Genomic DNA, 72,089 nt, shown 5'->3' on the forward strand with positions numbered 1-72,089 from the left:
TAATCATATCAAATTGTCATTAAAACTCCTCAAGATAAAGAACTATATTACATGTCCCTGCTACAACATTTTAATCCATGGAGAAAAGAAGAAGAGTTACTAGATATCTATGACTCCTATGAAGACGCTTTCAAAGAAAATGAAAGCACTATAACCGATGTAAACTTTACACAGTAAAAAACAATGTTGCACAATGAACAGCAACACGAAGAAGAACTCCAGGCCCAACTAGATAAAGACAGTCCCGACAGTAGTCAACCTTCTATAACAGGAAGCCAAGAACCACTGGGACAGCCACTAATAGCAAATGAGGCAAAATTAGCTATGGCAGAAGTAGCAAACACCACGTGTCACTATGAAGAAGATACAGAAGACTTAAATGTACTGCAATCAGAAATGAACAATGAGCAGCGTACAACATGAAAATAAAGAATGTACCTGCCAAAATTACAAACCTATACTACAATAAGTCAGTGGTGAAGCTGGTTCAGGCAAAACATTCTTAATCAAAATCATCAGTAAGTTCCTTCAACAATTGACAAACAATAAACTGTCAGCTGTTGTAACTGCCCCGGCAGGTTTAGCTGCCTACAACATAGGCGGTGTCATTTTACACCGATTACTACTCCTTCCAGTAGAACACCAAAACAAATTAGAATATTACAAACTTTCTACAGAAGCTGCAATGGAACTACGCAGAGTTTTAAAACAAATGAAAATGCTACTAATAGATGAAGTGAGCATGGTCTCCAACCTAATGTTGGCCTTGATTCACCTCAGACTACAAGAGGTACTCAAAACAAACTACGAAGAACTCTTTGGAGGAAAACACATTATTGTTTTCAGGCATCTTCAATTGACACCAGTGAAAGGTGAACCTATTTTTAAAACCTTAGGACACAAACTATGCTGTAAAACTGTTGGCAGCATAGGAAATGTCAACCTTTGGCAACATTTCCAATACAGAGAATTAACAGAAAACATGCACCAATCTGCAGACCTCACATAGACCAACATTTTAAAAAGTATTAGAGTTGGTGTGCTACCTCAAGAAGCACAATCAATATTAAAAACCTGGCACATCCGTGCACTGTATGGCCATAATCCATGTGCTACTGATGTCATGGAAAAATTAGCACACAAAAATGTCACTTGTATGTCCTTGATGCCAACTCTTGCAAGCTGTTCAAAGAAACAATGTTGAAAAAAGAAATGCAACCAATAAGTGGAATTTGCTCCACAGACAAACTGGACGCACATGGTATGACACTACCCATTTGTCAACAAACCACAACAAGACTAAATACCTTAGAAAACACTTTCTCCAACAAAGCTGGTTTGGATAAAATATTAAAATTATCTATAAACTGTAGAGTAATGCTTAAGCGTAACCTTGACATGAAGCAAGGACTAATTAATGGAGCACTTGGTACAGTTGTTGACTTTCAAACATACCCACGTGACAACAACACTCAGTTTGTCAATATTCTCTTTGACAAACTATTAGAAGTAAAAAAGATAGGACGCTCAACAGCTCCATACCTTCTTTTCAAAGACATGTATGTACGCAGAGAACAATTTTCTCTAACTCTAGCATACACAGTCACCATTCACAAATCACAAGGTTTTACCCTAGATAAAGCATTAATAGATATTTGGAAAACAGTCTTTAAAGAAGGCATGAGCTACATAGCACTATCACGCTTACGTACACTTGACGGTCTATTTCTAAACAATTTTGATGCAAGTAAAGTAAATGCTGATATTCCTTGCATTTTAGAATACAACAGACTATGTTCACTGTATACTCCCCATCTAAAAATCTATCCTGTTCCACAAAAAACAAAACGTTGTAAAAGAAAACTACTTACTTCAAACAGAAATGCAACAGGATCTCACTGCAAATCCTCCAAAGAGAGTAAAAGAAGCTAATACTTCATCAATTACTACAACCAAAGAAGAATACAACTGTTGTAAATTGCTACGCAAATGTAGCAATAAATATTCTATTCCAATTGACACCAATTGTTGACAACATTTACCTACACAATACAGAACAATTGTGTTTGCAAATGTTAGTCCTTCATAGAAATGCAAGCAACAATCCTGACAACACATACAGTGTTCATGGAATAAGACAAGAATTGGACTACTGTGCTGGAATGGTGAAATTCACTATAAACTCACAAGAACTTCCACAAGAATGTCTAATGTACTTACTACAAGTACTGAGAAACAAAAACATACCTATAAATTAAATCTTCCAGATTTAATTCATGTGGAAACATACATGCACTCTCTGCAACAATGTGGCACAGGAACAAATCCCTAACAAATGTTTTGTGTATGTATCCATACCTAACTGTGAATCCGTTCCATTTCAGCAACTTGTATGAAATGCAAACCATGGCAGATTATGTACTGCCTGCTATTCAGATAATCGTTCCACCTTACAAATACAAACACATAGTAAATACGTAATACTAATGCTTCTATGTTACAATGCAGATGGTACCAAAAACAACTGCAAGCTGACTGGATTCACACATGGTCAAGTATCACTTGGTAAGAAAACCTTCTCAACAATAGGTATAATCTACCACACAGGAGCCACAACCAATGCAGGTGACTACACTGCATATAAACTGCATATATAAAAAAAAATTGTGGATGGTTTGAATGTAATGATAGTACCATTAATCTGAAGCAAGCAGAGATTACCAGCAAATCTTATAAACGCTTATTTAATATTCTTAAAACCAAAATGTAATAACTAATCTGTGCATAAACATTAATAAAACTTCAATTAGAAAACTATAAACAGTTAGAATACACAGAAAGGTATCTAACTGCCCTGTGATTCTGGAACAACCAAACAAATAAATCAATACCACTAAAATATAACAATAAATAAATGGTTAGAATACGCCAACAGGTATCTAACTGCCCCAAAAATCTGCAGCAACCCAACAGATAGATGAGCAACTTGAGAATATAAATAAAAAACTATAACATTCGACAGCAGGTATCTAACAATCTGCAACAAGCCAACAGATAGAACATTAGCCAGAAACCACAAGTAAACACTGAAAACAAAGAAAGAAATGTACTGTACCATAACAAAAATTTTTTTTTTTTAATCCAACATGGATTTTTATCCCCACAGACCCAATGATTTAAGAAACAAACACAGAAACTGAGCAAATTGCAGAGTCCACTGGTTTGTAAACTACTAAATATGAGGGTCAAAATAAAGCAGAAATGTCTATTATGCAAAGCAATAACAGGGTAATTCATAGAATTTCGCAGAAAAGTGTCGCAAGCGGCTGGCGCAGAGTGTCCGCGTGCGATTGTCTGCGCCAGGCACGTGCGCTAAAACCGATTTCCGCGCACAGCGTATTCATGGATTTTAGGCTCCCAAACCAGCCGTGGCGCAGAGTATCGCAGCGACCCTGCAGCAGCGCCAGTAACGCCCCCAAGAACGCCCTCGCGCAAGGAAAAGCCATCAAAATCGCTAAATCATCGCAAAGGGCTGCGCTAACCCTGGACCAGTTTACAGGGCTGCCAAACAAGGAACGCAAACGGGTAACGTGCATATCAGGGGTACGCGTGAAGTTATACACGCGATTAGCCAGGGTGCCAGCGTATGTGTATTTCAGGGGTGCGCGGGAAGTTCAACACGCGATAGTCCAGGGAACGTGTATTACAGGGGTACGCGGGAAGTTCAACACGCGATTGTCCAGGGAACGTGTATTACAGGGGTACGCGGGAAGTTCAACACGCGATTGTCCAGGGAACGTGTATTACAGGGGTACGCGGGAAGTCTTACATGCGATTAGCCAGGGCACGTGTAATACAGGGGTACGCGTGAAGTTATACACGCGATTAGCCAGGGTACGTGTATTACAGGGGTACGTGGGAATTATCACACGCGATTTGGCTGGGTACGTGTATTACAGGGGTACACGGGAAGTTCTACACGCGAATCGGCTGGGTACGTGTATTACAGGGGTGCGCGGGAATTCTCACATGCGATTTGGCCAGGTACGTGTATTACAGGGGTGCGCGGGAATTATCAGATGCGATTTGGCTTGGTACGTGTATTACAGGGGTGCGTGGGAAGTTCTACACGCGATTGGCCAGGGTACGTGTATTACAGGGGTACGTGGGAATTATCACACGCGATTTGGCTGGGTACGTGTATTACAGGGGTACACGGGAAGTTCTACACGCGATTCGGCTGGGTACGTGTATTACCGGGGTGCGCGGGAATTCTCACATGCGATTTGGCCAGGTACGTGTATTACAGGGGTGCGCGGGAATGATCACACGCGATTTGGCTTGGTACGTGTACTACAGGGGTGCGTGGTAATGATCAGACGCGATTTGGCTTGGTACGTGTATTACAGGGGTGCGTGGGAAGTTCTACACGCGATTGGCCAGGGTACGTGTATTACAGGGGTACGTGGGAATGATCACACGCGATTTGGCTGGGTACGTGTATTACAGGGGTACACGGGAAGTTCTACACGCGATTCGGCTGGGTACGTGTATTACAGGGGTGCGCGGGAATTCTCACATGCGATTTGGCCAGGTACGTGTATTACAGGGGTGTGCAGGAATTATCACACGCAATTAGGCTGGGTGGGTCCTCACAGGTGTTCCCTGTACACCCTCCACGGCCCCTGCAGGCAGCCCACAAAACAGGGGACTACCCTGCACACCTGCTCATGTCCCCCTGCACCCCCACCCCCCAGCAGTGCAGGGTCACCCTCCACCAGGCCCCCACTCATGTCTCCCACCACCCCCACCCCCCAGCAGTGCAGGGGCACCCTCCACCAGGCCCCCACTCATGTCTCCCACCACCCCCACCCCCCAGCAGTGCAGGGTCACCCTCCACCAGGCCCCCACTCATGTCTCCCACCACCCCCACCCCCCAGCAGTGCAGGGTCAACCTCCACCAGGCCCCCACTCATGTCCCCCTGCACCCCCACCCCCCAGCAGTGCAGGGGCACCCTCCACCAGGCACCCACCCATGTCTCCCACCACCCCCACCCCCCAGCAGTGCAGGGGCACCCTCCACCAGGCCCCCACTCATGTCTCCCACCACCCCCACCCCCCAGCAGTGCAGGGTCAACCTCCACCAGGCCCCCACTCATGTCCCCCTGCACCCCCACCCCCCAGCAGTGCAGGGTCACCCTCCACCAGGCCCCCACTCATGTCTCCCACCACCCCCACCCCCCAGCAGTGCAGGGGCACCCTCCACCAGGCCCCCACTCATGTCCCCCTGCACCCCCACCCCCCAGCAGTGCAGGGTCACCCTCCACCAGGCCCCCACTCATGTCTCCCACCACCCCCACCCCCCAGCAGTGCAGGGTCAACCTCCACCAGGCCCCCACTAATGTCCCCCTGCACCCCCACCCCCCAGCAGTGCAGGGTCACCCTCCACCAGGCCCCCACTCATGTCTCCCACCACCCCCACCCCCCAGCAGTGCAGGGGCACCCTCCACCAGGCCCCCACTCATGTCTCCCACCACCCCCACCCCCCTGCCACCATGGGCAGCCCCCACCAGGCCCCCACTCATGTCTCCCACCACCCCCACCCCCAGCAGTGCAGGGTCACCCTCCACCAGGCCCCCACTCATGTCTCCCACCACCCCCACTCCCCAGCAGTGCAGGGTCAACCTCCACCAGGCCCCCACTCATGTCCCCCTGCACCCCCACCCCCCAGCAGTGCAGGGGCACCCTCCACCAGGCACCCACCCATGTCTCCCACCACCCCCACCCCCCAGCAGTGCAGGGGCACCCTCCACCAGGCCCCCACTCATGTCTCCCACCACCCCCACCCCCCAGCAGTGCAGGGTCAACCTCCACCAGGCCCCCACTCATGTCCCCCTGCACCCCCACCCCCCAGCAGTGCAGGGGCACCCTCCACCAGGCACCCACCCATGTCTCCCACCACCCCCACCCCCCAGCAGTGCAGGGGCACCCTCCACCAGGCACCCACCCATGTCTCCCACCACCCCCACCCCCCAGCAGTGCAGGGGCACCCTCCACCAGGCCCCCACTCATGTCTCCCACCACCCCCACCCCCCTGCCACCATGGCCAGCCCCCACCAGGCCCCCACTCATGTCTCCCACCACCCCCACCCCCCAGCAGTGCAGGGTCAACCTCCACCAGGCCCCCACTCATGTCCCCCTGCACCCCCACCCCCCAGCAGTGCAGGGTCACCCTTCACCAGGCCCCCACTCATTTCACCCACCACCCCCACCCCCCAGCAGTGCAGGGTCACCCTCCACCAGGCCCCCACTCATGTCTCCCACCACCCCCACCCCCCAGCAGTGCAGGGGCACCCTCCACCAGGCCCCCACTCATGTCTCCCACCACCCCCACCCCCCTGCCACCATGGGCAGCCCCCACCAGGCCCCCACTCATGTCTCCCACCACCCCCACCCCCTGCCACCATGGGCAGCCCCCACCAGGCCCCCACTCATGTCTCCCACCACCCCCACCCCCCAGCAGTGCAGGGGCACCCTCCACCAGGCCCCCACTCATGTCTCCCACCACCCCCACCCCCCAGCAGTGCAGGGTCAACCTCCACCAGGCCCCCACTCATGTCCCCCTGCACCCCCACCCCCCAGCAGTGCAGGGGCACCCTCCACCAGGCACCCACCCATGTCTCCCACCACCCCCACCCCCCAGCAGTGCAGGGGCACCCTACACCAGGCACCCACTCATGTCTCCCACCACCCCCACCCCCCAGCAGTGCAGGGGCAGCCTCCACCAGGCCCCCACTCATGTCTCCCACCACCCCCACCCCCCTGCCACCATGGGCAGCCCCCACCAGGCCCCCACTCATGTCTCCCACCACCCCCACCCCCCTGCCACCATGGGCAGCCCCCACCAGGCCCCCACTCATGTCTCCCACCACCCCCACCCCCCTGCCACCATGTGCAGCCCACACCAGGTCCTCACAATCCCCAATCATGTGCGTAATGGTCAGCCTCCACAGCCAAAAAGCCCTACCAAGTAACCCATTCACCCACATGGAAATGAAAACACATGTTACACCCCCAATGTTCATGAAGCAAATGAACCCATGTCCGTCACACACATATTTTCAAATTGAATGGGAAAACACACAACATGACATGCATGAAACCAATGAGATGAAACCACACAGTGAACAATGGAAAAAAAATGTATTGGACAAAAATACGAATGGTAAAGAAAGAAAAATAACTACAATGTAAATGTGAAAAAATAAGCTGCATGTCTGCATAAAAACACAAAAGTAGAAAATCAAATCCAAAAAATGTTGTCCAAAGTGAAATGTAAAAACTCTCCATGCAACAAAGAACTATGTACAAAAATAACAAGGGTCCATCATTACAACTGAACTAAGGAAACCTCCTAAAAAACCTACCTAAATATCAACTATATACAAAAAGTGGAGCAGTGTCCGTCGACTCCAAATCATAAGAAAAAACAAAGGAAACCTAAAACTAAAGAACTATATACAAAGGCGGCGGGCAAGTCCAGCGGCTCACTCCGTGGTGTTCCGGGCCAGGGCATCATCGAACTCCTGTTCGATGTCCCAGAGGCGGTCCAGTTCCATGGCCCGAGGGTCCGCAGGGACGACGCCGTGTCCTCCTCCAACCCCCTGCGGATTGCCTCGAGGCACTCGGCCCGCCTCAGGGCCCTCCGCATGGAGTTCTCCGCCCTGACCATTGTGAGCCGCGCCTCTTCCGCCCGCCGCCGCTCCGCACCTATGGCGTGGCCCAACCGCTGCCACACGGAAGACACTCTCTGTCCTGGGTCCTCCTGCCCTCCGGCCGATGCCTGCCCCTCCGATGTCGAAGGCCCCGAGCCTTCATGGCTCCCACCATGTTGCTGCTGCTGCTCTGCCTCTGCCCGTGCACTGCCTCCTGCTGCCTGCACATCCTCCGCCGGCTGGGGTGCAGTTGTTGATGTGGCCACCCCTGCTGGACGTCCGACTCCCGACTGTGGCAGGGATGCCTCCTCCACCAGCCTGGCCGCACTGTCAGAGGCAGCTCCACAGGGCACCCAGGTGACTGATGGGTGGGAAGATGGCACAGAGGACGACTGGCGCGTAGGGGGTCCAGTTGAGGAGGGGGTCGGAACAAGCCCCATCAGACGGAGGAATCCGGTCTGGGTGACCTGTCCCAGCAGGCTGACGTGGTCAACGAGCCATTCGAGATGACGTGCAGTCTCTCCATGAAAACACTGCAGGTCACCTCGCATGGCCCGTTGACGCAACGCCACACCAGCCAGGACAGGCTCAACCCGGACCTGGATAGCCACGTCCGCAGGCAGAGGAAGGCCAGTTGACGTCAGCTCATCCGCTGCCTGGAAACGGGTCTGGACGTAGGCATCCCTGCTGGTGCAAGATGATGCAGGGACAGGATCGGGGACAGGATTGCACACAGGCACCTCCGCGGCCGCCTGTGCTGCCTCCTGTCCCTGGTCCTGGACTGCACCACTAGCACCAGTGGGATCCCCACCTCCAGACCCCGTCTCTGGTGCTTGCACGGCCCCCTCCTCCACCAGACCCCCCACCAACCTGGATGACTCCGTGCCATCTTCCCCTGTTGGGCCCTGTGGGGTCCCAGCTGCCCCTTCTGCTGCCGAGGAGTCCAACACCAACCTCCGCCTCTTGGACCTCCCCCCGGCAGCTGCGGCCTGGGACGCGGCACCGGACTCCTCACTCCCCGACGAGATGACAACACGGGAGGGGAGCCGGGCCTTGTGTCTCTGGCTGGCGGTCGGATCCCCGCCGCTGTGCTCCACAGCACCTTCTCCGCCCTCTTCATCAGTTGACGCTGCAGACAGGGAGAAACAAAACACAGGCATTAGGGCACTGTACAATGGACACATACACACATGACAGTTGCACATGAGTGGCATTGGCAAACCTCAGACATGTCATCACAATCCCCAACACACATGTCATTGCAACTCGCACACATGAGCCATACCACAGCCATATCGCAACTGCCACCACCATCCATACACATACAACAGCATGAGCAGCCAAAGGTGACCCAGACATCACATGCAACACAGGAAGTGCACCACACATGTACACACACCACCACACTTGCATGCATGTGTACACCTCTGCCAACTGTCGCACTGTTCAGACGGGCATCCATGTCACATCTGCCAATCAGGCTTACACATACCGCAGTCACATGCATCCATGTTGCATCACTGTTGCACCCTTGTCAAATACACACACATGCACATGTACACAGTGCTCATACATGCAGCCCAAAACAACATACATGCGTGACATCACGGACATGTCTACTTACATACACATACATACAAACATGTGTGCATGCACAACTGCATTTGCCATGCAAGCCTACACACACAAGCACCATCCATGTCTCACACTTTACAGCCCTCGCATGTGTCAGCCCCACGGCCATGTACACCCCCACCCATACTCGACCCCATACAAACAGATGTGCAACCTGCACAATACCGAATAATCACCACACGCACTGCTCACAATCAGGATGCATGTACACTCACCGCTCGACTCCAGACGGGTCTGCTTCTCCAGGACCTGGACGTGGAGCGCTGGGGATATGCGTTCCAGGACCCCCATCTGTTCTTCCGACAAGTGGCCCCGGTGCCCCTTGGCATCCGCTGCCTTCAAGAGGCGCCGGGCCTTGTTCAGGGTCCTGGACCTGAAGTCCTCCCAGCGCTTCCTGACATGTTGTAAGTCCCGGACTGCCACCCCCTCCACGTTGATGGCAGTCACGATGTCAGTCCAGATCCGAGTCCGTCCTTCCTTGTCGGCGCGGGAACTTCCGAAGAGGGCATCATACTGCCCCAGGACTTGCTCCACCAGGACACCAACTTCGGTGGCACTGAAGCTGGTGCCCCTCTGCCTCTCTGGCCGGGGGTTGTCAGTGGTCACAGATGGTGTTTGCCCCGACATGACAACCCCAGAGGCAGGAGTGGGTGGGCAACTGGGTCCTGGGGCTGGGCTGTGGAGCGATGGAATTCCAGGGGAGTCTTCGGTTCCAGCAGGGGTGGTCACAGCAACAGCACCCCTGGCTGATGTGCAGGCAGCAAATGGCAGTGCACGTGGGCAGCAGGCAGTCAGGCAGCAGCAGATGGTAGGTGGGAGCGTGCTCGGGGCTCTGGGGGGCAGTAGTTCGGCCTTCTGGGCAGGAGCGTGGTCTTCTGTGTGCTTACGCGTGGCCAGCTTGGTACGGAGTGATTTGGCACGTGAAAATCCTGCACGTCAGCGTGAAAATCGAGGAAAGGCCCTTAGCGCGTAAGCGCATCAGCACGCATACGCGATTCTATTGGACCAAAGGCCCTCAGCGCGTAAGCGCGTCTGTGACGTGACCCGCACGGGTGTTTCCCACACAGCACGTGATGACAGAGCACACGTGGAAAGACTGCACGTCAGAGTCTCATCGCGTGTGATTGGTGGAAATGGCCCTACACTCAGAAGTGACAAAGCGTGTAATTGGTGGAAATGGCCCTACACGCAGAAGTAACAAAGCGTGTAATTGGAGGAAATGTCCCTACACGCAGAAGTGACAAAGCGTGTAATTGGTGGAAATGGCCCTAGCGCGTACACGCCGCGTAAGTGACGCTGGACGTGTGGGCCTGTATAAAAGGTACGCATAGAACACCACTTCCTTGTACGTGCTTTTCGTGGAGAGCGAGTGGGTGAATTCTGTACTTCTTGTCGTTTCACACGCGATTTACTTCACTGCGTTTCAAGTTCGTATTCCCTGTTACCTCTGACAGCTTTTTCTCTTCTTTCGCTTTTACTGGTTTACCTGGGCCTGTTCCCTCAAACAGTGTTCCCTTCTACTGTTGTCCTGTCTCCTCAGACAGCGTACAAATCTTCTTTTGGCGGGGGTGTTGCCAACCAAACATGCTCCTTTTACACGCTCGTTTACCAGGCAGACGGTGAGTCACGCACGTATCTAACATCTGTGCTTGCCCCATGTGTAGCCTACCCCTTCAGAGGTCATTCTAGGCTGCGTGTGACACGCATACGTTCATTCTTGTGTTACTGGGTGCCACAGCGTAGTGCAGGTTTTTCTTTCTGCACACGTGGTCTAGGAGGGGTTGCGTGCACGTCATCTCCCTTTTTTGGGGCTCCTGTGCGTAGCGTGACCCGTCATCTTTCCCCAGGGGTTACAATCAGCCTTGCAAGAGCACTAGGGTACAATTACCATCTGGTACCCAACCCCTTTGACCCCCTATTGCCCAGGACAATAGTTTCCAGCCACTCCCATACGCACATTTACATCAGTGCCATGGCTGGGAGGCGAGGATTCCGTAAGGGTGGCAAAAGTGGAAGAGCCACAAGTGGTGGCCTTGGTGGATCCGGTAGGGGACGTGGTCGTTACTTGCAGGGTGAGCCTGTCCCCCCATGTGTGGAGGACCAGTCAAGGGCACCCATAATCCCCCCCCCCCTCCCGTTGAGGCTGATGTGGCTGACACCATCCATGCTCAGCCCTTGTTGGACCAGCCCATTGTGGCACCAGATCTGGCTGACTCCATGGCTGACTTCCAGGTCAGCAGGCCTATGACACGTGCGCTGGTGCACGTTGATGTCACCATGCCACGTGCATCTGGGCCAGCAAGGTCATCTGCTGCACCAAGGAGGCAGGGCGGAGAGGCTGCAGGGGCAGCTGCGGCTCCATCCACCCCAGCCCTCACACACCCAGCCAGGACAGTGTCGGTCCTAGTCCATGCTGCTGACATTCCCCCTGACACCATCACACTAGAGCCAATGCCTGCACCAACTCCCATGCTGAGTGTGCAATCCCACACTCCTGATACAGAGTCCACCAGGGCTCCTGCCCCTAGTGTCCAGAGCGGCGCAGGACAATCAGGATCACCACCACCTTCCAAGCGGAAGAGGAAGAGTGCTCGTCCGGCACTGGCTGATGCCCCAGACACGGCTACACAGTCCGGCCCATCCAGGAAGCCCAGCTTCACGGATGACGAACTGAATGCACTTGTCGAGTATGTGTCCGGACATGACAACGAGATGGTCATTGTTGCAGGATCCAAGACCACACCTGCACAACGCCAGGCACACTGGCAGACCGTTGCGGACATCGTAAGTGCCCTTGGAATCGTGAGGCGCACAGCCAATGATTGCTATAAGTGCTGGAATGACCTAAAGCGCAGGGCAAAGAGTAAGCTGGCCTCAAGTCATGCCGCAACTCTAGTCACTGGAGGTGGGTCTCCAGTAGTAGACATGGAACTCACTCCACATGAGTCAGTCGCTGGGACCTACGTCACGGAGGAACAGATCCAAGGCGTGGGAGATCTGGCTGATTATGAGGCATTGTCCGGTGAGTGCACATGCATGTGTGTGTCATCCATGTGCATGGTGTGTGTGTGAGGGCTTCTGTTTGTGTGCCAGGTGAGAGTGTGTGCGCCTGAGTCGTATGGGTCAGCCATGTGCTTCATGCAATCCTTCCTGCGCAGCTGCATTTGGCCATAGCAGTATCCCTTCTGCCAACAGTAGACATCTAGCCCAACTGCACGCCAGTTGCCCTTGAAGTGTCACCTTGCCACAACATATTTGCTTATTTTTCACTGTTCATTCAGTCAGTTTGTTTGCATTCCACCACTTTCACTAGGCATGTCGCTGTCCACTAGTCACATGTCTGACATGGGTATGGTAAAGTGGAGTGACTTTGTTACCTGGATATCATTTGTACACACATGTCCCTGTGCAATTGGACCATTTCAGACTGGCAGCTCCAGGTGAAAAATCTGACCTGTTAGAATTAGAAAAGCGATTACATGCGGGAACTGGACTCAATGAATAGGTGCTGCCCTCCTCTCCATCTTCACTCAATAGCAATGGTACATGCCATCTGTGTGATGGCATGTGTGTTTCACCTGGCAATCACAGGCCAATGTGTGATGCCACTGCCAGGCAGCATGCAGAAAATGTGTTCATCTTCCATCTTGGTGTCATCAGTGTGTGCCATTTGCCTGCACTTCATACGCAGTGAGGGTGCATGCATGGGAGGGTTTTAGTCATGTGGGACATGTGTCAATCAAGTACTGGTTCTCTTGCTTCTCAGCCCTCATTGTGTGCCATGGTGCTAATGCATGTTTCCATTTCTTTGTTTTCATGTCTTTGCAGGGGAAGACGCACCTGATACTGCTGGGATTGTGGAGATGGTGCAGACCCAGGAGGGGTCCGAGGGCCGACCAACCACCAGTGAGGGACGTGGTGTGGTGGTGGGGGAGAACCCACAAGTGCTGCAGGTCGTGCTCTCAAGGGGTGTCTCTGGCTGCACCTCCCCCGAGCTGTACTCAGGTGTTGATTCGGATGAGACCTACGTGCCGTCGCAGGTGAGTGTTCCAGGGAGGGATTCTGTTCTGTCTCACCCACCTGCACCAGGGTCAGAACCCTCCATGGGGATGTCAGTGTTGGCAGCTACGCCTTCGGTGGTTACGGATGCAGGGTCACACTCCGCGACATCTGATCCTGTTCCTGGGCCAGCAGATTAGAGGGGGAATGCAGTCCTGCAGCCTCAGGCAGTGCCGGCACAGCAAGGCGCAGTTCGCCTTGCCCCAGAGAGGTGTGGTGCCCGCCGACGTGGTGGCTGTACGCCACCCGGCAATACCGCATGGGAGCAATCCATTTACGGTATGGCAACCCAACAGGCTGCATCATCCGAGATGATGGCTCAGGCCATGGATAGGGTGGCCACTTCCATTGTCCCCCCAGAAAGGCTGATGGAGCGACTAGAGCAGGCAACCGACTCCATCTGCCAGTCACACAGGGAGGACATGTTGGGGTCCAACAGGGACAGGCGGGCGGCACTGGCGACTCTGCAGGAGGCCATCTCCATTGAGTCCCAGGGCCACAGGGAAGCCCTGAGGCAGGAGCTCCTTCACCTCAGGACGACTCTTGTTGAGCTTGAGGCTTCAACACACCAAAGGACAGAACAGCAGCTGGAGCGTCTCACCCGTACGCTCTCAGCTGAGATGCAGGCAACGAGGGCGGAGGTCCGGGCATCCCGTGAGTTGTTGCATGGGGACCTCCGCACACTCATCCTCCAGAACCAGACCTACCACACCCACATGCTTGCACCCATGGAGGAGCAGACTAGGGCCTTGCGTGGGCTGCCTCCCATAGTGCAACCACCTCCGGATGCAGCTGCACAGGGTGATAATAGCGACAGCAGTGATACTCCCACAATAGGGTAGCCGTGTGGGCCATGAGCCCATGGAGGTGTTTTATCTTCCCAGGATCCACGCAGGTGGGTTCTGGTGTGCATCCTGTCCTCGGACCTCCTGGGTGGCCTCCCCAACACCCCCGGGCCCATCAATGGCCATTTTTGATTGTTTCTTATTTTTATTTTTATTTTGATTTCTTTTATTCCCAATTTTTTTGGGACGATTTGTTGGCTTCCGTGGTTCCTGTGGGCATACGCTGCATTGTGGCTGGGCACATGCAGGCTTGTAATGTATTTGGTTCAGATGCTTGGGTTTGAGTCACACACACCCCTCCTGCTTCCCGTTTCCATGGGCTTGCAAAGGGTGTGCCCAAGTGACAGTGAATTACACAGTGATGTTGGACTCCCATGAGCTGTGTGGGCAGTCTGCAGTCAATACTGTGTATACATTCCTAGTGCATATTGCTGTTGTGTTGTACACTGCATGTTGCATTGATGTGTAACTCTTCTTCTGTGTCTACCTCCCAATTTGCAGGTCCCTTCCTCATGTCTACACAAGGACCTCTAGTCTGGAGATGGGGTCCATGTTGGCAGCAGTGCACCTACAACTCTACATGGCGCCAACACTGCACAGTTGGTAGTGGTGGGAGTGCAGGCATTTCCAGGTGGTGAGACTACTAATATGTAACATTTGTGATGTCATGTTAATGGTAGTACGTGCTCAAGTATGTTGTTGGTCCGGCATTGCTGTGAGCATTTCAGGTGTTGCAGGTTTCTAATAGGGACACTGTACATAGTGAGACTGATGTCATGTTGTGGGGATTACTTTGTTTACCTGCAATTAGCATGACATGGCACGGTGTGTCGTGTGGCGGTGCTGGGGTTGGGTTGGCTGACATGGCACTGTCCTCTTGTTGCATTTTGCAAGTGGGAATTCATTTTAGCTGCTTCAATGTGTAACTTCACAAAACTGCATTGGTGGTGTCTGTGTGGGTAGGGATGCACACATTGTGACACTTCCAGGTGAACAATCTCAGGCTGATATGGTATTCACGGTTCATTCTCCAGACATTCAGGATCAGTGTCAGGTTGAGTCATCATTGATTGTCAGATGGAATGTGCCAGGGCAGTTTGCACTCCACAGGGGTGTGATTTCTATGTGAAGTAATTAGCCACTAGCTGTGTACGGGCTGCCTCCCCCCGTGCCCTTTCCCCTCCCATGCGCAGAGGCTGTGCATGTGGTTGGGGATGTGGGGCCACCACCATGTCCACGGCCAGGCCCGGCGTGTTGCAACGTTGTGCAGGACACATGCTGCCACTATGATCCTGCACACTACTGGGGGAGCGTATAACAGCTGCCCGCCAGAACGGTCAAGGGAGCGAAAGCGTGACTTTAGCACTCCGAATGTGCGCTCCATTATGCCCCTGGTTGTAATGTGGGCTGTGTTATATCTTACCTGGGGTGGCGTGGTGGGGTTCCGAATTGGCGTCATCATGTGGGGGCTGAGAGGGTAGGCACTGTCCCCTGTGGAGGTGGTGATTGGTATCATTGGTGGGGTTGTGACCTTGCTCAGTATCCAACATGCATGCATGTGCAGTGGCATACATACTCACCAAGCAGCCATGTATCGCCATGCCGCCCAGCTTCTAGGTCCCGGCTTAGGGTGGACATTCGGTAAATGAAGCTGTCGTGGGTGGAGCCGGGATAGTTGGCATATACTGAGGTGATGATTCCCTTGGCATTACATGCTACCTGCACGTTGATGGAATGCCAGTGCTTGCGGTTCCTATAGATGTGCTCAGATGCCCTGGGGGGACGTAGAGCCACATGGGTGCAGTCAATGGCACCTAGCACTTTGGGGAATCGTGCCACAGCGTAAAAATCCAGGGCGGCAGCATGCCTTTCTGCAGGTGTTCTGGGCAGGTATATGTGCCTGCGGACTGATGGGCGTGCAGTGATGATGTTCAAGACCTGGTGTAGGCAGCGTGACTGGGTGGCCTGTGACACCCCACCCACTATGGCACTTGTCCGCTGAAATGATCCAGTGGCTAAGAAGTGCAGTACATTGAGGACCTTCTCCAGGGGGCTGAGTGCTTGGGAGCACAGGGTGGGTGATGTGAGGTCATCCTCCCACTCACTCACCAGGTCCAGTATAATGTGTGGTGGAAACCTGTACCTCCCATACACCTGGTCATCAGGCATCCCGAAAAGGCTGGTTCTGGGTGTGAATATTCTGGCCCTGACTATCCTCCTCCTCCTCCTTTGGTAGCCCACTGCCACTGCTGCTAGGAACGGTATGTTCATCCTGGCGTCTGAGCTTGTTATTGTTAAAGTCCGCAAATTTATGCTTTGCGCGTGTTCTAGGCGAGCGTGTGACCCGCGCACCCCTGGAATCCAGTTCCCAGTCCAATAGCGTGTGGAAATTCACACGCACCACGGGATACAGCGTGTGACCCGTGCACCCCTGGAATCCAGTTCCCAGTCCAATAGCGTGTGGAAATTCACACGCACCACGGGATACAGCGTGTGACCCGCGCACCCCTGGAATCCAGTTCCCAGTCCAATAGCGTGTGGAAATTCACACGCACCACGGGATACAGGTTCGCTGACGTACTTGCGTGTGTAAGTGCCCGCGCACCCATTAAATACACGTACATAGGCCAATCGCGTGTATGCGCACTTTTGTCCAATTACACGCAATGACACTCTGACGTGCAGTATTTCCACGTGTGCCCCGTCATCACGTGCTGAGTGGGGAACACCCGTGCGGGTCACGTCACAGACGCGCTTACGCGCTGAGGGACTCTGGTCCAATAGAATCGCGTATGCGTTCTGACGCGCTTACGCGCTTACGCGCTAAGGGCCTTTCCTCGGATTTCACGCTGACTTGCAGGATTTTCACGTGCCAAATCACTCCGTATGAAGCTGGCCACGCGAAAACACACGGAAGACCACACTCCTGACCAGAAGGCCGAGTTACTGCCCCCCAGTGCCCCGAGCAGCCTCCCACGTGCCATCTGCTGCTGCCTGCCTGCTGCCACCGTGCCCTGCCATTTGGTGCCTGCACATCAGCCATCTGCAGGGGTCCAGTTGCTGTGTCCACCCCTGCTGGAACTGAAGACTCCCGACTGGGATTACATCGCTCCACAGCCCAGCCCCAGGACCCAGTTGCCCACCCACACCTGCCTCTGGGGTTGCCATGTCGGGCACTTCCACATCTGGCACCAGTGGCAACCCCAGGCCAGAGGGGCAGAGGGGCACCAGCTTCACTGCCACCGAAGTTGGTGTCCTGGTGGAGCATGTCCTGGGGCAGTATGATGCCCTCTTTGGATCGTCCCGCGCCAGCAAGGAAGGACGGCAGAGGATCTGGGCCGACTGTGTGGTTGCCATCAACGCGGAGGGGGTGGCAACCCGCGACGTCCTGAAGATCAAGAAGCGCTGGGAGGACTTGAGGTCCAGAACCCTTGTGAAGGCCCGGCGCCTCGCGGAGGGGGCCGGGGCCGCATGAGTTCCATCCAGATGAGGGTCCTGGAATGCGTACGGCCAGCGCTCCACGCCCAGATCCTTGAGAGGGAGGCCCGTCTGGAGTTGAGCGGTAAGTGTCCAAGCATTACTGTGTGAGACAGGGCATGTTGCGGTGTGCTGGTTCTATGATACTTGCCTGTATGTGTGCCATAGTCCATGTATGCATGTATGTGTGCAGGGACATCATGGTAATGCATGTGCGACCAGTGATGTGTGACCCACATGGTTGTTGCATGTGTTCAAATGCCGCATGGGGAGCCCTATGCAGATTTTGAACATGAGAGCATGCCAGTCTCTGTACCTGGACATGGGTGGGGGTGAGGGATGGGTGCTGATGCCAGGTACATATATGGTAGCCATGTCTGTGTGCCTGATCTGCGTGTCTGTGAATTGTGCATGCCATGGATGCATGACACATGTGTGTGACAATGCACAGATTCAGTGAAGCAGCCAAATTACCCTTGTATCCGCTGTGTTTGGTGTGTTTGGGGCCAGATGGATGTGACTGAGGTGAAGTGTGTGCATGTGATAGGCATGAGCCATGATGCATGTGAGTTACATATCATTGAATGTTTCAAGAGTCCATTGGACATGCATGGAAATGTCCATGGCATGCACCATGCCTGTTACTGTGTGTGTTTTGCCTGGACTGACCCATGTGTTGTGGAGGGACATGATGGAAGTGTACTTTGACAGTGGTGCTCATCTGCTATTGCTTCCTGTCTAGGGGACCATTGTACAGTGCCCTGATGCTTGTGTTCTTTGTCTCCCTCTACGCAGCGGCTAGTGAAGAAGAGGGCGGAGACGGCGCTGTGGAGCAAGGCGGCGGGGATGCCCCCACGGCTGCAGCGGAAGGGGTGGGTGAGCCCCCACAGGGGCCTGCTACGGTGGGAGACGGTGAGGAGCCATCCAGGTTGGTGGTTTGCACAGAGGAGGAGGAGGCCGCCACTGGGGCACACATGGGGCCTGGTGGGGGCATCCCTGCTGGTGCAAGTGGTGCAGTCCAGGGCCAGGGGCAGGAGGCAGCACAGGTCACCGTGGAGGGGCCTGTGCATGTCGCTGTCCCTGACCCTGTGAGTGCACCACCATGCACCAGCAGGGATGCCCCGTCCCAGGCCCGTCCGCAGGTAGAGGGGATGTCCATGTCACCTGACTCCCCTCCACCTGCGGACGTGGGAACCCCTGGCCGTGCGGAGAAGGTCCTGATTGGGGTCGCGATGCACACGGCTGTGATTCGTGATGCCGTGCCTGCTTCCCGGGAGGAGCACGCACGTCATCACGAAGTGCACCGTGCCGACGTGGCCCAATTGGGATCGCCCATGTTCGGGGGTTTCCTGCATGTGTTGGCCAATGTGGCGGCCCTCTCCTCCTCTGTGCAGGCTATCCACCAGTCGTTCTCCTTGCCGTCTTCCAGCCCAAATGCCACCAGGGCCCCCTGTGGACCTGCCCCGACCAATGCAGCCAGCTCGGTGGGGATCCCATCCCTGCCACAGTTGGGAGTCGGAGGTCCAGCAGGGGTGGACAACACAGCAACTGGACCCCAGCAGATGGAAGATGTGACAGCATCATCAGGCAGGGCACGTGCACGACGGCGTCGGTGGTTTCCATCAGCCTGGATGCCGTCGTGCTGGCAGAGGCAGTGGCGTCGGAGGCAGCAGCGGGCTCGACGTGGGAGGCATCATGGCTCGGAACCATCAAGATCATAGGGGCAGGCATCGGCCGGAGGGCAGGGCAACCCTGGGATGGTGGTGTCTTCCGTGTGGGAGCAGTTGGTCCAGCGGATAGGTGCGGAGCGGCAGCGGGCGGAAGAGGAGCGGCTCGCCATGGTCAGGGCGGAGTTCTCCATGCGTCGGGCGTTGAGGCGGGCTGAGTGCCTCGAGGAAGCTCGCAGGGAGTTTGAGCTGAACATGGGGTTATCCCTGCGAGACCTCGGGGCCAGGACACAGTCCCGCCTCCAGGACATCGACATGGAGTTCGATGATGCCCTGGCCAGCAACATCAACAAGTGAGCCGCAGGACTTGCCCGCTGCCTTTGTATATAGTTATATAGTTAGTTAGTGTTAGGTTTCCTTTATTTGTTTTTATTATTTTGGACCGCTCGGACAATGGCCACTTTTTTGTATATATTTTTTTCATTAGGTAGTAGTAGGTTTCCTTTATGGTGTTGGGCTCATGGACCCTGGTACATTCCTGTATTTAGTTTGTTTTTTGAAGGAACATTTTCTTTTTTTCATTATTGTGTTCACCATGTGGAAATGGTTTTTCATTCTTTTGCTTCTACTTGATATTGCTTTGGTCAACATTTGTTTTTGTATTCCTTTTTCGTTTTTTGATTTTTACTTTGGTTCTCCAACATGGACCATTTATTTTGTTATCCACATAGTTGTATGTTTGATTTGTTTACTTATTTTTAATCTTTAATACATTTTTTATTTTTACTTCCACTTGTGTTATTTTGTCTTTGGTTTCATACATGTCATGATATGGGTTTTGACATTCACTTGCAGCCATTGTGTATGTGTGTGTGACGGACATGTGTTCATTTACATACTTGCCATTGGGGTTGTGTCATGTAATTGCATTCACTATGTGGGTGGATGCAATCCTTGCCTGGGTGTTTGTGCTGGGTATGCTGCCCATTACTGCCATGATTGTGTATCGTCAGGACCTGGGGGCAGGGGGATATGGGTGGGGGCCTGGTGGAGGCTGCCCCTGGTGACTGGGGGGGTGGGGTGGTGGGAGACATGGGTGGGGGCCTGGTGGAGGGTGCCCCTGGTGACTGGGGGGGGTGGGGGTGATAGGGGACATGAGTGGGGGCCTGGTGGAGGGTGCCCCTGCACTGCTGGGGGGTGGGGGTGGTGGGAGACATGAGTGGGGGCCTGGTGGAGTGTGCCCCTGGTGACTGGCGGGGTGGTGGTGATAGGGTACATGAGTGGGGGCCTGCGGAGGGTGCCCCTGCACTGCTGGGGGGTGGGGGTGGTGGGAGACATGAGTGGGGGCCTGGTGGAGGGTGCCCCTGGTGGCGGGGGGGTGGCGGTGATAGGGGACATGAGTGGGGGCCTGGTGGAGGCTGCCCCTGGCGACTGGGGGGTGGTGGTGGTGGGATACATGAGTGGGGGCCTGGTGGAGGGTGCCCCTGGTGACTGGGGGGGTGGGGGTGATAGGGGACATGAGTGGGGGCCTGGTGGAGGCTGCCCCTGCACTGCTGGGGGGTGGGGGTGGTGGGAGACATGGGTGGGGGCCTGGTGGAGGCTGCCCCTGCACTGCTGGGGGGTGGGGGTGGTGGGAGACATGAGTGGGGGCCTGGTGGAGGCTGCCCCTGGTGACTGGGGAGGTGGGGGTGGTGGGAGACATGAGTGGGGGCCTGGTGGAGGGTGCCCCTGGTGACTGGGGGTGTGGGGGTGGTGGGAGACATGGGTGGGGGCCTGGTGGAGGGTGCCCCTGGTGACTGGGAGGGTGGGGGTGGTGGGAGACATGAGTGGGGGCCTGGTGGAGGGTGCCCCTGGTGACTGGGGGGGTGGGGGTGGTGGGAGACATGGGTGGGGGCCTGGTGGAGGGTGCCCCTGGTGACTGGGGGGGTGGGGGTGGTGGGAGACATGGGTGGGGGCCTGGTGGAGGGTGCCCCTGGTGACTGGGGGGGTGGGGGTGATAGGGGACATGAGTGGGTGCCTGGTGGAGGGTGCCCCTGCACTGCTGGGGGGTGGGGGGTGGTGGGAGACATGAGTGGGGGCCTGGTGGAGGGTGACCCTGGTGGCGGGGGGGTGGCGGTGATAGGGGACATGAGTGGGGGCCTGGTGGAGGCTGCCCCTGCACTGCTGGGGGTGGGGGAGGTGGGAGACATGAGTGGGGGCCTGGTGGAGGGTGCCCCTGGTGACTGGGGGGGTGGGGGTGATAGGGGACATGAGTGGGGGCCTGGTGGAGGCTGCCCCTGCACTGCTGGGGGGTGGGGGTGGTGGGAGACATGGGTGGGGGCCTGGTGGAGGCTGCCCCTGCACTGCTGGGGGGTGGGGGTGGTGGGAGACATGAGTGGGGGCCTGGTGGAGGCTGCCCCTGGTGACTGGGGAGGTGGGGGTGGTGGGAGACATGAGTGGGGGCCTGGTGGAGGGTGCCCCTGGTGACTGGGGGGGTGGGGGTGGTGGGAGACATGGGTGGGGGCCTGGTGGAGGGTGCCCCTGGTGACTGGGGGGGTGGGGGTGGTGGGAGACATGAGTGGGGGCCTGGTGGAGGGTGCCCCTGGTGACTGGGGGGGTGGGGGTGGTGGGAGACATGGGTGGGGGCCTGGTGGAGGGTGCCCCTGGTGACTGGGGGGGTGGGGGTGGTGGGAGACATGGGTGGGGGCCTGGTGGAGGGTGCCCCTGGTGACTGGGGGGGTGGGGGTGATAGGGGACATGAGTGGGTGCCTGGTGGAGGGTGCCCCTGCACTGCTGGGGGTGGGGGTGGTGGGAGACATGAGTGGGGGCCTGGTGGAGGGTGCCCCTGGTGGCGGGGGGGTGGCGGTGATAGGGGACATGAGTGGGGGCCTGGTGGAGGCTGCCCCTGCACTGCTGGGGGTGGGGGAGGTGGGAGACATGAGTGGGGGCCTGGTGGAGGGTGCCCCTGGTGACTGGGGGGGTGGGGGTGATAGGGGACATGAGTGGGGGCCTGGTGGAGGCTGCCCCTGCACTGCTGGGGGGTGGGGGTGGTGGGAGACATGAGTGGGGGCCTGGTGGAGGGTGCCCCTGGTGACTGGGGGGGTGGGGGTGGTGGGAGACATGAGTGGGGGCCTGGTGGAGGGTGCCCCTGGTGACTGGGGGGTGGGGGTGATAGGGGACATGAGTGGGGGCCTGGTGGAGGGTGCCCCTGGATGGTGGGGGGTGGGGGTGGTGGGAGACATGAGCAGGTGTGCAGGGTAGTCCCCTGTTTTGTGGGCTGCCTGCAGGGGCCGTGGAGGGTGTACAGGGAACACCTGTGAGGACCCACCCAGCCTAATCGCGTGTGTAACTTCCCACGCACCCCTGTAATACACGTACCAAGCCAAATCGCGTGTGATAATTCCCCCGCACCCCTGAAATACACGTACCCTGGCTAATCGCGTGAAAAACTTCACGCAAACCCCTGAAATACACGTAGCCCGCTCCCCCAGGCCCGATCGCGTGAGAAACTTCACGCGAACCCCTGTAATACACGTAGCCCGCTCCCCCAGGCCCGATAGCGTGTGGAACTTCACGCGCACCCCTGAAATACACGCGCCCAGTATATTCGCGTGTGGAACTTCCCGCGCACCCCTGAAATACACGTAGCCCGCTCCCCCAGGCCCGATCGCGTTAAAAACTTCACGCGAACCCCTGAAATACATGTAGCCCGCTCCCCCAGGCCCGATCGCGTGAGAAACTTCACGCGAACCCCTGTAATACACGTAGCCCGCTCCCCCAGGCCCGATCGCGTGAGAAACTTCACGCGAACCCCTGTAATACACGTAGCCCGCTCCCCCAGGCCCGATCGCGTGAAAAACTTCACGCGAACCCCTGTAATACACGTAGCCCGCTCCCCCAGGCCCGATCGCGTGAGAAACTTCACGCGAACCCCTGTAATACACGTAGCCCGCTCCCCCAGGCCCGATCGCGTGAACTTTACGCGAACCCCTGAAATACACGCGCCCAGGCTATTCGCGTGTGGAACTTCCCGCGCACCCCTGAAATACACCTACCCTGATGGAATCGCGTGTGGAACTTCACGCGCACCCCTGAAATACACGCGCCCAGTATATTCGCGTGTGGAACTTCCCCCGCACCCCTGAAATACACGTACCCTGGCTAATTGCGTGAAAAACTTCACACAAACCCCTGTAATACACGTAGCCCGCTCCCCCAGGCCCGATCGTGTGAAAACTTCACGCGAACCCCTGTAATACACGTAGCCCGCTCCCCCAGGCCCGATCGCGTGAAAAACTTCACGCGAACCCCTGAAATACACGTAGCCCGCTCCCCCAGGCCCGATCGAGTGAAGTTGTACCCTGCTGAAATCGCGTCTGAGACTTCCCGCGCACCCCGGTATACACGCACACGTATTTTTTGTCAGCGGGTGTCCGTGTTTGTGGGTACCCCTTTGCACGTCATTTGTCCTGGAGGGCCACAGTATAGGACATTCATCATGGCAGTATATAGGTGCTATTTGTTGGCGCACCTTTTGGCGCACATTTCTTACAGCCGCAGAGACGCTACCGCCTGCTTTCTTGTGGCGGTCGTGTTTGTGCCTGTGCGCTGGTTTGAGTGTGCGCTTTTTTGCCCTATTCTATTCCATGAATACGTGTTGTAGGCGAGCGTGTGGGCGTTCCGCGCACTTGTGCCCTGTACTTCCCCCGTGACGCCCACGTTTTTGCAAGTTGTTCCCCATTCCGAGTGTTACGCCCGTGTTCCGCCTACTTTTGTTGCGTGCGCCGCGCTATGTGCGAATTTCGCTGTGGTCTGTGCGATTTTCGCTGTGACCTGGCGCACGCTGTTAGATGGCCTGTGCGCCAACGTGCGCGGCGCACTTTTTTATCGCACATCCGCTGGTTTTCTCGCGCACGGCCTTCCATGAATCGACGTGCGCTGCTTTTCGTGCGATTTTCGCACTTGCACTGCGATTTTCGCTATTCCACTGCGATTCGCACATTTTTGCCCACTTGCGCCGCGCTATTTATTCCATGAATCGGCCTGTCAGTCTCTATAAACTACCTACACTAACATGATCTTTTCTTTTATCACAGAAATTGAAAAATAATATCTGCTCCATTTACCCAAGTCATGAAAAAAATATATCCATTCACAAAACATGACACAGTAAGTATATTATAATACAACTCACAAATACTGCTCCATAACACAACCATTGAAGAAAACATCTAACCATACACCACAATACAAAATGTTTACTTCCATGGATATGTTATACTGCAGTGCTTGTTACCAAACTCTACAATCTTAATTACATGACGTAGCCAAACTTCACATACAAACTATACAAATCAAACAGTACACAAACTGTAGATTTGCACATATTTGATAGATGTTCGATTCTATGGGTGTGATCTATGGGTGTGATATGCTGCGGCGGTTGTGGCCAGGGCATAGAGTCTTGGGTGCATGGCCTACAGCATACGGCCTTCGGCCATGCACCCAAGACTCACCCATAGATCACACCCATAGAATCAAACATTTTAACTGGCTATATGGGCTACTGCATTTTTTTATGTCCGTGGACAGCCGCGGTGACTGTGGACATGACGAACACATCAGGAGCGCCTGCCACCTAAACAAATACAGCATTTGACTCATCTCTTACTCCCCCACCCTCCCCAAGCACTCTTACACACAAACACACTCCCCAAAGTTGTATTTCTCCCCAATTTGTCGCTGCGCTGTCCGCAGATGTCCGTGTATCCAAGATGGCAGGCACATTAAAACAATATGACGCACCTCACGCTTCATTCAGCCAATCAGCAAACCCGTCGCATGTCCGCAGACATGACGCAAGCCGATTAGCCAATAGGTGTCCTGCCCGCGGTGCGAACAGGGAAGTGTGTCCGCGGAGCGGACATAGATATCACACATTTTTTGTGACCTACTGGATGGATTTTCACCATATTTACAAAAGCACGCTTTCAGGACCAAGCAGCTGCTCCTGCCGCAAATTTGGTGAAAATTCATCCAGCGGTTTGGGCTGTAGGAGTGAGCAAAGTTTTTTCCCCATTCAGTCTATGGGAATAAAAGACATTTTGGGACCCCCTATAATTTTGCCCCCCCTGGACCAAAGCTCATCACTTTGCACAAACATTCATAGTGTGCCATATACTTTTTTTGCAAAGTTTGGTGAGGATTCATCCAGGGAGAACGTAGTGAAGTTATAAGACCCCCAAAAGTGCTCTTCCTATGGGATTAGCAACTAACCATAACTACACAGCCACTACCGTGGGCCTTGTAATTATGATCTTTATGTCTACTTTACTGTATATATTTTTAATTCTTTGTTTTGAAAACTCTTTTTCTATAAACATAAATTACATTCAAATATACCACATAATATAGTAACACTGCTAAAATGTGTTTCTTTACGCACTTTAGCCTGTGTACACAGGCTTTTATAGTTATTTAATAAAAGTATATTACCACAAATATGACTTCTCTGTGTCCACATCTCATTCCTGGCTCCTCACTAGTGTGTTGGCGGATTCTATATGTGACTGATGTTGTTTAGTAACATTTTTACCAGAATCTTGGGGCTCTGTTACAAACCTACAATATGGTGAACATGTTTGGAATTTTCAGATAAAAAGATGCTTTCTTTAGGAGTGGTGTGACCATACTGTGCTTGATGTATTTGTGTAATGTTATTGTCTCTATTGATCTATTGAGCTGCTGATGAATGTGGAGATATGTCTTCACATGAGATCAGCATGAGCTACAGCAATGGCTGCTGGGGAGGGGTCTCTATCGTCCTTGCATGGACTGAACAGAGGCGGCTTTACATGACATAATATATAAGTACTGGGATATTTGCTGCAGCTTTTGGCATGTGATGTAATATCCACACATATATGGCTTTATAGAACATGTGATGACTAAGTGTGCCATTTGAAACTAAGCCTTCATATGACGGCAGTACCTACATATAGGAGGCTGCACCTGGCATATTTCCATAACAGCACCTCAGGGTAAGGGTATATTTAACATCATGACAAAACCTCTGGGCATGTGAAGTTATAATGGGCACGGGAGGGAATTAAGTGACCTTATGAGGTTCTCCTTGTCTATGTTGGCTCTGCTGGGTGGCATATTATGCCTGCACCCGTTCAGTAGCTATTTTAACATCACACAAGGCTTTATTTCAGCCCATGGGCCATAAAAGCAACATTAAAATAATACAAATCAATACATACAGATTTGGTGTACAACACATGATTTCATCATACATATATACAATTGTTGTGCATTCAAAAAATTACAATTCAATTCAAACAATCTGGCAGATCGTTGTCTCCAGCCATAGCTAAATAGTTGGTAGTGGTGAATATCACATGCTCATATGAAGTGCTCTTGCACTGTGCCATGATTTATGATACATTGCTTCAGATTTGACTGGTGGATCTTGGAGTAGAGTGGGCAAACAAACAGAAAGTGTTGGAGTAATTCAAACACATCTTCACAGAATGGGAAACTGTTGGCCCCAGTATTAAACCATAGGTACTGGTGCCAGTGGGAGGACATTCCGTTTTATTTTCATGATGCGAGAGTGTTTGAGTGGGGACTTGACAAACATTAAGTAGCTCTCAAAACCATAAGAATGTTTCTTATTCAAATAATTCCAACCTGCTGGCAGTCTCAGATACCTCACCCATCTTCTGGTCTGTGCCGAATCTATATATACATCTTTGATTACCACCTTGCTATTGGGTACTAGCAATGTTGGATTCTCCCAATATTATTCCAGTTGTAGCAAGTAGAGAGACGCTTAGATATGGATCAGCCACGGGAGCTCTGATGCCTCTGCATAACCCATTAAGCCTTCTAGGGCCTCCTTGTAAATTGACAATTCACTTCTTGACCACAATTTCCAGTTCAAAATATATGAGATGGTTTGGTGTGCTTCTGGGCAGCGTAAATGATTTTTCTGAGTGGATTCTTTTCCATTACTGTTACACCTGTCACATTCCTGTGGCCCCATAATTATGCCCTATACATTGTTTTGCTTATAGCCTGGGATCTGTACACCTGCAGCACCAGGACAATTTTCTTATTTCAGAACTTCTTTGCGAAATTGACAAAAGCTGCGCCTTACTTTTTGAGGATAACATTGGCTTTCTAAATTTGGCTTGACCATTTACCATTTGAGGTGAACTTAAAGCCTAAGTAGTTAAAAAGGGAACTTCATATATTAAGGAGCCACCTATTTTCATCTGCAAGTTAGAATATGTCTACATTTTCTTCCCACATCTCAAATATTTAGTTTTTGCTGTGTTAATGGTCAGACATTTTTTGCTGCAGTATTCTCTAAAAAGTAGTGTTATTTTCGTAAGTCTGATAGATGCGCAAGTGATAAGAACTGCATCATCTGTATATAGAGGAATATTTACTTTTCTTTCCCCCAATTTAGGGCATTCAGCATATTCTACAGACGGGCCACTCACTACACTATTAAAATTTATAGGAAAGAGTAGAGGGGCAAGGACGCACCCCTGCCTAATCACTTCCTGTACTAAGAATAGTGTGGTGGTTTCCCCTCCCATTCCACACCTAAATTCAGCAGTGCTGTTTGAGTAGAGTAGTAGGGTAGTCCTAAGCAAGGATTGGGGAACATTCTTGCTCCTTAGGTTCTTCCAGAGCTCTGCATGTGGGTTGCCATTGAAAGCCATTTTCAAATCAATTAATTAACCAAAACATGTTGTTACATAAGAATGCCTATAATAAATGCCTGGTATGCACTGCTGACACCACTTTTAAAACCAGCTTGAAGGTCACTGATGCAATTTGTCTTAAAGGCCCATTCCTCTAACCTATTCAGGATCGATTTAAAGCATATTTTTGCCTGAGGTGTCTAATATGGATATGGGATGGTAGTTTCCTGGCAAATTTTACCCCACCCCCTTCTTGTAAAGGAGGACAATCACAGTTTGTTTCCAGGTATTTGTGACTTTACCAAGCTTGCAGAAGAGATTAATTTTGATTAATATATTAATATATAGCAAATATTATCATCATAATTACTCTTGTCATTTTTTATCAGTATAAATTTAGAACCTCAAATACCTTTAATTCTGAAGATTTTATCTTCCTAAAAACACCATAAACATGTCAGTGTTGCTTTTTTGCAATTGAATCTGGTTCTACGATTGTTCTTCCTCAAAGCACTGGAGGATGTTTTGGTCTGTGAAAAAAACGAAAAATGTTCTTTTTTTGTTAGGATGTCTGTGACTTTATTGTGTGTGGGTTTTGTGCTGGGAACAGTTGCTAGATAATAGCGCTGTGTCCCAGTCACAAAACCCTAGTTAACTGATTCTGGAATGTGTTGCATTTTACTGAGTCCATGCGGTTAGCGCTGCTCACCTCTGTCTAGTCGTCTCCCGGGGTAGCTTGGTTTCCTTTCACCAATCTGTCTGACGTCCTTGCCTCCAGTCTGATGATGTTTTTTCTCACTCCTTATTCCGTTCGTCCTTTCGTGGCAGCTCCTGGCAGCGGAGGATGGATTATTCGTATCGCCCGGGTTTGCAAATCGCGTTCCCGCGGTTTTGTTGGTTCTGATGGCAACCGTGTTCTAATTAGTCCTTTCTCTCTTTCAATGTAGACACAAATGGTTATTTCTATGGATTTTGCTAAGCGCCATCTTGTATAAACTACTGATGACAAGTTACTGTGTTGAATGGCACTGATTCTTACTCCTAGTGCGTTTCTGTTACTGACTCATGATATTTGTCAAGTTGTTTATGAAAATTGTCCACTTCATTCATCTGTTGATGTGTTTCCGGAATTTCGAAAACCAACTATTTTGAGTGGCGCTCATTATTCAATTGACTTGTCTTGCTCGTGGTCTGTATTAACCGTACGTGCCCCAGTGTATTGAATGGGCTCCATCTTAAAGCGCTCATGCTGTGGTTAGTGAAGTGTGCATTTCAACAGTCATAAGCCACTTTGCAGTAATTTTGTTCAAAGGTCTTTATATGTTATAAAAAACAACTTAGGTCCCAATCAGCATTCATACCGTTTGGCTGCATGGAATTCAATTTTTCAATCCAGTATGTTTCTTTATGTAACAGCATCTTTTTAAGGTTTCCCCCTCTCCTTGGTACTTTTATTTGTTCAAAAATAATAAACCTTGTTTGGGCAATGTCGTGTCTCTATTTTTTGAAGTGTTGAGTCACTGGAGATTTGATGGCGCATGTTCTTATGTTGGATTTATGTTCTGACCATCTTGTTTTCACTTTCCTTGTTGTCATTCCCACATAATATAGACCGCAGGGGCATCTTATGCCATATATTACTTTCTTGGAGTCGCATGTAGACGAGTGATGGAGATTTATTTTGTACCCTTTGTGGGGATGAGTGATGGTGTTGCCTGTGATTAGGTTATTGCAGTTATTGCAAATATGACACAGGGCCTCATTACAACTCAGGCGGTAAGGGGTTTACGGCGCCGTAAACAGCGCCGACCCTTACCGCCTGAGTACGAGGTCCCTTAGCGCCATGGCGGATTTAACACCTGCTTTTAGCAGGTGTTAAAATCCATGGCGCTAAGGGACCATGGAGTTAATTACGCCACCGTAATTTACGGTGGCGTAATTAACGCCTTCCCCACTCCCATTATGCCCTATGGGGCAAAAATGGGAATGGGGAAGGGTAAATGGGGATTGGGGACTTACCGCCCCGCCAAGGTCGGAATGGGGCGGTAAGTCCGCCAACCACCATGGCGTAAACGTAGTTTACGCCATGGTGGTAAAGTCACGGCCCAGGCGGTAACTTACCGCCTGGGTCGTAATGAGGCCCACAGTGTTGTTCCTTTCCAGTGTACCCGAGTCTGTCTTTCAGCGGAGAAATCTGCCTTGACCAAATTTTCTCTGATTGATTTACTTTTATTGTATGCAAAAGATGGGGGTTCTGGAAAGAGTATTTTCATCACAGGATCAAGTGTAAGAGTTGTCCAGTTCTTCTTGATGATTTTCTTTATTTTAGGACTCTGTTGGGAGTAAGTTGTAACATATACCAGTTTCTCCACTTCTGTTTTTTCGTTTGATTTCAATGCTTCTTCTCTACTGATCCTGCTTACTTTATCAGCACTTATGTTGATGTTCATTGGCTGATAACCTCTTTTCTCAAATTTACTTTTAAGGCCTTCAATCTTGTTTTTGTATTCATCTTCTTCTGAGATAATCCGTCTGTATCTTAGGAATTGGCTGAATGGTATACTTTCTATTGTTCTCTTTGGATGAAAACTATTTGCATGTAGCAGACTGTTTCTGTCTGTTAGTTTTGTATAAATTGTGGTTTCAAGTTTGCCTCTTTTCTTATATATTTGTACGTCTAAGAATTCAATTGGGTCTCTGCTGGTCTTCATTGTTAAGTTTATCCTCGGTGACATTCTATTCAAATGTTGAAAGAATATCTCTAATTCTTCTGAAGGTCCACTCCAGATGCCGAATATATATCTATGATGCGGTCAATACATTTTAGTTGTTTCGTCCACCTTTCTTCGTTTGTCTGACAGCCTCATGTAAATTCTCTCAGTTGTCCAATAGAACACCATCTTTTTTCCATTTTATCAGCCTTTTCTATTCCTTTCTGATTCTTGGGATGGCCTCCTGCTATTCATGCTGGTTCAATTTTAATGCCACTCATAGTTCACCTTTTTTCAATCTACACTTGCGATCAAACCATCCGCTATTTCTTTTCTTTGTGTCCATAGAGGCTATGGTTTGCAAGGCTGAGGAGAGATGACTATGCAGAATCCTTGTTATAGTCACATTGATATGCCACAAGTTCTGGTCACTTACTCTGACTTTACAAAGAATTACCTGGAATAAAGGAAACATTTCAGAGAAGATCAGTGAATTAATATTATTGGACACAATTATTTCCCAGGTTAAACGCCTCCTGTTGTTCAAAGTTGATATGATCTAATCAATCGTCAATGGGAGTTAACTATTTGTGTTCCTAGCCTCAGTGATTATTAAGCTGATGGCAACTGTGTAATGGTTGCCTTCACTTCTACAGTGAACATGCAGATTATTTAATAACTTCCAATGAGGTAAGCCTTTTAAGATGCAGTCCCTGTGCCTCTTTTAAATGTATGTTACAGCGGTATGTATCTGCTAACCGGCCTTTGCAAGTCCTCACTCTCATCCTAAATAATGTCTTGGCTGTTTCCAAGGCATGTGTTGTGTCTTGGTTTGGATGTGAAGTCCATGCTTCCTGGTTACCCTGTATGGCTGCATGGTTTGGAAAGTTGGGTGAGCTCAGAGTCTTGGACTGCTGGGAGCTGAAGGTTTTGTGTGTGTCAGTTGGGAGTGGGTAACTGGACAATGAAGAGGGTTGAGGGATGTTTCCTTAATGTACCTACCTACTTACAATCCTGTGTCTCATGTACAAGTAAAGGATTTACCTTATCATCTGACTCCTGGTCATCCTTCCTGCAAGGCACATCTCTTCAGCATGTTTATACTGTCTCTAAAGCTTTGGGAGATTCAGAGTGAGAATGTCCCAAGTCAAATCCTCATCTTTGAGAAAATTCATCAGTTTATCATGTGTCTCGAGTTGCGCATTGAAATCCCCTGTGATCAGCATTAAATCACTTTCACAATGATCATTGTTCATAGATTCAAGTTGCAGCATAGTTTGCATGATATTATTGAGATAAGGGTGGTTATATATGTTTGCAAGAGTATATTATAAAGTTTGGTTAAGGCAATGCACATCAAATCGGGCGAAATAGTTGTCTGCACTACGACTTGCGCATTGAGACTGGCCTTTATCCATACACACATACCCGCACACACCCACCCCATAGCACCCACAGGTTTAATAGCATTTTAAAATTCATATAGCCCACTAAACTGAAGGGGTTGAATGCCCATGTCTCCTAAAAACAAATGATATCATATTTTGATATAAAGCTGGCCCAGTTTGAATCCTCAAGATTTTTTGCAAGGCCAGCCATGTTCCAGCTAACAATGCTCAGTGAGAAAGTGAGGATATGCTCAGACAGCTCCTATTTACCTCAGGTACTGCGGGAATAGATGGTGCAAGGAGTTTCCATGTGAACCTTCGCTCTCCTGTCTCATGTGGGGGTAGGCCTTGGGGATTATTTCGTGGAGTCCCTCAATCCCTCCTGATGTTAGAATGTAATATTGGAAGTGGTTGGTGTCTGACAAAATTCCTTATTACCCAGTTGAGATAATCTGTTTGACTACTCTGATTGGGTATCCCCTTCCTGCGAATTCCCCTGCCTGGTTGTGCAGCTGGTTTCTTTATTTGAGCCTGCTGATAGGCCAGTGATGCTCCGCCTTTCAGCTCATCAACTTTCCTGCCAAGATTACTTACGACTTGGGTCAGGTTTCAATGGGCTGTGGTAGGGCTTTGAACTCCGAGCCATGCAAAGTGCAGTTTGCTCATTTTGGCTCAGGCGTCAGGCTAGACAAACAGATCGATAGCTAAAGATCCCTGTGCCAGCATAGGCGTAGCCCCCACCTCATCCTCCTCTTCTCTGCTTTCTGCTGTAACGTTAGGTTGTTGACCCCTGTAGGTTCTATTGGATTGACCTTAAAGTCAATATTACCGTTTTCAGGTAGTGGTTGGAATCTGTTTGTAATCTGTATGTCACTGGGTATAGTTATTTGTGTTTTCCGCTCATCTAGATCATCCCCTCCATCACTTCTGTGGACCTCATCAGTTATAGAGTCTGGTTGGCGCATGACAGCATCATTGTGCACAGGGATGACAGACCCTTTGAGCATCTCTACTGTGAAGGATACCCGCTGACCACTATCCTGTGAGCTACTGTTCGGGAGAGGTTTGGGGTCAAAATTATACAATTTCCCTCTACTTCTGGGTCCTGCACTTGCAGTTCTGAAGTTCAACTTCGTTTGCCTACTCTTTCCATGTGCCCCTAATTTCACAATTGGGGTTTGCCTTTCCACCACCTGCAGTCTCTGGAATAAATGCTACATCCTATGTCGTCATTATCACAATCATCCAATAGGGCTTCTATTTCACGATTTAGGACATTGGCCTCGTTAAGAGTTGCCAGAATGCAGGCGTCTTTATTTTAGGATCCAATTCAGGCGAGGCGCTTCTGTCCGCTTTTCGCTTTGACATGCTAGTGCTGCCCTTATCAGAGTGATACTTGGCCTCGATAGGATGCGAGAGGCGCAAATATACAGAAGTGCAAGGATGCAATCGTACAATACAGCTCAGAAGTGCAAAGCTGCGATATAACACTATCGTACACAATGCAAAACAACTAGTACAAAATAGTAAAATCGGGCTAAAAAGGGCATGGCTAGCCTCAATAATAAATCTTGGTTTAAAAAGATACGGGTGCCTTTAGTGTGCGCTTCAGTGGGGGAGGGTGTAAAATGATAACAAATGTATGGATTAAATCATTTACAATGACATTTACATTTTTCCCGTTTAAATGATCAGACTACACAACGTTTGCCTAAAATCACAACTGTAGGTTCACAGTAGAACATGGAGGTATACTCAGAGCCGAATAAATAATGTCATCGATTAATCAATATATTGGGCCACAGCTATATGGTCTATTATCTGTTAAAGTGCACAATGATTAATTACACTTAGGTTGGATTGGATTAATACCGAGAAGTTTGCCAGAAGGCCTTAAAAAGTGGACCTATTCAGTAGTGTTCTTTATTTTAGTAATTGAAGATTGGTTGTAGCTTTTTTTCTCCGTCATGATGTCACTTTCTACGATGCTACCAGTGGCAAATATCATGAAATGTCAATTCCTTTGATGTTTCCATGGTCAAACGTCATGTGGTGTCACTTCCTACTATGTCATTCGGTTTACGGGTGATGTCAGTTTTCCTACGTCTCCATTTCGAAAAAAAAACATAAAAAACATAAAAATGTCCAGGGATACTCATTTCATGACCAAAAGCAAGGTTATGGCCTTGGGCCCCACCAGTCATTTAACCAAACTCAAGTTATATATTAGTGGAGTCCGCTTTGCCGAAATTGATCAATTTGATTTTCTTGGGTGGAGGATTGTGATGATAGATGCATTTGAAAGTTTAGCCACTTTTTCTGAAACGTATCAGTGCTCATTCCAAACAAAGTGTTTCATTCTTTGTCGGCTGGTCTAGTAAAAAAGTGCCGGTATTGGTGAATACCAGCACTTCACCAGATTGGCCAACTATGGGTTTGCCGGGGGGGCACCTGGGTTACTTCCAGCTAAAAGCTGGAGAGAATCCAGGTTCCCTACCGGCAAAAAAAGCCCTCCTTACCGGCACCGGCAATTCTGGTGCTGGTAATGATGGCCCCTCATGGGCTGCTATGGGACTCCATGAATGTGGATTTACACAGTCACTCTGGGACCTGAAATCCGCAATGCCGCCAGACCAGGTGCTGGAAACAGTAACTACATTTGCCGGTCTCCTGGCGGCTCTACCACCAGGATACCGACAGGGTCAGAATGAGGCCCAATAGGCCTCTATATGAGTTTGCTGGTAGTGATAAAAAAGATCCAGTATTTTCAAATACTGGAGGTTTTACCACTGCACCAAATCACGAATTTCATAATTGAACCTCATGAACACTGAATGCTGTTTTGTAGAGGAAATGTTCTTCACACCACTTGTGGCATTACCATATTCATCAATATCACATCTCCGCAATGGCATTCAATGGCAAATAAACGTGGTGAATATCTGAAAGGTCTGGTTGACTCCAAATTATATGTCCCTTGCGGTTACAGAGATAAGGGTGAACACGTTTGACGGTAATGCTGCCAAATCAATTATGTGGCCCTAAATGAATGCCGTCCTCAACCTTGATTGGCAGCAGGGGTGTTGTTAGGTCTGGAAAAGATCAGGGGCTAAGCTAATGTCTGGACTGGCGGGATTCGGGGCTAGCTATAGCCTTTTGGTTGTAGCCCCTGAGCTTCCATCTGGGCTACAACCAAAAGAGCCGGGGCTATAGCCCCCTCAGCCCTCCTAGCCACCTAGTAACGCCTCTGATTGGCAGAATTATTTCTTTCATTCCCTATAAGCTCAATGATATGGGATGGTGCATACATTTTACTAAGTATGAAATGGAGAAGTTGCCACACAGTCACCCAGAATCGTGATGAATAATTAATAACTAAGCGATACAGGTAACAGTATAGTAGGCATGCATCACTGGGAGTGCCCAGCTATACACATACAACAAGGCGCATGGTGGCTGTTCCTCGTTTGGACTTGCCCCATAGTAATTAACAAGTTCTATTTAGCAAAGCCAAGCAGGCCGGATTGGATGCCTTTGTGTTCTTTGACGGTACCTTGTCGAATGAATAAAGGGGAGCAATTGTTAGTCATAAGTGAAGTGTGCTTCATTTATTTCCATACGGAAATATGCATTTTTATGGGCTTGCTCTGTATTTCTCGCGCGGGCCTTATTCTGTAAAACCTGTTGCTTCGACATATCTACTCGATTTCAGTTTATACCGGATGTGAAACTATTTGCGTTCAAATCGTGAGAGCATTTGAGGACACTCGTTTGTTATAGCCATTAAGCAGACCACATACAAGACATTGGCACGTTTTCAATGCTCTATTAATATTTCGCAAAAACAATTACGTTAGCTGGGAAGCCGGCAATAAACATGGCTGCTGCTGTGAATTTAGTTTACGAAATTGAGTCCATCTGTTTGGACTCTTAATGATGTCTACATCTGATTTGGGCTGTGGGTTGAACAATCACAAAAAATGTGGATTCTTTTGAAAAGATCACCACAAGCAAATGTGACTTCCATTATGTGGGCTGCGTACACGCATGTTTTGATTCGGCAACCTGACACTGCAGAAGCTACGTCACCCACGCCCCATGACGAGATGGGATCGACTGAAAGGCAAACGTAATAGCTGGAGCACAAAAGTGAAATAACACTAGACTTGTTTGGCAATAGCTAATCCTTAATGCATACGAAGCGGCTTCAATATATGATATGTGAACGTCCATAGACCTTATGTACAGGTTACGTCACACTATGCTAGAGTGTTTGGGGAGGGCTAGTGGGGGGGGGGTAGGGACTGTTGGCACATGGTGCCATGTAACTGTTTGTTTTGAAATGCCAATAAAAAACATATTTAAAAAAGACCAGGGCAACATGTGTGTCCTCGTTCCCTCAATCTCGAGCTCTGAGGACATTTTTTGTAATAATATGAACTTTCCCTAGGTTTCATGGTTATTGCGTTTAAAATTCTTTGCTGAGACAAACTCTTGCTATCCCTGCCACAGCAGCCATCAACACGCCAAAGGATTGTCAGACACATTCAAATATCTTCAACATTGAAAAATAATATATATTTCACTTCTCCACCAATCATCTGAACACAAATCAGTATCATGTTACTAATAGACTTTGGGCCTCTTCCAGTGCAGTAATAAAACGGCGGTAATCCCATTCCTGCCACTTACTAAGCAATAACGGAATTACTATAATTGACCTTGAAGTGGAGAATTTACCAGCAGCATGATGTTGGGAGTAAATCCTCCACTTTAGGGCCAACATTGCCAGATTTACTGTGCAGAATTACTGCTCATGGTAGATCCACCACAAATTCACTTGCAGTCCTATGGACTACACATATGGGGAATTACACCACCACTCAGAATCCAGTGGTAAGCCCACTGGACAGAGTGGTGGTAATGTTAACTAACTGTGGCTGTAAATAGGCAGATTCACCGCTGATTTACCATCAAACTCATAATGAGGCTCATTAGTTTCTTAACCAAGCAAAATAATAGCCTGTTACTATTTCCCTTTAAGTGTTCTATACAAATAACCAAATAGAAAGATATTCTCATAACAGTTATACCAGATAAGCTACGCTATAGACAAACTGATATTTTTACTGATGTTTGTTGGGCTTTCCAGAGTCAGCAGCAATAGACAGTCAAAGTTGGCCAAAAAACAGATACTAATTGGACGCAGATGTACTACAGTCGAACAGCTGAGCAGGGTTAGCTCTGAATTCATAGCAATACTTTTTTCAGGGCTCTGTGCTGGGATGCTGTAAGGCTTATAAATTCAGTAGCTTAAAAGTGCCTTTGATTAAATCATTTTCATTACACAAAGGATCAGCTCAATTGTTGTAAACAACCGGATTTTCACCCTGCCATTGTTATATCCGATATATACTAATTGACCTTTTCACAATTGACCTTGGGAGAATTGACCTCAGGAGAATACACCTAATTTAAAAGGTCAATTAGTACATATATGGGGGGGCTGCAACCACCCACCCAATCCAAAACCCCTGGAACTCCCCACCCAATCCCCTTATGTTATTTATAGTCCAAAACCAACCCAATACATATATAAAATAGCTAAAATAATATAAAGGTCAATTGTGCAGAAGGTCAATTAGGACCACTATAATTAGGTCAATTAGGACAAAAGGTCATTGTAAAAGGTCAATTTGGATAATACCAATTAAAACATAATGCCAAAGGAATGTCTACATAGCGTGCAGCCTGTCTGGTATCAGAGGTATCAATTTCAGTCTGTGGGCTAAAGATTTAAAAGATTCACATTTAAAACATTGATTTACGTTGGTGTTAGAGCGCATTACACTCATCTAGAGAGAATGTCAACCAGTTTCTGCACACATGCTAGCTCATGCATCCTTCAGGACAAACTACTGTTAATTGACTTATCAGTAGAGCATTCACATAATCTTTTCTGGTAAATCTCCTTGTCTACATTGATTTAGCAGACAAAGTACCTTCATCCCAATATTTTATGTGGTTGATGTTGGGGGACACTTCATTCCTCATCCCCAGTCTTAGGCTATTACTTTGTTTGGCTTGTTGGGTTGTAATGCTATTTATGTTCGTTTAATCCCAAAGTGGTATTCAGTACATTAGGCCATCTGTAGGCACAGCTGTGAATATTTAGGCACTGCTTTTAGCCATAGAATTTGGCAGTATTGAAATTCCATTGTTTGGATCACCAGCACTAATTAGTGGTAGAAATATCCAAAGTACAGGGATAGTGTAGTTCTTCTGCCTTTCTGTCACAGCACAAGTTAAAGATTTTTTTGTCCATCCATTTCGTGTAATATTTTTGAAATCAAGGTGGGAAGTTGTGTTTTTTCCATTGGGGTTCCAGATTAATAGCTACACTTAACCCATCAACTTGCAGAAATATGCCTTTTCAGTCAGAATATATGTATCCAGGTCTAGAATAAAAGTGATTGCCCATTTTGCCATTAGTTACTTTTTGTCTCATGCAGATGCTTAACTCCACTAATTAGCCTTCATCAGAACTAATGTATGACCACGCTGCATGATTGCTGGAAACTATTTAAATTTTTTTTTTTTTAATGCGCCTATCTACAACATGTTTCAAGGCGCAAAATGTGTTTCAAGGTACAAGCAAATGATCTGTTATATGCCTGTAACAGACCATAACTAGTTAATATACTAAACATGCATTCATTTGCCAAAATGACATTTGAGAAAATATTAATTACCTTCAGTAGACAAAAGGCATGTTTGTCTCTGAATTTCAATATACTGAATATGCTGAATTCTGAGGGTGTGCCTACATCCATCCCTGGATGTACTTCATCCATGACCACCCACCTAGCCGCCTACAGGGCTCTGAAAACCTGTCTTATCAGCAATAGCAATCCTGCCTCTTTGGCAAACCCACTTTTGGTCACAGTGCCAGGAACCATTCTTATGTTGAATGTCTTGCTTTCTAAAATCTTTGTGCTGATGGTGATGATGATGAATGTGAAAGTTAACCAGTTGTGATGATTCATGGATTACACGGACCTTGGTATAACGGGCGAGATGTACGGCGTCCATTTTACTCATCCAACATGGAGGATCACGTTGTGGCAAGTAACGGTACAGCAGTTGTTCCACATGAGGACGAGGCTGTAGCCACGCCCCCAGACTGGCGAGCAGTACTTCTGTATCCATCACCCGCACATCGGCGCGTTGCTACTCTCATTCCAGAGTCCAGCCGCGCTCCGCAGACGTAAGTACGCCTTCGTGCCCGCTGCCTTTCCACTTCTTTTCTTATTTGTATGAGTACTGAATTGGCTATCCTGTGTCTATTTCTCCGCTCTTACTTGTTGCTTGAACTCCGTTTACCGGCCGCTGTAGGCAACCATCAGAACGCGGCTCCGATCCCCTGCCTTCTGTGGAATCAGAGGAGTTATTGTTTTCACGAGGCTATCCTTCATCCAGGGTTATTAGGACACAGGTCCCGGTAAGATCCTTAATATAGAGTCAAATTTCCTTCATTGGCATTTCTCGTGCTTTACCCGGTATTTTCCATTCATCACAATCCTCCTTTCTTAAGGACTCATTCCTCTCTCTACACGGACCATTAAGCCACTTCCTCCTTCCCAGCATAAGCAGGGTACTAGTCTCTCAAGAGTCTCCTCCGGGTGGTAAGCTTAAGTGACACTCCATCTCATTTAGCAGGTTCAGGCTCGGAAGGGGGAAGAAGTAGTCTATTTTTCATTTCATACTTTGTTAGGCTTTGCAACTGTTCCCCCTGTTTTCTTCAAACCTGCCATCCAGGACCTTAACCCTCCAGTCTTCCGGGCCTGATTCAGGTGTTTCTAGGGTAAGCCTTTTAGAAGCCAACCGAGATACTCTCTTTGGGTCTGTCACACGTATCCTTCCTGTCATTAATCCCTCTCTGTTTTTACTTGCACCTAGCACCCATAGATCTTGGAGGAGATTAGGAAGTTTAAGCGAAGGGGCTAATTATTATCTACCGGAAACATCTCCAGGGAGCAGTCTTCAGGAAACTATGCTCTCTAGCAGCCCTTCACAGGGTTTTCCCCCGTAAGGGGTTTTCCCTGGAGGCTCCACCACAGTTGGACTCTGCAAAGTCAGATTGTGGAGGGGCTTCTAGGTATTTTCCCATTACTTCTGAAGATTAAAGAACCATCTATCCCGCAGAAGAGAGAGGTAGGAGTTTTTCCGTCTGTATTGGAGTCAGAGTGCATGTAATGGTTTTTGAAATATTACAGTTATCACAGTTAGCAACGCCAGAAAGAAGGAGGACAGTGCTCTGACTCAGATACAGATTCAGAAAACTCATTGATCCTAAAATGGATCAACAAATACAGCAATTGATAGCGGCAGTTCAGTCTCTTACATCCGAGGTCTAAACTCTCAAACTGGAGAATGCCACTTTACTACAGAACCAGCAGCAGGCAGCACAGCAAAACCAGCAGCAGACAGCCCAGCATGCTGCCGCCAAACAGGCCATAGTAAACCAAACTCCTCACTGTTCGGAGGTGCCTCCTGGGCCTTTGACAGGAGGTCAGTTTGACAGTAATCCGCATAAAGTCAAAGAGTTCCTAGACGCCTGTACCATTCAATTTGCATGTAAGGGTACCTATTTTCACACAGATAGAGATCGCGTTGGGTACATGATTTCCCAGATGACCGGTCCCGCATTAGCTTGGGCAACCCCATTGGTCACCTCTGACAATCCGATCTTGGATTCACATATGGCTTTTTGCAACAGTATAAGAACGATGTTCGGGCAACAATAGATACGGGTTGCGTCCCAAGAACATCTATTAGATCTGAGACAAGGAAACCTGGATATTTTAGCATATTTCACCAAATTCAAGCAGATGGCTAGTGAAACTACCTGGTCGGATGATGCTCAGGTCACACTGTTTCGAAGAGGACTGTCCGAAGAATTAAAAGATGAAGTCTCGCGGGTACCCAGACCCGCATCACTGACTGAATTCATTGCCTTAGTGATGCAGATGGATTACCGTCTGAAAGAACGGAACTGTGAGCGAAGGAAGGGAAGAACTCAACATCCCTTTACTTCAGCGTCCTCATCTAATAAAGCCAGCACATCAGAAGAACCCATGCAATTGGTTACCACTGCTAGGGGTCCATTATCACCAGAGGAAAGGTCGAGGAGGAGATCACAGGGCCTGTGTATGTATTGTGGGGCGAATACCCATTCAGTTCAGGAGTATCCCATTGCTCCTCCAAGAAGGTCGGGAAACGCCAACGCCCGACCGTAAGAGGAACCACGGTTCGGGAACCACCTACCCCAAATGGTTCCTCAAACAAGTTACAGAATTCTATGTGTACCGGGTCTTCTCACTCATACATGCTGGTCCTTCAAGTCACTTTAAGATTCAGAATCATAGTAGCCTGGAGGTTTCAGCACTGATAGATAGTGGAGCTGCGGGCAATTTCATTGATGATCAATGGGCCACTCAGAATAATCTTCCACGATCCAATAAACTAGAAGCCATACCGGTTGAAAGTGTTGATGGGAGTCCCCTTATTTCAGGTCCCATAATCAGTCAAACCGGGTCACTGATCATGTCCATTGCAAACCATCATGAGAGTATTTCTATGGACATAATCAGAGCCGCACACTATCCCAAAATTTTAGGGTCACCATGGTTACGCAAACATAACCCTTTTATCAATTGGTCAGCCGGGTCTTTCTTCTTAGGCTCAGAGTTTTGTCTGGCCCATTGTATTAAAGAGACAGGACACATCCCGACCAAACCTTGTACTACTTTGAATGATCCAAAAACAGCTACCATCATTAATTGTGTATGGGGCCTTCCCGCCATATATAATCAATTTGCTGAGGTCTTTTCCACTTCGGAATATTCACAGTTACCACCCCACAGAAGAGATGACTGTGCTATTGAGTTAGTACTCCAACAACCAGTGCCATTTAGGAGAATGTACATTCTCTCCTCTCTGGAGAAGGAGGTTCTGCGGGAATACTTACACACAAATCTAAAGAATGGATTGATTACCGAGTCCACGTCCCCAGCGGCGGCATCTTTATTTTTTATTCCTAATAAAAAAAACAACAAGCTTAGGCCCTGTATTGATTACAGAGGGTTGAACAAAATAACCATTCCTGATAAATATCCCATGCCATTAATACCGGATATTCTGTAGGCCGTTAAAGGAGCCACGGTGTACACTAAGCTGGATCTCAAAGGAGCTTATCATTTGATCAAAATAAGACAAGGAGACAAATGGAAGACAGCTTTTAGGACCCCATTCGGGAATTTTCAATATCAGGCAATGCCTTTTGGACTTTCCAATGCTCCCGCCGTGTTCCAGAGATCCATGGACCATATGTTTGCAGACCTACTTTTACATTCCGTCATCGTCTCCCTTGATGATATTCTGGTATTCTCTAAGACTTTCATCGAGCATGAATCCCAGGTCAGAGAAGTACTCAAGAGGCCTAGCCATAACCATCTCTTCTGCAATCTGGAGAAATGTTCTTTTCACCAACCCACAGTAACCTATTTAGGTTACATCTTATCAGCCCAAGGGATTGCTATGGATCCTGAAAAGGATTCTGCCGTTAAAGATTGGCCAACTCCGGTGTCATGCAAGGACATACAAAGGTTTGTAGGGTTTTTGAACTTCTACAGAAGTTTTATCCCTAATTTTTCCACTCTGACACAACCCTTAACTAACTTGCTCAAGAAGGGAGTGACATACTTGTGGACAGAACAGACTCAAAAAGCCTTTGATGAATTAAAAACCAGGTTTACTTCTGCACCAATACGGATGAACCCAGACAAATCACGTCCATTCCTCTTGGAGACAGATGCATCACAATATGTCTTGGGAGCGGTATTACTACAAAAGGATGATCAGAGTCAGGAACGTCCTATAGCATATTTATCTAAGACCTTAGCACCTGCAGAGTTGAATTATACAGTGCTTGAAAAGGAATTGTTGGCGATAGAACGGGCATTTGAGGAATGGAGACACCTACTGCTAGGGGCTCAGTACCCTGTGGAAGTTAGAACCGATCACCACAATCTTAGAATTCTGCAATATGCCCAAACTTGCAACAGCAGACAAGCAAGGTGGGCACATTTTTTTTCCCCTTCCATATTATCTTTTCCTTTATTCCGGGGAAATACAATTTGCAGGCTGATGCATTATCTCGGAAGGATCACTCTCCTCCTGAACCCTTAAGAACCGAACCTATTTTTCCGTGTCTGGCAATGGGGTTGACAAAACCACCGGATTTCCTGGAGTGCTTGAAACTGCAATCAGGAAAAGTCAAACTAGACAAACTTTAAAAAACTCAACAAAAGTCCCTGACAAAGAAAGATGGAATTTATTTCCATGATCAACAGGTATACGTCCCTACCAAGACTCTACAAAAAGAAGTATTGAGGATGGGTCATGATGTAAGAACAGCAGGACATCAAGGAGTCTCTACTACATGAGAATTAATTTCTCGTCATTTTTGGTGGCCAGACTGGAGAGAAGACATACAGCAATACGTCAAATCCTGCCCCATTTGTCTTCAGACGAAAAGGCCTAAACACTTTCCTTACGGGAGTTTAGTACAGATGCCGATACCTACAAGACCCTGGCAGATCATTTCTACAGACTCTGTGGTAGATCTCCCTCCTTCTGGAGGTCACACCACGATAATGATAACTATTGACACCTTCACAAAATTGGCGCATTTTGAGCCTTTCCCGAGTATTCCAACGGCGGCTCAAATGGCTCGGACCTTTATTACCCGAATTTGTACACTCCATGGGCTTCCCAAGACTATAATTTCATACCGAGGCTCTCAGTACACTTCTCGGTACTGGAAACAAATCTGTAAGATCTTGGGGATAAGACAAGCGCTGAGTTCCGGGTTTCACCCTCAAACCAATGGCCAAACAGAGAGACTAAATCAAACCATGGAAGGATACCTACAGAGTTATATTTCTGCGGCCCAAGACAACTGGTTGGAGTTATTACTTATGGTGGAATTCGCATATAATAACTCCTATCACTCCACAATCAACGCCTCACCGTTTTTCTGTACTTATGGTTTCCACCCAGTGTCCTTTCCCAAGACAGGACTTACAGATAGAAAATTCCCAGATGTGAACCATCTAATGCAACAGATTTGTCAGGGACACCAATCCGCCGAAAAGGCCCTCAAAGACTCCCAAATGAGGGTGAAAAAGTTTGCAGACCAGCACCGTATCCCAGCTCCAATCCTGAACCCGGGTGATTGGGTGTGGTTGTCTTCTCGCTTTCTGCCTCGGCATTTACGACCATCAAAACTCTCTCCAAAATACATGGGTCCCTTTAGAGTTTTGGGTAAGATTGGAGCAGCTGCCTTCAAACTCTGATAACCCAACCAGATCTTGCATCCATACGGTATTTCATATATCCCAATTAAAGCCAGACCAGCGGAGTTCTTTCCATCCTCATATTTCCGCATGTCCAGATCCCATCGCATCATCTACTGGTCCGGAATATGAAGTTTCCGGTATTTGTGGCTCTCGTTACCATCACAGTAAATTGCAATACTTAGTAGATTGGAAGGGTTATACTCCCCCGACCGGACTCGCGAATCTGAGGCCGCAGTACATGCTCCCCAACTTGTAAAACAGTTTGATCTGAAACATCTGGACAAACCGGGGGGAACACCTCTAAAAGGGGGCATACTGTGATGATTCATGGATTACACGGACCTTGGTATAACGGGCGAGATGTACGGCATCCATTTTACTCATCCAACATAGAGGATCACGTTGCGGCAAGTAACGGTACAGCAGTTGTTCCACATGAGGACGAGGCTGTAGCCATGCCCCCAGACCGGCGAGCAGTACTTCTGTATCCATCACCCACACATCGGCGCATTGCTACTCTCATTCCAGAGTCCAGCCGCGCTCCGCAGATGTAAGTAAGCCTTCGTGCCCGCTGCCTTTCCACTTCTTTTCTTATTTGTATGAGTACTGAATTGGCTATCCTCTGTCTATTTCTCAGCTCTTACTTGCTGCTTGAACTCCCTTTACCGGCCGCTGTAGGCAACCATCAGAACGCGGCTCCGATCCCCTGCCTTCTGTGGAATCAGAGGAGTTATTGTTTTCACAAGGCTATCCTTCATCCAGGGTTATTAGGACGCAGGTCCCGGTACGATCCTTAATATAGAGTCAAATTTCCTTCATTGGCATTTCTCGTGCTTTACCCGGTATTTTCCATTCATCACAATCCTCCTTTCTTAAGGACTCATTCCTCTCTCTACACGGACCATTAAGCCACTTCCTCCTTCCCAGCACAAGCAGGGTACTAGTCTCTCAAGAGTCTCCTCCGGGTGGTAAGCTTAAGTGACACTCCATCTCATTTAGCAGGTTCAGGCTCGGGAGGGGGAAGAAGTAGTCTATTTTTCATTTCATACTTTGTTAGGCTTTGCAACTGTTCCCCCTGTTTTCTTCAAACCTGCCATCCAGGACCTTAGCGATACAGGTAACAGTATAGTAGGCATGCATCACTGGGAGTGCCCAGCTATACACATACAACACAGCGCATGGTGGCTGTTCCTCGTTTGGACTTGCCCCATAGTAATTAACAAGTTCTATTTAGCAAAGCCAAGCAGGCCGGATTGGATGCCTTTGTGTTCTTTGACGGCACCTTGTCGAATGAATAAAGGGGAGCAATTGTTAGTCATAAGTGAAGTGTGCTTCATTTATTTCCATACGGAAATATGCATTTTTATGGGCTTGCTCTGTATTTCTCGTGCGGGCCGTATTCTGTAAAACCTGTTGCTTTGACATATCTACTCGATTTCAGTTTATACCGGATGTGAAACTATTTGCGTTCAAATCGTGAGAGCATTTGAGGGCACTCGTTTGTTATAGCCATTATGCAGACCACATACAAGACATTGGCACGTTTTCAATGCTCTATTAATATTTCGCAAAAACAATTACTTTAGCTGGGAAGCCGGCAATAAACATGGCTGCTGCTGTGAATTTAGTTTACGAAATTGAGTCCATCTGTTTGGACTCTTAATGATGTCTACATCTGATTTGGGCTGTGGGTTGAACAATCACAAAAAATGTGGATTCTTTTGAAAAGATCACCACAAGCAAATGTGACTTCCATTATGTGGGCTGCGTACACGCATGTTTTGATTCGGCAACCTGACACTGCAGAAGCTACGTCACCCACGCCCCATGACGAGATGGGATCGACTGAAAGGCAAACGTAATAGCTGGAGCACAAAAGTGAAATAACACTAGACTTGTTTGGCAATAGCTAATCCTTAATGCATACGAAGCGGCTTCAATATATGATATGTGAACGTCCATAGACCTTATGTACAGGTTACGTCACACTATGCTAGAGTGTTCGGGGAGGGCTAATAGGGGGGGGGTAGGGACTGTTGGCACATGGTGCCATGTAACTGTTTGTTTTGAAATGCCAATAAAAAACATATTTAAAAAAGACCAGGGCAACATGTGTGTCCTCGTTCCCTCAATCTCGAGCTCTGAGGACATTTTTTGTAATAATATGAACTTTCCCTAGGTTTCATGGTTATTGCGTTTAAAATTCTTTGCTGAGACAAACTCTTGCTATCCCTGCCACAGCAGCCATCAACACGCCAAAGGATTGTCAGACACATTCAAATATCTTCAACATTGAAAAATAATATATATTTCACTTCTCCACCAATCATCTGAACACAAATCAGTATCATGTTACTAATAGACTTTGGGCCTCTTCTAGTGCAGTAATAGAACGGCGGTAATCCCATTCCTGCCACTTACTAAGCAATAACGGAATTACTATAACCACCAAAATCCAAGTTTGACCTTGAAGTGGAGGATTTACCAGCAGCATGATGTTGGGAGTAAATCCTCCACTTTAGGGCCAACATTGCCAGATTTACTGTGCAGAATTACTGCTCATGGTAGATCCACCACAAATTCACTTGCAGTCCTATGGACTACACATATGGGGAATTACACCACCACTCAGAATCCAGTGGTAAGCCCACTGGACAGAGTGGTGGTAATGTTAACTAACTGTGGCTGTAAATAGGCAGATTCACCGCTGATTTACCATCAAACTCATAATGAGGCTCATTAGTTTCTTAACCAAGCAAAATAATAGCCTGTTACTATTTCCCTTTAAGTGTTCTATACAAATAACCAAATAGAAAGATATTCTCATAACAGTTATACCAGATAAGCTACGCTATAGACAAACTGATATTTTTACTGATGTTTGTTGGGCTTTCCAGAGTCAGCAGCAATAGACAGTCAAAGTTGGCCAAAAAACAGATACTAATTGGACGCAGATGTACTACAGTCGAACAGCTGAGCAGGGTTAGCTCTGAATTCATAGCAATACTTTTTTCAGGGCTCTGTGCTGGGATGCTGTAAGGCTTATAAATTCAGTAGCTTAAAAGTGCCTTTGATTAAATCATTTTCATTACACAAAGGATCAGCTCAATTGTTGTAAACAACAGGATTTTCACCCTGCCATTGTTATATCGGATATATACTAATTGACCTTTTCACAATTGACCTTGGGAGAATTGACCTCGGGAGAATACACCTAATTTAAAAGGTCAATTAGTACATATATGGGGGGGGGCTGCAACCACCCACCCAATCCAAAACCCCTGGAACTCCCCACCCAATCCCCTTATGTTATTTATAGTCCAAAACCAACCCAATACATATATAAAATAACTAAAATAATATAAAGGTCAATTGTGCAGAAGGTCAATTAGGACCACTATAATTAGGTCAATTAGGACAAAAGGTCATTGTAAAAGGTCAATTTGGATAATACCGATTAAAACATAATGCCAAAGGAATGTCTACATAGCGTGCAGCCTGTCTGGTATCAGATGTATCAATTTCAGTCTGTGGGCTAAAGATTTAAAAGATTCACATTTAAAACATCGATTTACGTTGGGTGTTAGAGCGCATTACACTCATCTAGAGAGAATGTCAACCAGTTTCTGCAGACATGCTAGCTCATGCATCCTTCAGGACAAACTACTGTTAATTGACTTATCAGTAGAGCATTCACATAATCTTTTCCGGTAAATCTCCTTGTCTACATTGATTTAGCAGAAAAAGTACCTTCATCCCAATATTTTATGTGGTTGATGTTGGGGGACACTTCATTCCTCATCCCCAGTCTCAGGCTATTACTTTGTTTGGCTTGTTGGGTTGTAATGCTATTTATGTTCGTTTAATCCCAAAGTGGTATTCAGTACATTAGGCCATCTGTAGGCCCAGCTGTGAATATTTAGGCACTGCTTTTAGCCATAGAATTTGGCAGTATTGAAATTCCATTGTTTGGATCACCAGCACTAATTAGTGGTAGAAATATCCAAAGTACAGGGATAATGTAGTTCTTCTGCCTTTCTGTCACAGCACAAGTTAAAGATTTTTTTGTCCATCCATTTCGTGTAATATTTTTGAAATCAAGGTGGGAAGTTGTGTTTTTTCCATTGGGGTTCCAGATTAATAGCTACACTTAACCCATCAACTTGCAGAAATATGCCTTTTCAGTCAGAATATATGTATCCAGGTCTAGAATAAAAGTGCTTGCCCATTTTGCCATTAGTTACTTTTTGTCTCATGCAGATGCTTAACTCCACTAATTAGCCTTCATCAGAACTAATGTATGACCACGCTGCATGATTGCTGTCAAACTATTTAAATGTTTTTTTTTTTTTTAATGCGCCTATCTACAACATGTTTCAAGGCGCAAAATGTGTTTCAAGGTACAAGCAAATGATCTGTTATATGCTTGTAACAGAGCATAACTAGTTAATATACTAAACATGCATTCATTTGCCAAAATGACATTTGAGAAAATATTAATTACCTTCAGTAGACAAAAGGCATGTTTGTCTCTGAATTTCAATATACTGAATATGCTGAATTCTGAGGGTGTGCCTACATCCATCCCTGGATGTACTTCATCCATGACCACCCACCTAGCCGCCTACAGGGCTCTGAAAACCTGTCTTATCAGCAATAGCAATCCTGCCTCTTTGTCAAACCCACTTTTGGTCACAGTGCCAGGAAACATTCTTATGTTGAATGTCTTGCTTTATAAAATCTTTGTGCTGATTGTGATGATGATGAATGTGAAAGTTAACCAGTTGTGATGATTCATGGATTACACGGACCTTGGTATAACGGGCGAGATGTACGGCGTCCATTTTACTCATCCAACATGGAGGATCACGTTGCGGCAAGTAACGGTACAGCAGTTGTTCCACATGAGGACGAGGCTGTAGCCACGCCCCCAGACTGGCGAGCAGTACTTCTGTATCCATAACCCGCACATCGGCGCGTTGCTACTCTCATTCCAGAATCCAGCCGCGCTCCGCAGACGTAAGTACGCCTTCGTGCCCGCTGCCTTTCCACTTCTTTTCTTATTTGTATGAGTACTGAATTGGCTATCCTGTGTCTATTTCTCCGCTCTTACTTGTTGCTTGAACTCCGTTTACCGGCCGCTGTAGGCAACCATCAGAACGCGGCTCCGATCCCCTGCCTTCTGTGGAATCAGAGGAGTTATTGTTTTCACGAGGCTATCCTTCATCCAGGGTTATTAGGACACAGGTCCCGGTAAGATCCTTAATATAGAGTCAAATTTCCTTCATTGGCATTTCTCGTGCTTTACCCGGTATTTTCCATTCATCACAATCCTCCTTTCTTAAGGACTCATTCCTCTCTCTACACGGACCATTAAGCCACTTCCTCCTTCCCAGCACAAGCAGGGTACTAGTCTCTCAAGAGTCTCCTCCGGGTGGTAAGCTTAAGTGACACTCCATCTCATTTAGCAGGTTCAGGCTCGGGAGGGGGAAGAAGTAGTCTATTTTTCATTTCATACTTTGTTAGGCTTTGCAACTGTTCCCCCTGTTTTCTTCAAACCTGCCATCCAGGACCTTAACCCTCCAGTCTTCCAGGCCTGATTCAGGTGTTTCTAGGGTAAGCCTTTTAGAAGCCAACCGAGATACTCTCTTTGGGTCTGTCACACGTATCCTTCCTGTCGTTAATCCCTCTCTGTTTTTACTTGCACCTAGCACCCATAGATCTTGGAGGAGATTAGGAAGTTCAAGCGAAGGGGCTAATTATTATCTACCGGAAACATCTCCAGGGAGCAGTCTTCAGGAAACTATGCTTTCTAGCAGCCCTTCACAGGGTTTTCCCCGTAAGGGGTTTTCCCTGGAGGCTCCACCACAGTCGGACTCTGCAAAGTCAGATTGTGGAGGGGCTTCTAGGTATTTTCCCATTACTTCTGAAGATTAAAGAACCATCTATCCCGCAGAAGAGAGAGGTAGGAGTTTTTCCGTCTGTATTGGAGTCAGAGTGCATGTAATGGTTTTTGAAATATTACAGTTATCACAGTTAGCAACGCCAGAAAGAAGGAGGACAGTGCTCTGACTCAGATACAGATTCAGAAAACTCATTGATCCTAAAATGGATCAACAAATACAGCAATTGATAGCGGCAGTTCAGTCTCTTACATCCGAGGTCCAAACTCTCAAACTGGAGAATGCCACTTTACTACAGAACCAGCAGCAGGCAGCACAGCAAAACCAGCAGCAGACAGCCCAGCATGCTGCCGCCAAACAGGCCATAGTAAACCAAACTCCTCACTGTTCGGAGGTGCCTCCTGGGCCTTTGACAGGAGGTCAGTTTGACAGTAATCCGCATAAAGTCAAAGAGTTCCTAGACGCCTGTACCATTCAATTTGCATTTAAGGGTACCTATTTTCACACAGATAGAGATCGCGTTGGGTACATGATTTCCCAGATGACCGGTCCCGCATTAGCTTGGGCAACCCATTGGTCATCTCTGACAATCCGATCTTGGATTCACATATGGCTTTTTGCAACAGTATAAGAACGATGTTCGGGCAACAAGAGATACGGTTGCGTCCCAAGAACATCTATTAGATCTGAGACAAGGAAACCTGGATATTTTAGCATATATCACCAAATTCAAGCAGATGGCTAGTGAAACTACCTGGTCGGATGATGCTCAGGTCACACTGTTTCGAAGAGGACTGTCCGAAGAATTAAAAGATGAAGTCTCGCGGGAACCCAGACCCGCATCACTGACTGAATTCATTGCCTTAGTGATGCAGATGGATTACCGTCTGAAAGAACGGAACTGTGAGCGAAGGAAGGGAAGAACTCAACATCCCTTTACTTCAGCGTCCTCATCTAATAAAGCCAGCACATCAGAAGAACCCATGCAATTGGTTACCACTGCTAGGGGTCCATTATCACCAGAGGAAAGGTCGAGGAGGAGATCACAGGGCCTGTGTATGTATTGTGGGGCGAATACCCATTCAGTTCAGGAGTATCCCATTGCTCCTCCAAGAAGGTCGGGAAACGCCAACGCCCGACCGTAAGAGGAACCACGGTTCGGGAACCACCTACCCCAAATGGTTCCTCAAACAAGTTACAGAATTCTATGTGTACCGGGTCTTCTCACTCATACATGCTGGTCCTTCAAGTCACTTTAAGATTCAGAATCATAGTAGCCTGGAGGTTTCAGCACTGATAGATAGTGGAGCTACGGGCAATTTCATTGATGATCAATGGGCCACTCAGAATAATCTTCCACGATCCAATAAACTAGAAGCCATACCGGTTGAAAGTGTTGATGGGAGTCCCCTTATTTCAGGTCCCATAATCAGTCAAACCGGGTCACTGATCATGTCCATTGCAAACCATCATGAGAGTATTTCTATGGACATAATCAGAGCCGCACACTATCCCAAAATTTTAGGGTCACCATGGTTACGCAAACATAACCCTTTTATCAATTGGTCAGCCGGGTCTTTCTTCTTAGGCTCAGAGTTTTGTCTGGCCCATTGTATTAAAGAGACAGGACACATCCCGACCAAACCTTGTACTACTTTGAATGATCCAAAAACAGCTACCATCATTAATTGTGTATGGGGCCTTCCCGCCATATATAATCAATTTGCTGAGGTCTTTTCCACTTCGGAATATTCACAGTTACCACCCCACAGAAGAGATGACTGTGCTATTGAGTTAGTACTCCAACAACCAGTGCCATTTAGGAGAATGTACATTCTCTCCTCTCTGGAGAAGGAGGTTCTGCGGGAATACTTACACACAAATCTAAAGAATGGATTGATTACCGAGTCCACGTCCCCAGCGGCGGCATCTTTATTTTTTATTCCTAATAAAAAAAACAACAAGCTTAGGCCCTGTATTGATTACAGAGGGTTGAACAAAATAACCATTCCTGATAAATATCCCATGCCATTAATACCGGATATTCTGTAGGCCGTTAAAGGAGCCACGGTGTACACTAAGCTGGATCTCAAAGGAGCTTATCATTTGATCAAAATAAGACAAGGAGACAAATGGAAGACAGCTTTTAGGACCCCATTCGGGAATTTTCAATATCAGGCAATGCCTTTTGGACTTTCCAATGCTCCCGCCGTGTTCCAGAGATCCATGGACCATATGTTTGCAGACCTACTTTTACATTCCGTCATCGTCTCCCTTGATGATATTCTGGTATTCTCTAAGACTTTCATCGAGCATGAATCCCAGGTCAGAGAAGTACTCAAGAGGCCTAGCCATAACCATCTCTTCTGCAATCTGGAGAAATGTTCTTTTCACCAACCCACAGTAACCTATTTAGGTTACATCTTATCAGCCCAAGGGATTGCTATGGATCCTGAAAAGGATTCTGCCGTTAAAGATTGGCCAACTCCGGTGTCATGCAAGGACATACAAAGGTTTGTAGGGTTTTTGAACTTCTACAGAAGTTTTATCCCTAATTTTTCCACTCTGACACAACCCTTAACTAACTTGCTCAAGAAGGGAGTGACATACTTGTGGACAGAACAGACTCAAAATGCCTTTGATGAATTAAAAAACAGGTTTACTTCTGCACCAATACGGATGAACCCAGACAAATCACGTCCATTCCTCTTGGAGACAGATGCATCACAATATGTCTTGGGAGCGGTATTACTACAAAAGGATGATCAGAGTCAGGAACATCCTATAGCATATTTATCTAAGACCTTAGCACCTGCAGAGTTGAATTATACAGTGCTTGAAAAGGAATTGTTGGCGATAGAACGGGAATTTGAGGAATGGAGACACCTACTGCTAGGGGCTCAGTACCCTGTGGAAGTTAGAACCGATCACCACAATCTTAGAATTCTGCAATATGCCCAAACTTGCAACAGCAGACAAGCAAGGTGGGCACATTTTTTTTCCCCTTCCATATTATCTTTTCCTTTATTCCGGGGAAATACAATTTGCAGGCTGATGCATTATCTCGGAAGGATCACTCTCCTCCTGAACCCTTAAGAACCGAACCTATTTTTCCGTGTCTGGCAATGGGGTTGACAAAACCACCGGATTTCCTGGAGTGCTTGAAACTGCAATCAGGAAAAGTCAAACTAGACAAACTTTAAAAAACTCAACAAAAGTCCCTGACAAAGAAAGATGGAATTTATTTCCATGATCAACAGGTATACGTCCCTACCAAGACTCTACAAAAAGAAGTATTGAGGATGGGTCATGATGTAAGAACAGCAGGACATCAAGGAGTCTCTACTACATGAGAATTAATTTCTCGTCATTTTTGGTGGCCAGACTGGAGAGAAGACATACAGCAATACGTCAAATCCTGCCCCATTTGTCTTCAGACGAAAAGGCCTAAACACTTTCCTTACGGGAGTTTAGTACAGATGCCGATACCTACAAGACCCTGGCAGATCATTTCTACAGACTCTGTGGTAGATCTCCCTCCTTCTGGAGGTCACACCACGATAATGATAACTATTGACACCTTCACAAAATTGGCGCATTTTGAGCCTTTCCCGAGTATTCCAACGGCGGCTCAAATGGCTCGGACCTTTATTACCCGAATTTGTTTACTCCATGGGCTTCCCAAGACTATAATTTCAGACCGAGGCTCTCAGTACACTTCTCGGTACTGGAAACAAATCTGTAAGATCTTGGGGATAAGACAAGCGCTGAGTTCCGGGTTTCACCCTCAAACCAATGGCCAAACAGAGAGACTAAATCAAACCATGGAAGGATACCTACAGAGTTATATTTCTGCGGCCCAAGACAACTGGTTGGAGTTATTACTTATGGTGGAATTCGCATATAATAACTCCTATCACTCCACAATCAACGCCTCACCGTTTTTCTGTACTTATGGTTTCCACCCAGTGTCCTTTCCCAAGACAGGACTTACAGATAGAAAATTCCCAGATGTGAACCATCTAATGCAACAGATTTGTCAGGGACACCAGTCCGCCGAAAAGGCCCTCAAAGACTCCCAAATGAGGGTGAAAAAGTTTGCAGACCAGCACCGTATCCCAGCTCCAATCCTGAACCCGGGTGATTGGGTGTGGTTGTCTTCTCGCTTTCTGCCTCCGCATTTACGACCATCAAAACTCTCTCCAAAATACATGGGTCCCTTTAGAGTTTTGGGTAAGATTGGAGCAGCTGCCTTCAAACTCTGATAACCCAAGACCAGATCTTGCATCCATACGGTATTTCATATATCCCAATTAAAGCCAGACCAGCGGAGTTCTTTCCATCCTCATATTTCCGCATGTCCAGATCCCATCGCATCATCTACTGGTCCGGAATATGAAGTTTCCGGTATTTGTGGCTCTCGTTACCATCACAGTAAATTGCAATACTTAGTAGATTGGAAGGGTTATACTCCCCCGACCGGACTCGCAAATCTGAGGCCGCAGTACATGCTCCCCAACTTGTAAAACAGTTTGATCTGAAACATCTGGACAAACCGGGGGGAACACCTCTAAAAGGGGGCATACTGTGATGATTCATGGATTACACGGACCTTGGTATAACGGGCGAGATGTACAGCGTCCATTTTACTCATCCAACATAGAGGATCACGTTGCGGCAAGTAACGGTACAGCAGTTGTTCCACATGAGGACGAGGCTGTAGCCATGCCCCCAGACCGGCGAGCAGTACTTCTGTATCCATCACCCACACATCAGCGCATTGCTACTCTCATTCCAGAGTCCAGCCGCGCTCCGCAGACGTAAGTAAGCCTTCATGCCCGCTGCCTTTCCACTTCTTTTCTTATTTGTATGAGTACTGAATTGGCTATCCTCTGTCTATTTCTCAGCTCTTACTTGCTGCTTGAACTCCCTTTACCGGCCGCTGTAGGCAACCATCAGAACGCGGCTCCGATCCCCTGCCTTCTGTGGAATCAGAGGAGTTATTGTTTTTACGGGCTATCCTTCATCCAGGGTTATTAGGACGCAGGTCCCGGTACGATCCTTAATATAGAGTCAAATTTCCTTCATTGGCATTTCTCGTGCTTTACCCGGTATTTTCCATTCATCACAATCCTCCTTTCTTAAGGACTCATTCCTCTCTCTACACGGACCATTAAGCCACTTCCTCCTTCCCAGCACAAGCAGGGTCCTAGTCTCTCAAGAGTCTCCTCCGGGTGGTAAGCTTAAGTGACACTCCATCTCATTTAGCAGGTTCAGGCTCGGGAGGGGGAAGAAGTAGTCTATTTTTCATTTCATACTTTGTTAGGCTTTGCAACTGTTTCCCCTGTTTTCTTCAAACCTGCCATCCAGGACCTTAACCCTCCAGTCTTCCGGGCCTGATTCAGGTGTTTCTAGGGTAAGCCTTTTAGAAGCCAACCGAGATACTCTCTTTAGGTCTGTCACACGTATCCTTCCTGTCATTAATCCCTCTCTGTGTTTACTTGCACCTAGCACACATAGATCTTGGAGGAGATTAGGAAGTTCAAGCGAAGGGGCTAATTATTATCTACCGGAAACATCTCCAGGGAGCAGTCTTCAGGAAACTACGCTCTCTAGCAGCCCTTCACAGGGTTTTCCCCCGTAAGGGGTTTTCCCTGGAGGCTCCACCACAGTCGGACTCTGCAAAGTCAGATTGTGGAGGGGCTTCTAGGTATTTTCCCATTACTTCTGAAGATTAAAGAACCATCTATCCCGCAGAAGAGAGAGGTAGGAGTGTTTCTGTCTGTATTGGAGTCAGAGTGCATGTAATGGTTTTTGAAATATTACAGTTATCACAGTTAGCAACGCCAGAAAGAAGGAGGACAGTGCTCTGACTCAGATACAGATTCAGAAAACTCATTGATCCTAAAATGGATCAACAAATACAGCAATTGATAGCGGCAGTTCAGTCTCTTACATCCGAGGTCCAAACTCTCAAACTGGAGAATGCCACTTTACTACAGAACCAGCAGCAGGCAGCACAGCAAAACCAGCAGCAGACAGCCCAGCATGCTGCCGCCAAACAGGCCATAGTAAACCAAACTCCTCACTGCTCGGAGGTGCATCCTGGGCCTTTGACAGGAGGTCAGTTTGACGGTAATCTGCATAAAGTCAAAGAGTTCCTAGACGCCTGTACCATTCAATTTGCATTTAAGGGTACCTATTTTCACACAGATAGAGATCGCGTTGGGTACATGATTACCCAGATGACCGGTCCCGCATTAGCTTGGGCAACCCCATTGGTCACCTCTGACAATCCGATCTTGGATTCACATATGGCTTTTTGCAACAGTATAAGAACGATGTTCGGGCAACAAGAGATACGGGTTGCGTCCCAAGAACATCTATTAGATCTGAGACAAGGAAACCTGGATATTTTAGCATATATCACCAAATTTAAGCAGATAGCTAGTGAAACTACCTGGTCGGATGATGCTCAGGTCACACTGTTTCGAAGAGGACTGTCCGATGAATTAAAAGATGAAGTCTCGCGGGTACCCAGACCCACATCACTGACTGAATTCATTGCCTTAGTGATGCAGATGGATTACCGTCTGAAAGAACGGAACTGTGAGTGAAGGAAGGGAAGAACTCAACATCCCTTTACTTCAGCGTCCTCATCTAATAAAGCCAGCACATCAGAAGAACCCATGCAATTGGTTACCACTGCTAGGGGTCCATTATCACCAGAGGAAAGGTCGAGGAGGAGATCACAGGGCCTGTGTATGTATTGTGGGGCGAATACCCATTCAGTTCAGGAGTATCCCATTGCTCCTCTTCCTCCTTCCCAGCACAAGTGGGGTACTAGTCTCTCAAGAGTCTCCTTCCGGTGATAAGCTTAAGTGACATTCCATCTCATTTAGCAGGTTCAGGCTCGGGAGGGGGAAGAAGTAGTCTAATTTTCATTTCATACTTTGTTAGGCTTTGCAACTGATCCCCCTGTTTTCTTTAAACCTGCCATCCAGGACCTTAACCCTCCAGTCTTCCGGGCCTGATTCAGGTGTTTCTAGGGTAAGCCTTTTAGAAGCCAACCGAGATACTCTCTTTGGGACTGTCACACTTATCCTTCGTGTCATTAATCCCTCTCTGTGTTTACTTGCACCTAGCACCCATAGATCTTGGAGGAGATTAGGAAGCTCAAGCAAAGGGGGTAATTATTATCCACCGGAAACATCTCCAGGGAGCAGTCTTCAGGAAACTTCCCTTTCTAGCAGCCCTTCACAGGGTTTTCCCCCATAAGTGGTTTTCCCTGCAGGCTCCACCATGGTCGGACTCTGCAAAGTCGGATTTTGGAGGGGCTTCTAGATATTTTCCATTACTTCCGAAGATTAAAGAACCATCTATCCCGAAGAAGAGAGAGGTAGGAGTTTTTCCGTCTGTATTGGAGTCAGAATAACGACTGTGAAGGCCCATTCCATTGCTCCTGCTGATGACATTTATTTTCTCTTTCTGACATGTATCATGTGTTCAGTGACCTTTCCTACCACTTTAAAAGGTAGTCTTGACTTTAACCACACTGGGGCAAAAAAAAAAAAAAGCCATGCGCTTCTTTTTTATACAAAAGATGGTTTTGGGTACATTTGTCTTATATTCTATTGGTGCTGTTTGAACTCTCACATTATAAGGTGTATTGCTACTTAAAACAGGAGAATGCTACTATCAACTTTGGATGGCTAATATAGTTAGTCTACAGGCAGTTAGTCTGCTCGGCAATTCACCTCCACTATCAGGTCCAGCTCACAATCTGACTTTCCCCCTGGAAGACACTATCCCACATACGAGTTGAGTGAGACATTGAGATCTGAAATGCTACAAGTAATAGTGGGGGAGGGCTAGGATGATGCCAGGACACCCTGCAAACATTGACACAGCGAGACAGTGGACTTTAGAACTCTGGAAACAAGCATGCTCCCCCGGCATCCAGCTCTTTCATGACAAGAGCCTCCCAGGGTTCCAAAGCACATTCATTAGCATGCTGTGCAGGAAAGTCTGCAGGACTCTACCAGGATGAAGACCATAACCAAGAATAGGAAAGTCTGAAAGCCTGTGTCAATCTGAAGCGGGCAGCAGTGCCGCAGGCTCAATTAGTATCTCCGTATTGCCTGTGCTTGTTACAATAATCTTGTAATATCACTGTATGTGGAGTATAACTGCCATAGTGAATATTAATTGCAATCAAGGTACTACATTTGTGCTTTTTCAACACATTATTAACAGATCTTCCGCTGTATCATTGGAAAATGTAAAGCTCTATCAATTCCCTTGCACGAGGAGCTGAATCAAAGAATTCTTCAGAGAAGACGCATAGGCTTTAAATTAAAAACAAAAATAAATAACAACCGGCTGTTGCTGACTTGTAAACAAAGATTATGAATAATGGGCCAGATATTCGCACAAAATTGTATGTGGCAACCAATAATTCTCGCAAGCACAAAGAGTGGGGGCTGCTTCGGGGTCTCACTTAGGAACATCACAGGGTTCTCCCCTTTTCTCTTCCTCTAAATACCCGTCTAGATTGGCTGTAGCAGAGACAACACACCTGATTTGTCCAAGCGATAATGGGGCAGTGACCAGCGATCCTCCAAAAACACAAACACATACGGTAAACCCACTTTGACGACATAATTTTCTGCTAATATGAATCTGTGTAATGGTGAGCTTGGAATTGACAGGAGTAACCATTCGATATGGAAAGAAAGTGAAAAAGACATATTGACACCCAAAGAGAACTTCGTTGATCACAGGCTTGATTCAAAGAAATCCATGCAATGCTTGGGGGAGCAGATGAGGGTAATCAAAAGGAATGACAAGAAAGTAAACATAACATGGAAAAGTATGTTTCACCCAGATCAGATTGTTAACTATCAGATGAGGGACCTTAGTCCTTAGAGCTTCATCCTTTATAATGTGACATTTAAATCTCTCCAGAGTTTTGAGTCAATTGTATACAGGCGGACAGAAAGAGAAGGGAGTTGATGAATTAAAGCATGAACTACTAGCGATACCACAGCTATTTCATAGAACCCACAAACCAAAGTGAAGGAGAATTATATATTTGGTTCAGCACATAAGAACTATAATTACCGGCAAACAATTACATGTGAGGGAGAAGCAATGGAACAAGCTTACAGGGTTTAAGCAAAGGCAGCCGGAGGTTCATATGTCCATGAAAAAGTTCAAGGTACAAGCTCAAAAACGTACTCATAGGACAAGGCTTTTAGACTTTTGTGGAAGTGACTATGATTATACAAAGAAATTGGAAACCTTTCCAGAGGTTGGCCCATCACACACAAAGTTCTGCCTCTGAGTTTCAAGTTTCACAAAGTGGCAACAATCAAAGCTTAAAAGTCAGATGATCTTAGGTGGCTCAAAAGGACATATTTCTGTAACTTCATCCTGACCTCTATGTAAGGGATTGATGAGGCTTCAGGGAGATAGAGGCCCTTAACATAATGATGGAATGCAGTGGGAATTGCTCTTACTGTAACAACATTTAAGGAAATAGCTATGAATTTTGATATTTTATGGATGTATGCAATGTTGTTTTCTTTGTGTTTGATGGATCTTTGCATCCAAAATAAACGTTTTTGACTGACTGACTGACTGTATAGGACAAAATACTTTGAAATGATTTTGGGCTCAGGCACGGAGCCAGTGCAGTAATGGTATTATCCCAGGGTTTTGGGCCCAATATGAGTCTGTATGCTTTGTTCTGAATAGCTTGCAATTGTTGGGCGAGGTCACTAGGGATAACCAATAGGAGACTATTGCAGTGGCCGCAGTGTGAAAGAACCGTGGAAGACATCATTTGAACTCCTTGGGTCATGTTTAGGCATGGAAGGGGGCATCTTAGGCCATGACGCTAGAAACAGGTTTCCTCTAAAAGTTCATGTATCTGAGGAACAAAAGACAAATACATGATGGCTGTTAACACTGCACCAATAAAACACAGATAAGTTATATGTGAACTCCATCTGTTTTACAGACCCAAGCAGTGTGAGGACCTCAAGCCCAATCCAGGCAAACACAGAGAAACTCAGGAGGAACACTGCTAATAAAGCAGCAAAGAACAATACAATATGGAATCTCTATTTTGACTTAATAATCACACACACTGTAGGATTGTATACCTTTTATTGGGCAAGCTGAACATATTATGCAGGAATTGAATAATGTATTAACTTTTGGAGACCCAGAGACTTCTTCATCAGATGGTCCAGACGGAAATGATCATTTCATTTAGTCCAATAAAAGGTATCAAAACCTGCATTTTGAGTGATTTTAAAATGACTAACATGGCACTGAAACTTTCTTTGCATGAATTAATAAGCAAAACATAAGCTTCAAGCGCATTCCCTGGGACTCCCTGAAGGCTTTGCGAACTCCATGGGTGGGTCTTGGGCCAAGTTGTCGGAAGGTGATCAGGTCATAGTAACATTCAGATGTCAGTTCTTAGCATACAGAATATATCCTTAAATAGCAGTTAACAGCATTTTGGAACATATATTACTTGTGCCCCACTAGTCTAATTTTACCAACATCCTAAACCAGTAGTAGCACTGGCAGTAATTGGGGATTAATGATGTTAGGGCAAGGCTTTATGGAACAATGTTATGGTTTAGGATCATACTAACTTAAACAAGATTGTGAAGGGACAGGCATTACTTTTTTTTAAGATATCCCAGGAGCGCAAACCATTTCAGAAAACGGACTACCTTGGAGGCTGACTGACATAACATGGACAATATATGACCTTCCCTCATTCACTGCTTATGCAGATGTTGTTGTGGGAGGTCATCAGGTGACCAATCTATGATTACTTTCATGGAACACTTTATCAATAGAATCTAGACCAACTAATCCATGTGTTGTGGCATGTCTATCCACTAACTGTTGTTATGGCCATGGAATATTCTTTTTGTTGGGTCATATGTCACATATCAGATCAAGAAGCAAAATCTAGAAAAAAAACACAGTGGGGAAGAGGGCTTGATTGTGGTTTGTAATCTGTCACCTTTAATTCCCTTAATAATAAGATTTGTATTTGAACTTGTGGATGACCCTGACACAGGTATTTGTGATAAACAAGAATATCTTACACACAATATATACCATCTCATATTTCATCAACCATCAATCACAAAATGCTCAACATACTTTCCACCAGAAACAGCTAAACAAAACCCTCTAACCACAATAAAACAGTTACAACCCTACACAACTCAATTCAACTTGCAAACCTGGGCACTCGGCATCTGGAAACAAAACTCCTCAAGTGAACAAATCACAATCCACCTAGAAAGCACTCCCATCACAGATACCAGGTTTCCTTTATCTACACATACAGTCAGGGAAACAAAACACATTTTCCCTGTAGTCCCCTAGCAACCACTCATTTTGTTCCATTTCAGATCCACATACGCACCTGGATACAGTGTCAATTTCAGTGGCATGTAGTACAGATCCTAAAATTATTACATAATATAACTCTTAGAACTTGGTTTGTATCCTCATATTGGTTAATTCAATACATGATTGATAGTACTGACCTCAAAGCAAAACACATCTGACTCAGCTAGGTTCAGAACCAACTCCTCACTCATTTATTACAGATGGAATACAACCAGCATTCAAATACTCTGTTCCCAATCAGACTGCTGTCATAATACATGAGATTACCCAGCATGAATGCCACTGTGTTATGATGAAGGGCTAGATGCAGCGAAGATTATTTTTTTCACATTGGTACAGAGTAACTATACATTTCCAATCATGCAATAAGAAGTCGGATACCAATAGTATTAATACGAATATTTGATATACTGTTTGTGTATTGCCTATGCCAGAAACTAATTTGGTCCCATAGGCTCCCAGCCACAATCATAGTGAACACTTGGGCCCTGCTGGATCAGCATCCTGATATGCAGAGCCTGCTCTCCAGTGGCAAAAATCAGGTCCAAGGGCACAGGTACCCATTTCACTGCTGTGACATGCAAGTTACTTCAGCACAGAGGCTGCATTTAAATTCTGAATCTCTGTTGCAAGACCACATAGTCATGAGGAATTTTTATTTGGTGTCCGTTTAAACTTTAAACATAAACAACCATACCTGAGCTAAAGGTTTGGTGGATAGAATTTCAAATAAATATTTAGCAACCAATACTTTGAGCACAGGCCAGCTAGGGAATGATTGTGTATTGTGGTCAGACAACCAGGTCCAGCCAGCTGCAGGTCCAGAGACTGAATAGCCAGGCCTCTCCTTTTAATCCTTTATGAGGGTTGATAACATCTAACTCCAGCATGACAGCGTCCCAGCAGGAGCTTTCCTGGGAAACAGGAAACAAAGGGCACATCCATGCCAAAACGACAAGCCTCACATCAGGGTGCTGCATATCAAAAGGGCCTTTGATGCTGTTCACAAGGAAAGGTGACCGAGCTAATGTAGAAAGAGGAAGCTCAGCATAGTTGGAGGAGGATTCCCCCATTTTGTTTCTCTCTGTATTCTCTCTTCCTGCCTGTCCCCTCCACTTCCCAAAGACCACTTGGCTCAAGGAAAGGGATGGGACCCTATAATTCAGGCATGCTTATGTCCAAGCACCTGTGAATGTTTGCCTATAAAATAAGGATTCTCGCACGGATTCTTGGATTCACTCCTGAACAAATACCAGAGGAAGAATTAATTGAACTTCTGTTGGAAGAGTTGACTTTCCAGAGCCCTCATCCAGAGGTGAAGATGGAGTGTGAAAGTCAGAGGCAAGCTCTTCTCCCTAAACATCCCCGGGTCAGACTGGAGTTGACATGTTGCTGGAGCAAGACCTGCCTCTTGGCCAGCCACACTGCTAGTCAGGAAATCACCACACTGGGAGCCCAAGAACAAGGACTAATTTAACCCTTGTGTTGCTGGATTGGGACTCAGAGTAAAAATAGAAGTCAAAATAAGCTGGATCTCTTTGTTTTCACTGTTGCACCATTGCAAGCCGTGATTCAAACTCATTCCACTGCCTTGAATCAACAGGACCATGTGGAGCTGCCTTTGATATTCGACTGATCTTCAAGCCACTGTACTGCACTCTTAAACCAGTTCACTGCCACAATGCACCAGTCAAGCGCATCCTTGCGTCAGCTTCAACTTGAAGGTTAAAAGTGCACCCACTGCTTTACAAACTACCTTTTGAACCACCAGCATTTTTTTTTGCTGTTCTTCATTGTCAGTCAACCAGATCCTCGGGAGTGTTAAGGATTTTGTCAGAGGGCTATTATATAACTTGGGTGGTATTCTATTATCACGGTAAAATAGTCGTATTTTAGTATTGTGGTATAATGGTGAGCATATTTATGGTAATGCCCTACATGATGGGACAAGACTCCCCCTCCCTGATATTTGTGTTCTATGTAGGGTTGACTGTAAGTGCAGACTATTGGACTTCACACTTACAGGGTCAGAACAGCACCAGCTGTTTTTCCGTTGACTTATTTACGAAACCAGACTACCGTCTTTGACGTATCTGCTCAGCTGTCAGTATGCACAGCTGAGACACACAGACAAATGGATCATAGGTTTCCTAGCTTGCTAGCTGGTTCCCATATGTTCCCTCCCACTTTACCACATGTGGTAAATATTTTACCGCTTTTGGGCACATCAAAACGCTTCCTTGTTATTTCCCCTCTTTGAAAAAGAATCCACATAGACACAAAAATGCAACCCCACTGATTCGGTTTTCATGCAAATATTTTTCTTTTATACGTGTTGTGATTTAAAAACAGGTTCTGCGATACATATGTTAAAATGAGTTAAACACTTCAGCAATAGATACATGAGTCACCCTGATTCATAATGAAAACATAATTTTTGTCTTACCCAGACCTTGAAGCCCAATGCGGTTACAAAGTGTACTGTCCAAGACAAAAGACACACAGCACATGGCACAAAGCATGTCAACTTTCCCCCGTCACACTTCAGTGAATCCCCATTACACATGCGAAAGTATCTTTACCATTGCACCAAGCAGGTGACAAACCGACTCTTGTGGCCCTCACAATCCACACTTCTTTGAACTACAACAAACTTCAACTCAACGCTATACCCCGACACATGCCCCCTGTCTGTAACAATGTGACCGTCACATTTGAGCATGATTTAAACAGCATGTACAGTACCAAGAACCCTGGTTTGATGCTGTCAAACTGCCAGGAACAGTGAACGTTTTATTGATTGAAAACTGCCCTATGGTCCATCTTTGGGCCATAGAGACTGGTTAGGTCACTTTAATCCCTTTTCATACAAGAACATATCCTTTATGAAAACATTGTGACTTTTGATCGCCTTTAATCATTGCTTGCTCCCCAGAGTGCTGTATCTTTCTATCTTAGAGGTGGGTTTTGGTGTATTGTATTTCTATTTTTTTATTGTTACATATGGTGTGTTTAATTCAAGTTTATATGTTTTTTATAGAACATTCATTGGAGAGTCCATTTATTTTGGACTTTTATACTTTGCTGTTTGTGTTGCTCTCTAAATCACACTCACACCCCTATAGCCATCACTTGGCCCACGTTTACACACAAGGTGAAGGTGGTATATCTCTTAACTGTGCCTGTTTTACCTTTCTGAATGGGATCACCATTATTTTGAAGAAGTGTGTGGGCTGAGTAGGTGGTTTACCCTTGTGGGATATATTGACCCACTGCGATGTGCCTTATCACATCACTTGCTTATTTTGGACTTTTATACTTTGCTGTTTGTGTTGCTCTCTAAATCACATTCACACCCCTATAGCCATCACTTGGCCCACGTTTACACACAAGGTGAAGGTGGTATATCTCTTAACTGTGCCTGTTTTACCTTTCTGAATGGGATCACCATTATTTTGAAGAAGTGTGAGGGCTGAGTAGGTGGTTTACCCTTGTGGGATATGTTGACCCACTGCGATGTGCCTTATCACATCATTTGCTGCATTGGGGCAAGAAACAGCAAAATGGCTGCATTGACTCCTGTGCATGCCAAGATCTCTAAACTGCTTTTTTGCAACAAACAGAAAACGGCTGCACCACCCTCCACACACATGTCAGGTGGGGTGGAACAGAGTACTCACTGCAGGAATGTGCCAGTGTGCTCTGCAACATTCAACATGGAGTGAAGTGAAAGAGGCAGCATCACTTTGCCTTAAACCCAAAATGCCTCTTTAAAATGACACTTTTTCAACTTTAAAAGTGCTGCTTGGCGATAAATTCATACATTTCTCATGAACCACTGTGGTTAAAAAGGCCCTGCAATGCCTAGGATCATTCCTTATGCCTCAGAGGAACCAGGCCTCATTTGAATGACAGCTCCTGTCAAAAGTATCCAGATTTTCATTGCTGAACTCCTTTTCAGCTAGGCCTCAAATTCTAAAAAAAAATCCCAAAAACCCAAGGGATACATCCTGATCCAGCCTGGCTTGCTGCTACTAGATGCATGCCTGCAAAATTGCCATCCCACTGATCTGTAGTATCCAGTGACCAGTCCAGTGCAATCCGGTGACCAGAACGGCCCAGCTGATGCTGTTCCACCAGGTTTGCCCAGCTGTCCTTGGTTAGACCCGATCCGTGTGATGACCAGAACCCTTGACGGTCCAAAATTCTAAATTAAAGAGGACTGTAAGTATTAATAGGAATCATAGAAAACCATAGCATACCTTGCCTTGCCTTGTCCTATCCCAATCTCTATACCATCCTATCCTTACCTTAATAACTTGTAACCTTGTCAGAATCCTTATTGCAATCCTGTTCTTGATTTATCTTGCTAAGCGACATTTCTTTAGTCATTTTTATCTTGTTATAAATCGTAAACTATCAATCCTAATTCGAGTGATCCAACGGGTTCCGCCAGGGCGGGCGCTTGGGATCTGGGGTTGAAGTCATGAATCAACTCCAGCGCTTACTGTGTCCCTCTTTGGTATTCTAGCCTGCATGGTCTAGTCTAGAGTAAAACTATAGTAAATATTTTTTTGTCCAAACTGAGTTTGTTTTCTGTGTTCATTACCTGACTTTCTAAAAACACCTCTCATTCTACATTGCATATCTCCCTCAGTTTAATAGCAAGAGACCTAATTTCAACTCTGGATTATACCTTAGACCTATACCTACATCGCAACCCAACTCAAAATCAGTGTATTTCACCCGTTTTTATTAAAAACTGTTTGGTTAATTTTAGGCGGGAATCAACATGTTTTACATGTGTTATTTTCATTCTAAATTATTTTCAACCTTCCATTCAAATTGAAATTGTTTACTTTTGCTCAAACTATTTCTTATGACTGCTAGTATCTTTCCAATGTTGCTCCCATAGAAATGTGTACTGATTTAAGGATTCTTGCACATTTTCAGTGTTTTATTCAGCCATTTCCGAAATGTCATGTTAAACAGTAGGGGTTCAAATCTGTTTTTCTCTCTTGTTTGGGGAGAGAAGGTTGGATTCAAATTTCATTTATTGTTCCTCATTCCTGATTACCTGCTGCTTCCTTATATATATTTAGAATTGTTTATTTGTGGGTTGAGGAATATTGCAGGGGGAAATCCTAATTTAAGTGCTATCTTCCCAAACAAGCCAAAAGTGTTATTTATCTGGTGTTTTCCATCTGTCTTGCTAAAGAGTACATTTAAGCGCATTACATACCTATCTGTTATTGTTACCACATTGTTGATTGCTGCCCCATATATTAAAAAGCATATGTTTGAATTGAATTTTAAATAAATAAATAAATATTACCTTTACCAACCAGCCTGATTCCTGGCCATCGTGACCTGGGGTATTTGAAAAGGGGTGTGATATGAGTGGTGTATCACTCAAAATAGTGAACCTACATATATAGATATAAAAAAAAATAAGCATTTTTTGGTTGTGCGCTGCATAATAGGCGAGACCAGGGTGTATCGCCTGATTGAAACACTTAACACCCTATACTGATCCATGTACTCCAGTGAGGCAGAAGTAATTGTGTCTCAAATCCAACAGCAGGTTCCTTGTGGCAAGCACAGCCACTTTTCTTGTCTGTTGTCTTTGCAATACCAGCGTGTAGATGTGAATAGTTAGTTATCCTGTATGCCATACCACCATAGTGCACTGCCAGAACTGATGATTGTCAGTAGTTACATAGTGGGCCATAACTGGGATGTCCAAACCATAGCCCATGGAAGAAAGCACAGTGGAAGAGAGAAGCAAGGATAAGGGTTAACAGGAGTTTTCCAGACACACAGCGATAATAAGGAAGAACAGAAGGATTTGGTAATGCAGGTTTAATTGGGCATGGTTGCATGCTTGGAGTCTAGAAAAGGGCTGGATTGAGTGGGAGGAAAGTGCTCTGCGTATCTACATTTGGTATGTGATTGCTTGATGGGCTTGAGACGTGCTCAATATTTACCCTGAACTTTGTGAAAGCCTGTTTGTGCTGGGGTATATTTACCAACTCCATTGAAACACCCAGGTGTAAGGTCCTGAGCCTTCCAAGGTGAATTCTGTTTGGAGCAGCTAAACGTAGATTGGCGTGCTGATGCTCCTAATAGCTTTTATTTGTTTCAGGGGATCCTTGAGTAAATCCCTCTTGACTTTGTTGGCCTTTTTAGTTCTTGTCACCCTGGTCCACTTATCCTCTGACTCAGAGGCACTGCTACCAGAGGTGGCTGTCTGGTCTTCTAGACTCTCACGGATCCTGCGAGCTTGGGAATGGCTGACAGAATGTGGGGGCCTAGTTCCTTGGGTCCTGTGGTGCTCAGAAGAGTCTTCTGACACTTCTTTGCTCCCACATTTGGCTGAGTACCCCCCACTGTCCCAGCTGGGAAGAGGTTTTTAGTATGCTCTTAGTGGGCCTTATCTCATGGAATTCCCCACCAAATGTTACCGTCTGATCTCTGGGTAGGTTATATTTCTGAGGATCCATTTCTCTGATTCTCCCCTCACTGGAGTCTCCCTGATCTCAGAGAAGATGGCCCTAGCACTTGGGAACCTGTACATAGATGCCCGCCCATCCATTTCTGGTAGGCGCTGACCTATTAGCCCCATATTCCCCATTGGGTTGAAGTCTACCATCGCCGTGGCCCTTGGTTCATGTGAGCCAGTGGACATGGGGGTGGCAGAGTCCATGGAATTGAAAAGATTAAAGTCTCTGGTGCCAGGGTTCCTGAGGTTATGCTCAGGGGTTTCCCTCTCCCACCTGACCTCATATCTCTCAGCCCCTATTCCGAAATGACATGCAAGGATCTGACCCTTTTGTTCTTCTATTAAGGTCTCTATTAGTTGTTCCTGCGTGGCTATTTGTCTATGGAGCCTGTCATTTTTTTCACAGAGAGCATCATTTTCTCTCTGTGCTTCCTGTCTGATTTGTGAGTATTGGGCCAATTTTTGCTGCAGGAATGCTCACCTCCTGAGTTCTGTCCTTACTGGTCTGTGCATTCTTTGCCAGAGCATCTTCCACCCTCCTGGTGTGCTCTAACAGCTTTTCATAGTTCATTTTGAGTTCACCCAGTCCCTGAAGGGCCAGGTGATTTTCTTCCACCTTGGTTTTTAAATGGCTGATTTCCTGGCCTAAGGCATCCCATACCTGAATTAGAGTACCCCTCTGTGCAGCCAGGTCGTCCATTTGTTTTCTAATGTGTTAGGCGGAAACCTGTGCGGTTCCCTCTGGGACCACTGCAAAAGTTTTAGGACTACAGGTGTTTGGCAGTAAACCCACTTGGTAGCAGTCTGTACCACACAGATTCACTTGGTAGCTGTGGCTGAGCAGTCAGACTTCCCTCAAGAAGAGTTAAGCAGTATGTGGCGTATACAATATAGGGCAATTCTTCACAGTAAGACAAGTAAACACGCAACGAGGCTCAGTGTAAAGATATTAAGGTATTTATTTATAACGGAACATCTATGGAAAACACTATGGCACTATCACGGCAAACACTTCAATCACAGTTACTCTACGAAGAAGAAAATGATCAATCCCCCTAACAATATTTCGACACGTCTAGGTTCTACCGGTATCACTTATTTTCAGACAGAGGTGTATACCTCAACCTAGATGGCACTTTAATATCAGTTAGGATGGGAGGGAAAAAATAGGCAGGTTACGACGTCAACGCAGTTCAATACTTTACGGGAAAGAAAATGCAAGGCAAGAAGACAAGAACCACAATAGATAATAAAGTTCAGAGGCCAGGCCCGCTCGGAGAGAGGCAAGGCGATTTGTCCCAAAAAGTCTCTTTGTGGAAATGCGTTCGAGCCCGTATAGCAAATTGTTATTGGAAAGTTTGGAACCAGTTCAGAAACACACGTTAAAGAAAGCTTGGAGGCAACCCAATGGAACGGCGAGGATTAAGACACCTCACTCGATCCGGCAGAAAGGGAAGCCAGGCAGACACGGTACCTTGTTCGTGGAGAGACAGCTCCGGCAGGGGCAGTTGTTCCTGGTGGTGGATGCACGTCGGGTCTTTGCCAAGAGTAGAGATGATCTCGTTGTCGAAGAAAAGTGAAGTCCGGTGCACCACCAGGGAAGAGACCAGCCGTGGAGTGCTCCGTCACAAGGCACCACCTTTTGGTCGCGGTACAGGGGTAGTGGCTATCCGGTTGCCGAGGTGCTCTGCACGGGCAATTCGACCACTGCGTCCTGAGGCGAAGAAAAAGGAAAAGGCGACTGGTTGTTTCCACCAGTCAGGGGAAGAGACTCTCCGGCAGGGAGATCTCCTCTGTCATCGGGAAGTGGTGAGTCGGTTCCGCAGGGCTCCACCGGGAGTGTCGTCGTGCAGGTCGGCTCAGCATTACCCTCGTCGGATTCTTAGGTCCTGTGGCGACTTCTGAAGATCCAGTCCCAAAAGCCCTGCTTTTATGCAGAAAACCCCCATTCATTCAGCCTAGCTGTCAATCAACACACGCTAAGTGGTGAGCGGGGAGGCTCACCACTTGGGCCAATCACACCAGAGTGTGACTGGAATTAGCAAGGCAACTCGGTCCAGGGTGCCTAAAGCCCCTCCCACGCCCCTGTGGTAACCCAGACAGAATGGCACCACTTTGGAGGGTCTCTGTCCAGAGGCCCGCCAAAAGTGGAACAAAGGGCTCAACCTTTGGTTTAGGAGTCACAGAGACGAACACAGACACCATTTTAAAAACCGAGTTCTGGCAGAAAATACCATCCGATAAACTTATTTAAGATAAGTAGACCGGTGGTATGATAGAGATTAACGAGGAAAAGTATCAATCTCCAACAATGGGACGGATCCCATAGGGTTATGTTCGGGGTCGAACATAACAAGTAGTTTCCACTGCCACCAGCCAAAACTCGACGAGGGGGGACGGGACAGTGCCCCCTCGAGTAACAGATCTAGGAGTAATCAAATTACCCCTACTAGCACGTCCACAATAAGATGGTTTGCACTAGTTCTGTTAGTAAATTTAGGTCTAGTAAAGCCAATGGTGACTTTACATGCCCGGGGAGACAGTAGTCAGTCCCCGGGTATGGAGTCTATGGTGGAGGTCCGCTAGGACGCCCCAGTGTTACGGCACGTGGGGTGCGGTGTAACACACATAGAAAAACATATGAGACCCTATGGAATAAAAGACCCCATAGCCCATAGAACACATGGATATACAAAGGAATTACACACATTCATGTCCAAGAGTGGGAGGAAAAGAGTCTCACTCTTGGCAGGATGGAAAAAAACAAACTCCAGAAATCCAGCAAAGCTGCTGGGGGACTCACTAGGTTAGGAAATTCAGCCTAAACAGAGAATTCTCCCTAACATAATGCCACATAATTTCTTGCGCTCCTCATCAAAATCTGTTTGAGTGTGGAGCTACTTCACTATTAGTTTATTATTTTCCTCCTTCATTTCATCAATCTGATTTTCTAGTGCAACTATCTGCCCTGCGCAGACTCTATTGTAGCTTAACTGCTGCTCTAGCTTTTGTTGGCTCTGTAGTAGAGAATCCAACCTTTCTTGACACTCTTTTTATAGTGTCAGTAATTTGGTATCCTGCTCTACCTTCACTTGCTGCAGGAGAGCCAGATCTTCCTTTACTTTTGTCAGGTACTATCTGGTTTCTCTCTCTGAATCTTGGCTCTTTTGTAGCCTTTGCTCTGCAGAGTCCAGATCAGTTTGGGTCTTCTCTAGGGATTGTACTTGCCTTTTTGCAGGGTCTAGGTTTTTGGCATATTTTGCCTCTATTACTCCAATGTGGAGGTACAGGTACACCACTATTCTGGGAATTTTACATTGCTCTTCTTTTACCCTTGGGGCCATATACAGTTCACTAAGTGCCTGGTGTAATGGACCCTGATCCTGCCATGTATCTAATTCTATGGCAATGATTTGTTGTTTGATTTCCTGCAGCCAAACATGCTCATCCTGCTCAACCCATTCACCCCTGACAAACAATTTGTGCAGTAGGTGTTCTTTTGCCATATTAATTTCCACTGGGGTCACCATTCCGGAAATATTAATTTCCTTCTGACTTATCTCAGGGTTGCTTTTACCTTTGCAAAACAAGCCCAACTCCTTTGAGTGTTTCTAT

This window comes from Ambystoma mexicanum, chromosome 1q, assembly GCF_040938575.1.
Source record: "Ambystoma mexicanum isolate Mex_15411 chromosome 1q, UKY_AmexF1_1, whole genome shotgun sequence".
In the NCBI taxonomy this organism is placed as follows: Eukaryota; Metazoa; Chordata; class Amphibia; order Caudata; family Ambystomatidae; genus Ambystoma; species Ambystoma mexicanum.